Source organism: Cyclopterus lumpus, chromosome 6, assembly GCF_009769545.1.
Source record: "Cyclopterus lumpus isolate fCycLum1 chromosome 6, fCycLum1.pri, whole genome shotgun sequence".
Lineage (NCBI taxonomy): Eukaryota > Metazoa > Chordata > Actinopteri > Perciformes > Cyclopteridae > Cyclopterus > Cyclopterus lumpus.
This window is the reverse complement of record NC_046971.1, coordinates 4846720-4917831: the sequence shown is the minus strand read 5'-3', so window position 1 is coordinate 4917831 and position 71112 is coordinate 4846720. Positions and strand designations below refer to the sequence as shown.

At 44.0% G+C, this 71112-nt stretch overlaps 5 protein-coding genes across 8 annotated transcripts in view; all 5 read right to left on the bottom strand.

The window, feature by feature from the left end:
• LOC117731830 (creatine kinase U-type, mitochondrial-like) overlaps window positions 1–6315 on the bottom strand; it is an 8508-nt gene extending 2193 nt beyond the window's left edge. The window contains exons 1-7 of the mRNA XM_034534335.1: window positions 5997–6315; window positions 3723–3921; window positions 3068–3163; window positions 2762–2983; window positions 2006–2091; window positions 775–898; window positions 47–181 (exon numbers count right to left, since the gene is read on the bottom strand). Of these exons, the coding sequence (XP_034390226.1) occupies window positions 47–181; window positions 775–898; window positions 2006–2091; window positions 2762–2983; window positions 3068–3163; window positions 3723–3921; window positions 5997–6142 (1008 nt within the window). The 5' untranslated portion in view covers window positions 6143–6315. The remainder of the gene's footprint in view (window positions 1–46; window positions 182–774; window positions 899–2005; window positions 2092–2761; window positions 2984–3067; window positions 3164–3722; window positions 3922–5996) is intronic.
• Window positions 6316–8450: 2135 nt separating this feature from the next.
• On the bottom strand, window positions 8451–21645 carry ticrr (TopBP1-interacting, checkpoint, and replication regulator). 3 transcript variants are annotated; one of them, XM_034534251.1, is made up of 22 exons: window positions 21165–21645; window positions 19372–20480; window positions 18544–18781; window positions 18007–18242; window positions 17180–17414; window positions 16713–16851; window positions 16413–16540; window positions 16049–16252; window positions 15798–15943; window positions 14968–15068; window positions 14618–14711; window positions 14245–14327; window positions 13750–13980; window positions 13410–13497; window positions 13221–13299; window positions 12987–13118; window positions 12772–12862; window positions 12622–12680; window positions 12202–12488; window positions 9666–11832; window positions 9424–9552; window positions 8451–9063 (listed from the first exon to the last, which is right to left on the bottom strand). In XM_034534251.1, the coding sequence occupies exons 2-22, from the start codon at window positions 20041–20043 to the stop codon at window positions 8945–8947; spliced, it is 5658 nt and encodes a 1885-aa protein (XP_034390142.1). In that variant the 5' UTR covers window positions 20044–20480; window positions 21165–21645; the 3' UTR covers window positions 8451–8944. The 3 variants fall into 3 exon arrangements, with proteins under 3 accessions (XP_034390142.1, XP_034390141.1, XP_034390143.1); XM_034534250.1 differs by having other exon boundaries at window positions 19372–21645; XM_034534252.1 differs by having other exon boundaries at window positions 9424–9549; window positions 19372–21645.
• Window positions 21646–25357: 3712 nt separating this feature from the next.
• Window positions 25358–26810, bottom strand: c6h11orf96 (chromosome 6 C11orf96 homolog). Its single transcript, XM_034534374.1, has one exon. It carries the CDS (start codon window positions 26488–26490, stop codon window positions 26110–26112), a length of 381 nt encoding a protein of 126 aa, XP_034390265.1. The 5' UTR covers window positions 26491–26810; the 3' UTR covers window positions 25358–26109.
• Window positions 26811–39295: 12485 nt separating this feature from the next.
• alkbh3 (alkB homolog 3, alpha-ketoglutarate dependent dioxygenase) lies at window positions 39296–48362 on the bottom strand. Of its 2 annotated transcripts, XM_034534344.1 has the most exons (10): window positions 48254–48362; window positions 47439–47535; window positions 47198–47307; window positions 47039–47073; window positions 46861–46908; window positions 46117–46220; window positions 44236–44324; window positions 43480–43689; window positions 43121–43219; window positions 39296–40601 (listed from the first exon to the last, which is right to left on the bottom strand). In XM_034534344.1, exons 2-10 carry the CDS (start codon window positions 47512–47514, stop codon window positions 40476–40478), a joined length of 897 nt encoding a protein of 298 aa, XP_034390235.1. In that variant the 5' UTR covers window positions 47515–47535; window positions 48254–48362; the 3' UTR covers window positions 39296–40475. The 2 variants fall into 2 exon arrangements, with proteins under 2 accessions (XP_034390235.1, XP_034390236.1); XM_034534345.1 differs by lacking the exons at window positions 47039–47073; window positions 48254–48362.
• A 919-nt stretch (window positions 48363–49281) lies between these two features.
• On the bottom strand, window positions 49282–66176 carry hsd17b12a (hydroxysteroid (17-beta) dehydrogenase 12a). Its single transcript, XM_034534341.1, has 11 exons — window positions 65851–66176; window positions 57343–57389; window positions 56287–56362; window positions 54898–55005; window positions 53931–53995; window positions 53726–53770; window positions 53223–53257; window positions 52287–52368; window positions 52125–52190; window positions 51151–51300; window positions 49282–50767 (listed from the first exon to the last, which is right to left on the bottom strand). Exons 1-11 carry the CDS (start codon window positions 66026–66028, stop codon window positions 50573–50575), a joined length of 1047 nt encoding a protein of 348 aa, XP_034390232.1. The 5' UTR covers window positions 66029–66176; the 3' UTR covers window positions 49282–50572.
• Between the last annotated feature and the right edge of the window lie 4936 nt (window positions 66177–71112).

The following is a 71112-nucleotide window of genomic DNA, read 5'->3' as shown; positions in this document are numbered from 1 at the left end:
GTATGAGTATGAAACTCTACTCGTTCTACCACAGCTGTTGCGTTACCTTGCTCAGCAGGGGCAGTTTGACGTGGACCCCGGCCCTGAGCCCCGTGCCCAGGTTGGAGGGGCAGGTGAGGACGTAGCCGAGCCTCTCGTTCCACATGAACTCCCAGCCTCTCTCCTGGATCAGACGCTCCACCTTAGAGAGAGCGAGAGCTTGTGTTTCATTCATACAATATCTGACCTTTTCGCTAGTAGCTGTTGATTTCCTATGTTTCAGAGTTGTTGACTTGTAGGACTGTTCAGGGAGTGGACTGACACAAACACTGGCATAGTGTTGGACGTACATTGACTGAGGTGTTTGTCACACATCCCATAGTGCAACAGTGCAATAGCACCACATGTTGCAATGCTTGTCCTTGACAATAATGTATGTTTGCTCTGCCATGTTTTTGTGCGTCTACAGGTTCTCTTTTTGTGGCAAAGACTAGAACAAGCAGTTTTTATTTTACACTGCATTCATACCCTTCCTCCCCCTTTTGCCGATTAAATCGCGGCAGCTATCTGATGGCAGCGAGAGAGAGTTGTTTATTACAGCTGCTGACGTTAAGATGCTCCGCCCAAGCCCACAAAGGTCCACTGTGATCCAGTAACTTGGTTAAATCGTGCACAATCAACACCAGGCTAAGTAACATGTGCTTCTGTGCACATCGAACTGGCCGGTGGAAGTAGCATTGGAAACACGGTGGAACATGGTCTCAACACAAAGCCCATATACAAGCACAGCGTTACCTCCAAGAGGCCTTTGCAGAACCTCTCAAAGACCCTCTTCATGTTGCCTCCCTTCTCCATGGAGATGACCCGGGTGTGGTCCTCCTCATTGACCCAAACCAGGAATGTCTTCTCGTTGTTGTGCCTGCGCAGAGAGACGTCACATCCATGTTTACGTGCGAGGGTCAATACAGTTGTGCAAGATACTTAAATGTCAGAGAAAAAGAACACGAGGAAGGAGTGTAAATAAAATTTAAAAAAAGGAGTACTAGGAGGCTGGGAGATGATAAGCTAAAATTAGAGAAAGTGGAGCATGACATATGGGAAGTGAAAAAAAATGAAAGGAGAGAGAAGGAGAACGAGCCAGAGGAAGAGAGAGAAAATCTGCCAGTGGACCTGAAAGAAGAGATGATGGGGGGGGAGGGGGGAGGTGAAGGTGAATTATTAAGGAGAGGCTGGCTGATATGGCTGGCAGACGGAGAGAGAGGAGGGAGGCTGGTGATTGATTTTGGATGTCTAACGCATCGCATCGGGCTATTCCTGGGTACAAGCTCAGAGCTGAGGGAGCATTGTCAGCGTTGCTCATGCACCTCCAACACAGCTCAGCAACAAGGGAAACGGCCTTACGATAGCTTTTCAAATCTTATTGTGTTCTGTTAAATATGGAAACTAAACCATTAAGTATTCAATGGTTACAGTTTATAAAACATAATTGTTGTATGTGTTTCCAGAAATGGGGGAAAATGTTCATACGACTCCTCATGGATCTAACTGATGCCAGAATTATCCCTAAAATGAAAGAAAATGCCAAAATATGTAAAGAAAAAACTTGAATAAATACAGGGTAGCAAGTGAGGATGCTGAAGAGAATCTGATGGAGGACTAAACAAAAAAAACCAAGTTGTTCAAACTTAAAGGAAAGGAGCTCTTTTCTGAGGAGCTCCACAAGGCTCGATCCTGGGACCTCTGCTTTGTAATTTATACACGTTCAGTGTTAGCAACTTTATAAGGAGATTCAGAGTATTTTCAATTATCTATGACACACAAATGCTGTATTTCCCTCTCTTGTGGTGATCCCAATTTAATAAACAACCCAGTAAACGAGACAGGAAACGTATTTACACTTAAAGTCACAGTCTCTAAAATACAGAGTTATTTTGGATGATGTTCTATATACTATACTCAACATAAAACGGCAAATAACAAAACAAGAGCAACGATTAACTCGTAATTTTGGAAACGTATCACTCACCAGATACCACGGGCATCGGGCCAATCACGAGCCATGCCTGCGCATGTCAGGAGGGGGGACACGGGCTTGTCGAACAGGAAGTGGTCCTGTTGTAAATTCAGAGAACAGACGTTGTTTACTTGGATTGGACAGTGTTGTCAATAAGAGACAGAAACAAGTCTTCAGAATGCATTAATCTGGTCGATCTCTCTGATTGTGAGTGGGAGAGAACGCCCATTTTGGAGAACACGATAACATCTTCTGCTGGAACCTAAAGTAAGCACATCCGCAGTAGGCTAAACATCTTATCCGTGAGTGCATGTGTTTAGTTTTTAAAAAAATAAATAACCTCATTGGGAATCAGATCTGTAGACTGCTGCGTGTTTTTAAGATCCAAAAGAGTTCTAGCAATGTCTACTGTTTTAAAATATGTGCAATTTAGATTATTGATACGCGACAGCATTTAGTGACATGGAACAGGAAACTGCTCCGGTGTTATATTTCACTCAAATGTGTAAGTAAACTTGTACTTTAGGGCAATCCCTCTGTGTAAAAACCCAGCTCTCAGTCATGCAAGGTAGAAATACCCATATTTGGAACATTACCGAATATGGCTATTGATTTTATTTTCTTGCTTTCGCACGGCATTGATTTTGTGAACATAACCTCTGTCCTTCCACTGCAGGAAATACATTCCTGTGCAATTGCCCAGTCAAAAAAAAGGTACCTGAACATAACACACAGCATTCTCCACGTGCATAAAGCAGCGTCACTCACATCAATGAGCTGTTGCTGCTCCCCGTCGGTCATCTGAGTGAGACTGTAGTACTTCCCGTCCAGGTCGCCGTGCAGCCCGGCGAGGGCGTCCACCACCACCCTCTCCACCTCCCGGCGCTCCGCCCGGGTGCAGGCGGGGGGCAGGCTCAGCCCTCGGATGCTGCGGCCCGTCCGCACCCTGGACGACAGCACGTAACGCGGGTCGAAGTTGCCCGAATGGATCTGGAACAGAAGCGGGTTCGGGGAACATTTTTCTAAATGTATTTGTCTTGACTAGAAGACGCTGCGGGGCGTCGGCAGCGTTACCTTGCTGGCGTCCAGGTCGGTGGGGTGCTTCATGGTGCTCGGGTCGTAGCCGTTGTGCCTCTCTTTGATGATGGGGTCCAGCAGGTCTGAAAATACCTGAAACAGACACGGGGTTAATACATATTCCATATCATACAATCAACAAATAGAAACTGGATTCACCTCATCAATGTGAAGAGTACGTTTGCGTAGACATTTGTATATTCAGCGTGAATGTGTAACCTTTCCGTCAAAGAGCACGGAGCTGGTAGAGATATAAATCTATACATTTCCGAGCAGCGTTATCAAAACTCTGTGGATAAGCACTCCCTGCACTTTTGATTACTTACCGGCTGCAGTAAAAACCGCACCCGTATGATCGAATTCAAAGGAAAAAAAGGGGGGCGCAATTATGAATCATATATTGCATCACATTTTTAGAGACAGTGTGTATGAACAATCTCAATAACGAATAATCGACATGGTCTCAAACTGTAAATAAAGACAGGTGGCTGCATTCCTTTAATTGTAATAAAGCACACGGTTTTCACCTAAAATTGACGGGGGAAAGGCAAAAGACAATTTCTAACGTCAATACCAAAACCTTTTTTCTATTTACTACGTTGTTTTCTGCAGTTTAGACTTTGTAAATGTTGAGAACACAACGGAGGCCGACCTCGTAAGACTCCTCGTCTCCTGCCACCATGCCGACCGTCTTGATGAAGGGGTGCCCGGGGTTGTCCACGCCCGTCTGAATGGCGAGGTCCAGCGTGTAGCCGTTGGGAGTGGCCTTGTCGCACAGCTTGGCGTAGATGGCGGGCGTCAGGCTGGAGGCCATGCAGTTGTTGTGTTTGCGCAGATCCGGGTAGTCCGCACTGCACACACACACACACACACACACACACACACACAAAAAGAGTAATGACTGATTCAACGCCATTTAAAAAAAAAAAAAAAAAAAAGAGTGGCTTTCATCCAAACCAAACAACGTCTGAGGCCAAGAATGGGATGGAATTGTTTTAGTTTTTTTTTGGCACGACAACGACTTAAGATTGCAGAAGCACCGCAGGCTTGAGTAGCTTATGGGTTTCTGCCAGAAGATAAGGAAGATTGATAAAAACTGTATTTTACACAGAACAACATATTTTTGTCAACAGCAAAAACCTTTTCCAGTCTACTACGAAGGCACGCTTTCTTTCACGATGAGAGAAGATGTTTTCTATGTTTTTATTATTATCATTTCACACGGGTTCTCATGCCTCTACTTGCACCACTCAATGGGATGAAAGGAGAGTTGCAACAAAAGCCTTATCATCATTTAATGATTAACCACGTGGAGTTGGGCGTATCCTTCTGGTGTGATTGTGTTATTTATGTCAATAAGGCCCGATAAGAAACGGCCGTCTGAAACACGACTGAGGTGACCTCGGACCAACGGAGAGGAACGACCACAGAATAATCTCCAAACCCACGTCACCAGCAGTTCCACTGTGGTACTCGCACTGGAGTAAAAGATGAAGTCTTTCAGTGAGTGACACTCGGCGGGTAATGGATGACCGTTTGTTACGCAACACTCTGGGCGAGCATCAGATAACGTTTTATTAGTCTTGATACGTGCTCGCTTTGGGTGGCGGCGTGTAGCCGAACACGTAGGCGCCACCGCCCCTTCATCTGTACGCCATCCTGTGAAGTAGGAGGCCGGCCAGTTGGTTCTGTCGGTTCCTTGAGTGACAGGTTGATTGTTTTACCGTAACGACTAGTTCAGCGCTCCTGTAGGTTCATGTAGGAGCGCTGAACTAGTCGTTACGGTAACGGTCTTACCGTAACGACTAGTTCAGCGCTCCTGTAGGTTCATGTACAGGAGCGCTGAACTAGTCGTTACGGTAACGGTCTTACCGTAACGACTAGTTCAGTGATCCTGTAGGTTCATGTAGGAGCGCTGAACTAGTCGTTACGGTAACGGTCTTACCGTAACGACTAGTTCAGCGCTCCTGTAGGTTCATGTACAGGAGCGCTGAACTAGTCGTTACGGTAACGGTCTTACCGTAACGACTAGTTCAGTGATCATGTAGGTTCATGTAGGAGCGCTGAACTAGTCGTTACGGTAACGGTCTTACCGTAACGACTAGTTCAGCGCTCCTGTAGGTTCATGTACAGGAGCGCTGAACTAGTCGTTACGGTAACGGTCTTACCGTAACGACTAGTTCAGCGATCCTGTAGGTTCATGTACAGGAGCGCTGAACTAGTCGTTATGGTAACGGTTTTATGGTAACGACTAGTTCACGCCGTCAATCATTTAAAAACACATTTCACATGGTTTTCCCTTTCTATCACACACACACACACACACACACAAACACACTCACACACACAAACACACTCTCTCTCACACACACACTCTCTCTCACACACACACAAAAATACACTCTCACACACACACACACACACACACTCTCTCGCTCTCTCTCTATCACACGTACACACTCTCACACACACACACACACACTCTCTCTTTCTCTCTCACACACATACACACGCTCTCTCTCTCTCTCTCACACACACACAGACATACACACACTCTCTCTCACACTCACACATGTACACACTATCTCTTTCACACACGTACACACTCTCACTCACACACACGTTCACACACACACACACACACACTTACACTCACTCACAAAAACAGCTATTACATGTCAATAACAGTGACAGTGTGTACAGTGTTAATTAATGTATGCAACCGTTAATTGTTGGTAACCTAGCAACGTAACCGACCCTTTGATGTGTAAACCCCGCCTCTCATTACCGTTAGCTAAATTAACCACCGAAATGACACCAAATCCGCGTCGACGACAGGACACAATAATCAATCAAGACTTAATTAATTAACGACAGTAACGACGTGTAGTGCGTTTCAACGCCGTGTTAAAGGACGTAACGTCACCTGGCGGGGTAGCTCCTGCGCACCGGCGCTGCGGCGCCGACGTGCTGCCGGTGGAGCAGAAAGCCAGCCGTTACCGAGCCCCCCACGAACGTCAGCACCCCGATCCTCTGTTTGGAGGACAGGATTCTGGAGAAGTTGCTCGCCATGTTGTGTTTCTTTTCTGTGGAGGTGATTGTAAAAATAAAAAAAAAGGTTTATTTCCACGGCCGCGGGGGAGTGACAGGTGGACGGAGGGGTGATGAAGCGCCTCTGAACCGGAGCGGGAGAACGGTTTAACTGGAGCGACGTCAAGATGGACGGGGTTACGCAGGACGACACCGGAAATGAAACGGTGGCTTCAAAATAAAAGGGCAGAAAAACATGACCCGTTTACCATTTTTGATACCACTTGTACTTTACTTGAGCATTTTACACCTCCTCCTTTACATTTCTTTGCCAGCTATAATTACTCGTTACTTCACAGCTTCATGCGATCATCTTACGAATTTGAGCAACTGCAACATTTTTTATTTGCCATTAAGGTAATATTTGCACACGAATGCATCAGTAATAATACTCCAAGGATATAATATATAACAGTAACAACAACACTATTTATATATGCACTGCTTTTTATTGAGGCGTGTAGCTGAACACGACTGTTTTTCTTCACCCCAGCACACCAGTATGTACAGTGTTGTGCAAAGGTACAGCACCCTAACTTTAAAAATGTAATTTAAGATAACCTCCTTATCTTTCATAGTCTCTATTTATTATCCAAAACCCGGTTGTGTAACGACAGAGTAAGTAAAAGTAATTTTCAATGTCAAGACAGTTCAGATGGTATTTCAGGTTTGATGCAGATATGAATTTACAACCACCAGGACATCCCAGCTCTGTCATATTAAACTGAATGGAGGTATTCTTTTAAAGCACAGGACGTACTTTCCGTGTTAAAAGAATAGAAGCAGGATACTTCAACACACACCTGACAGCAGGTTGAGAACTGCCTCTAGATTAGATCGCTTTGAACAAGATGTTACGTCAAAGCAGCTAAAAATAAATTGATGAACTGCTATACCTTTCATCACTTTAATTGTATTCACCGTGCAGATCAAGAAGCTCATAACTAAAACTAAATAGCAGAATTGAAAATGCAAATGCAAAAAACAAACGCTCTGAAATCATCAGTATAATCGCTGAGGGGTTTTATTTTGAAATGTGCCGTGTACAGGAAGTCGCGCATCCAATTGCCTTCACCTTGACGGTGGTGGACAGTGATGCGAATTTCTCAAGGACATTAGTGCGTTAGGGCTGCAGCCCTGAGAAGGTCCCCCCCCCCCCCCCCAGACCCCAAACACACACAATGTCTTCGTTCTCTCTAAACAAGGATTAGTGGGGATATTGTTTTTGCATAACATTTCATCACAAGGTTAATTGAGTCATGGATACCATAAATTTTAAAAAAAAGAAAAGAAACTGCTGCAACTTCCTTCTTATAGCGATGCGTCACGGCTGGTTTGACTTTCCTCAAGGAGAACTCCGATTCCACTGTCCAATGATACGAGTGCATTTACATAAAGGGCCACAACGTATAGTTATGACCTCCAAGCAACCTTTAGCATTAATAATCTCACATTGCTTTGTGATATGATTTAATCTGCCTTATTTTTTAATTTTTTATTTTAATTAATTTGGCAACATCCAGCAATGGAATCTGTGCACGTGTGCAGTTACAGACAGCGTCCCCCCCCATGAGCGGTAAACTGTGGATTAAAGAGGAAATAGCAGCACCCAGATCACAGTTCACGAGGAATTTCTGCAGAATTTTAGAAGTTTACGACGCACAGAAAGATGGATTTGGAGAAATCTGGGCCGTGCCGGTCCGATATGTTGAGCTTTGATACCAACTGTAGGCCTCGTGTGTACAAAGAAGTGACTGGGATCATTGTATGTGTCAGGAGATGTCAGGCTTGACTAACATACCACCTGTAGAACATCTAACAGAAATACATCAATATAAATGCACTGAATCGTTATTAATCAAATAATCTGTGCAGGTTACTTATAAACACCAACAATGGCTCTGTTGTCGCTTCTAGTCATAAAATACAGAAAGTTATAGCATTTTGCGATCATTCATTCGTAATCTGAATTCCTATGAAATGAATACAATCTAATTCCTGATCAGACCATAATCAAAATGTAATTTCCTGTGCGTAGCGGTCATTAATGTACCGCCTACTCAGAGTTTTATATTTTCTGGAGAACCGACCTTTGAACAGGTGATTACGACAGTTTTCCTTTTATTTGCCGGCAGCTGATGAACTTGAATTATTAAAAGTCTCTCAGAGCAGAAAGCTTTACGTCATTTATAAGTAATAATAAAAACAAGTGAATCCGACAGAATAAATAAAAAAATCAAATACACTCAATAACTTAATTAAGTAAACTGATATTTATTTACATACGACTTTAGCAACATAAGATATTTACAATCTGAATCAATCATTATGACCTTCCCTTTCACTTAAAAAAAAAAAGCAGGTTTATGGCAAAACCCAAATAAATAAACATGAATAGTATTTATATCGACAAACTTAAGCCTTGATTGTAAATTAGCTTATTAAAATTTCAAAAACAAAACAATAAATCACCATTTCCAGCACTGTAGCTTCACAGAGAAAACATGGCGTATCTTTAAAGAGGAATCCGTCCAGAACTGCACAGCTTTTCACCTCGCCGTTAAAACCGGCCTGCGATCTTAAAAATGTGCCGAATAAAAACAACAACAACAAAGACACCGGTTAGAGAACGGAAAACGTCAGCGGAGGAGACTGAAAGGGACATTCATTCATCGGAAAAAGGCCTCTTCAAGTGGCGCTCCAGAGACATCTTTCAGATGGGCCATCAAAAGGGCTCCCCGGCTTCACGGAGAACCAACAACCTTTTTTGGGGCTGTTCTGGGATCAGTGCAGCAGCCTCTTCCGGCTGTACGTCTTCCCCGAGCTGGAGCGCCGGCGCGGCCCGCTGAAGGGAGAGCCGTCCACGCCCTCCACGTCCGCCTTCCTCCCCGATGCGGCCTCATCTGCAATTTTAGGGAATCATGAGGCTCGCCGGGCATCTTTACAATAAGGGGGAACGTCGAGGTCATCGTATATATTTGTTTGTCAAATGATTGTAATTGTAGATTCTGTAGACGACTGATCATCTGACTGTAGACCCGCTTCCCTGCCACATTTTACAAATATTACTAACACATGATCACGGTAGTTGTCGTCTAATAATATCTCGATTTCTATTTGGGAGATTCAAATTCCGCCTTGAGTATTGTACATATGAGAGTTACGTTTTGTTAGAATGTGGCTCGTCAATAAAGCCTTTAATTACATTACATGGCAAAAATAAACAAAAATAGCTGTAAATTCATAGGCATTATAAACCTCACCTTTTAAATTGGGAGTCCTGCTACTGGAAGAGCCAGTTTTGCTCTTGAACAACAAGGGAGAGTGAGTGAGGGCCAAGATCCCGCTCGCAGTCACCGACTTCCTCACCTTTGAGCTGGGAGGAGTGGCTACTGTCAAAATACAGAAAACACCTGCCATGAACTTAGCTTAATTATGTAGTTGTATACAATTATTATATTCCTCAAAAAACAGCATCTAAAAACAACATTTTGAAGCATCTTACCTGACTTGACTTCTCCGAGTCCAGCGGCCCAGATGATGTCTTCGTCCGCTCTCTGAGGATCGGCGCCGTGCTGAGCCAGCTTCTCCGTCCAGTACGAGTCTTCCACCGGAGAAAGAGGGGACGCATCTGCCGGGGACGACCGGTTGGAAGCCAGAGAAAACCCCGCCCCTTTATTGGTCGAGACCTCCTCCGCGTCCTCCGCGTCCTGCAATCTGCTAACGCCGAGCTCCGCTTCCTCCAGCAACTCCGCCAGCAACGGCTCCCCCTTGGGGCCGCGGTCCTTGCCTCCGCCCGCGCCGATCTGAGCCCTCTTCCGGCGAGGCCAGCTGCTGAAGTTATCCGGGGTCACCTTCCCGACGCTCTGAGGCGACGGCGTCAGGGGGACGAGGTCCGCGGCCACCGGGGACGTCGTTCCCGCGGGGTGGTGCGTCGGCGTGTAGGACTGGCAGATGTACGTTTGGACGCTTCCACCTTTTCCAGGCGTGCTCTTGGCCGGCGTGACGTGAGCGCAGATGGACGGCGAGACGCATCCAGGATCTCGGTGCTTTGAGAACAACGCCAGGGGGCTTTCCAGCTGAGACGGTTTCCCGCAACGTAAAGGGCTCCGGGCTCCCGATCGAGGACCTCCGTCCGAGGCCGAATCGCCCGCATTCATGGAGTCTGTGCGTTTGATTTTGAGCTTGGGAAGCCCGGACGTTTGCATTTCCAACTCAACTTGGTAAGTCAGAGGAGTCGGAGTCGCCGTGCCCTTTTGTCGGCTGGGTCTCGCCGGGCCTCTCGGGGTGGAAAACCGAAGGGGTTCGTTCCCGTACCCCAAACGAGCAGCTGCCTCCCTCTGCTGGCGGTCGGGCGTCTGCCGGAAGCCGTAGATCCGGCCCGGTGTGCCGTGGGGCGCCGCGAGCGCGTGAGGAGAGTTCGTCAAAATGTCTTCGCCGGACTTCGAGGGCTTCCGCGAAAAGCTGATGTTCATCTTGATGCCTCCGCTGAACTGGGTCTTCACCACCGCAGCGTCCACGATGTCCATGCTGTCGTCGTCTGTGGACGCAGAGTTAGAACACAAAGAGTCCAGTTGCTGCGAGTTGGTGTGGGAACTAGAGTCCGTTTCAGAGGTTTGGGAAGGTTCGGCTCGCACCGCCTCGGTCGTACACGACTGCGTGTTCTTCTCCACCAGTTCGCAGTTCTGATCAGATTCTGTGTTCGGTTTGAAGGGGACATCCTCACGAGACCGGGATCTTAGGTCCGGTCTGGTGGTTTCGGCACCTTGACCTGACCGTGTTCTCGTCAGGGACTTTTCTGGAGGTTCCACGGACGCGTCTGATGTTTCTGAAATAGTGTAACACCCCGCTGGCGTAAATACCGGCTTACATGGGGATGAGAGATTTGAACTTTTGCCTGGAGTTCGTCCAGAGCGGGTTAACATTTTGTGAGAAGGACTCGGGGTCTGGGATTGAGTCCTGATGTTAGGCGAGAGGTTCTGGGCTGGAGGCGGTGTGCATTGTGGCGGAGGCCTTTCCACTAGGCTGACCCCCTTTTCAGGGGTTTGCATCCTGTTGTGAAGTTTTTCAGATGACCTCGGATTCTTTTCATGCGACGAAATGACATTTTCCGAAACCCTGACGAGGCTCACCTGACACGTCTTATCTGGGGTTCTGAAAATGTCTCTCTTAGTGTTTGTGTCTTTGGCAGGAGTGCCCAGCTTGTTGGGAGTTTTCAACAGTCCGGGCGAAGTACGGGGAGAAACCGGCACCTTGAAAGAAACGCCGCTCTCCGCCAGTCGTGTGCACTTTTGAGGAGAGGGAGACCACGTGACACTTTTCTTTGGAGTTCTCAAAAGTGGACTACTGAGAAGATGTAATCCAGAAAAGGAGTCCAGCTTGATCGGCGTCCTGAGGATACCCTTCAGGGGACTCCTCAGGGGGCTCTCCTTGGTGGGCGTCTCCAACACGAGAGTCTGTCTGGCTGGAGATCTGAAGGGACTGCCTCTCAGAGCCCGACCGGGTTCACGAGATCCGCTCGCCACGGGACTCTGTGCAACGGGGAGAACATGCATCCTGGATGGAGGCGGCGTTGTAGGGGGCCGTGGGCTTTGAGGGGTCTTGGGTGTTGTGATCACATGCGTGGCTCTTCCACGGTTGCCGGGTGATCGTGTTGGAGTTTTATTTGGACTCTAAAACAAACACACAGAGAGAAGGTAATTAAACCTTTAATAACTTGATTTGTTTGGGCCACTTGGGGGCAGCGTAAACCAGCTGCTCTTTATAATAACCCAACAGAATTAGAATGGAAGTCTACACATTAATTGTACAATAAAAGCAATGCAACAATTACATGGAAATATATTTTTAAGGACACATGCAGGAGAACGATATGAAAATGAAAAGATGCTTGCTCTTTATTTCATTGTTTCCAGATTTAATTAATCTGCTTGTGCAACAACACATTTCCTGTGATAGCACTTATTATTTGCACTCGATATTGAGTTTATATCACCAATAAAATAAAAATAAAAATAAAAATAAAAATAAAAATAACTTACCTCAAAGACACTGGAGTCTGTGGACAGCCGCGACCTGGTGAGCCTGGTTGCGCAAGACTGGTCCGAGGCACGGCGGGGGGAATCGGCCGCCCCAAAAAGAAGACGCATGGGAGACCGGACGGCTTTTACGTTCACGCCGACGACTTTGCTGCCGTCGGCGAGAGAAAGCTGGGACGCAGAGAGCGCCCTGTCCAGGTTGCGGGAGCGAGGTTGAGAACTCGAGTAGAAGACGTTCGAGTGTCTTCGAGCGAACGCCTTTATCCTCGGGCTCCTCCTCAGGTCGGATGCTAAACCAGAGCACAGAAAGCCTCACGTCAGTAAGTTATGGGCATCAAGGAAACGAAGAGGACGGAAAAAGCATACACAAATGTTTAGCCGTAATCATAAACAACAAAAGACTGTGCGATATAAGTGAAATACCGTCTGCAGGTTTTACTGGCGACTCTTCCACAATGCGCTCCTCAGTTGGGACGGAGCTCCTGAAAAAACACACACAAAAAAAGACACAACCGTGAACATCTTCAGATTGTACATACATATAATTACATATAATTACATATAAATACACACCGTCCCATTCTCTGTCTGTAGAGGAGGCGACTGGACACTTGCTTGTGGTGGGGCGTCTCACACACTTTTTTTGTTAGAAGTTTATGACCCTCTGGGAACAAAAGACTCTGTTAAAATGGCTTAATACTAAAAAAAGTAAAAAAGGTTTAACCTGCAGATAAAAAAAAAAAAAAAAGTCAGCTTTCATTCAAAAGAGTTATTAATTCATCTCCTACCTTCAGATTCAAGGGATCGCTTGCGTTTCAAGCCTTCCACTGCGGACACAGACTGGCTCCTCGGCATCTTGGCTTTCTTCGAGGGGGAGACCATCTCCTCGTTGAACAGGTTTCTTCTCACCTTCGTGACCTCTGTGGACCAATCGGAAACATGGTCTCGTCTCAACATTCGCATTTCTTATTCATAAAGATCAGATTTAGGGTTGTGTTTCGGTTGGGAGTAAAAGAACGTACCCTGTGTTTCTTGTTTCTGAGGTTTAGGTTGTGGTTCTCCGACAGGGTTCTCCAGAGCAACAAAGACCTTTGCCTTGGACTAAGAAAAAAAACACACACAAAAAAAAAACCACAATAAAAATCAGGGAAAGTTGTATAATAATCCCAACAGAAATATCAGCACTGATTAATTATCCACGGTCATCTCACAGCTCTTGTAGTCTTTTTGGGGACCTCTATTTGGCGAAGACTCTGAGATGATTCAGTCATGCTGCGATGACGAGTCAGCATCCCACTCCTAAAAGAAAAGAAGAGCAAAGAACACTTAACATTCAGACATATTTATCCCACAAAATATACATATCTCATGGTTTAATCAATACAATGTGAATGATTATGAACCCATTCCAATGACAATCATTTTCACATAAATGTCTCCTTTTTGTTGAGTTTTTTTGTATTTCAGGCATTTCCTGATTTTCCCATAAAGACATAAGTGTCATTCCACCAAACACCCAGTCCCCCCTCCCTCCCCCCTCCTCCTCCTCACCTCCTCTTGCTGGCGGAGCGACTTCGCAGGTCCTGCAGACGATCTCCGCAGTCGGAAACCATGCTGTGTGTGGAGAGGGGAGGCGACGAGGCCGAAGGAGACACGCTGTCCTTGGCAACCGACTCGTCGCTGAAGAAGTCAGAAGGTAGAACCGCCGCCAGCGCCTCGGGGAGCTGCGTGCCCAGGCTGTGGTAGATGTCTGCAAGCACCCTGGGGATGGCGGTGAGGAACCTGCCGCGACACCGAAAGACGGCTGTTAAGATTACTATAGGAGGAGAACGCTCGCTTATAAATCACTGTTCTCCGTGACAATTCAAGGCTCTGGTGCGCCACGTTTGAGTTAAAACTAGCCATTTAGCATTATTTTAGTTTTTAAAGATTTATAGCAAAAAATAAAATTAAGCGCAGAGGAAAATGAAGAAAATTAATCAAGAATTCTAGGCATTTATTCTCCTTTTTACTGATCTGGGTATAAACAAACAAACACACACTTACGATGGGAGAACTTCGTCACCGAGGAACCTCGCGAGGCAAACTGGGTCTTTAGTCAAGGAGATGATCCGGAGCATCTCAGCCACCTGAGGAACAGAAGAGGGAAGAATTGACTTTAGAAGGAAAAAAAAAAAAAAAAGAGGCATAAACTTTGCTGGTCGAAATGTTTTCAGGCCGTTAATAAAAACTCATTAAATGTGGGAATATTTCAATACAATCGGATATCTGATATTTTGTGAACGTAGGCAACCAATTAGACAGAGCAGCGCCTATTTTTTCAATGACTAGACTACATACTCGGTAGCCAAAATCACTCTTCTGCAGGAAAAAAAAAGAAGATTTAACTGCATCACTGACTCAACGGCGAGCATCTTACCTCCTCCGTCTTCTCGTCAACATCCAGCGAGTCAGACTGCTCTGTGGAGAAAAGCTTGCACAACTCCAACCTCAGCAAAGCCTGAAACTTGCACCTAAAAAAGAAAAAGAAAAAAAGGGGACACAACCTGTGTTACTGGACACGTAAATACAATTGATTTGACCTTGGAAGAGACACCAATAACCTTGATTTATGGAGGAGGATGCGCACACGTTTATCCAGCAACAAACAGAGAAACACATTTCACACCTCGGAGACCGACAGAATGACCACAGGCGGGTGTTTACGTGACCGTTTTAAAAATCACTCTAAAAACAAGCGCGCGCACACAGAAGGTACGAAGCACTCACTCTCTGACTTTGCCATCGACGTCAGCGGCCGTGCCGTAGAGCTGCCGGATTGATTTGCTGGACTTGAGAAGGTGCTGCTGGACAAACTGGGAGGTCTTTACCTGCAAAGAAGGGACAACGTGTCAGACACGCAAATGAAAAACGGTACAGCTGTTCAATTGGACTTATATGCATTTTATGTGATGCACTAAAAGCTTTCATTATCCGGACAACAAAAAGTTCCAGCATTTTATAAGTCATTCATGAGCGCCGGCTAAACAGCAGACTACTCATTTAGGTCCAGATCCTTTTTATATTAATTTTGGATTAACAACACAGAGGAAGATGCATCTGTACATTTTATAACCACGAGAGAAACATGCCTATCTGTTTGCCTCAGTCTGTTAGTCCTCAACGTTCACAATTGCATTAAAAATGCTGCTTCGTTTTCCATATACGCCACACAGATCGAGCTCAATGAATGAATCATCCCTATTTACATTGCCCTATATTTATTTGAAACCAATATATTAGGCAATCAGCCCAATGTTCGGCTCATTTTCTGTAACCAGTGTCGCATTAAAGCGTGGCAGAATTATGAAGCTAGAGTGTGTGGATGAAGCATTAAGTTGTTCAAGTTTGGCTCTCTGCCCTAGAAGGCTACTTTCTTCCCCTCACTAGCTGGCTGCTCTTTATCCTCGTGGTTTTAAATCAACACTGTTTACATTTGTTCCTACGCAAAGTCCAAAAAAATCTACAATTGTGCAGCACAAGCATCGATCAGTTCGTCCAGTCTGCTGTAACGATGAAGGAGGGTCAGGTCATGATCTTGAAGTACATTTGTGTCTCACCTGTGGGTCCGATTCTGGCACAAGGAAGGTTTTCACAGCGAACAGGAGCTGGTGGACTCCAGTGAGGAGGGACAAGTCTCTCTCTGCCACCGTCTTCTCATAACTGCACTTCAGATGGGACAGCAGCTCTGCCTCACTCACGAAGCCTGGGCAAAGGGAAGAGGTACATTAGATTTGTAAGGTCATCAAAACGTTGACTTTGACACTTTGGGTGATCATTTAAGGATTAGTTTTTTTGCGGGGAGCCTCACTGATGGTGTTGGTCGCTCCAGGTTTATTCCTGTCACTTGACCGCCTCTTCCCCCGTCTGTCCGGCCCCCTGCACTCGGCGCCGAGCTGCTCCGCCTCGGCTTGGTTCTTTTGGGCTTTGACGTTCAGACGCGCCACATTCAGCATCTGCAGGGAGCGGCTCATTGTCTTCATCTTCTGTTTCACCGGCGTGCGCTGGGCGCCACCTGCAGATCAAGGACGGGCGATGACGAGATCAACATTTTGTGCCGCATTCACTCGTGAAAATACTGGAATCTAAAAAAAAAAGTCTCACAATTTTCAACACTTTCATTATACTCAAAGCGATAATTGTCCCAGTATTCTAAATTTAACTTGAATCCTCACGTTTCTTGCCCCTCTTGGCATCTGCGCCGCGGGAAGTTTGATACAATTCAGCCAGACCAGTAACCAGCTCCTGCTGTAGGAGAGACAACTCCTCCTCTTCTCTCTGCTCTGGCACCGCATCCAGCAACCTGTTCAACAAAGTGAGTAAAACAACAGGAGCATCCGTCACTATTTATGCCGAGATTGAGTTGCTTTTAATCTGCCTTTGATTATTGTTGTAGTTAAAACGCAATAGAAATTGCGTCAAAAGTGCCACGTACAAATTCTACAAAAAAAAAAAAAAAAAGAAGTTCATCGTACCTCATTGACTCCATTAAATGGGAACTCACTCCCGACTGGTCTGACTGAGGGAACCAACTCTCCAACACGCCTGATGTCAGCGGGCAATGGCTGACTTCCTGTTGAGCCCACTCAGGAACCTGGTGATTTTTTGGTTGGTCTGAGGAATATAAAAAAACAGCGATTAATAGCTAGCAATAGAACCTACATTGGAAATAAAAAATATACTGTTACAATCATATGCATTTAAAAGTTTTGATGTCTCTAATGTTTGCAATTTCAATGAGGCATATACATAGATTAGGAACTTAACAAAAAAACAACAACAAACAGACATTTACTATTACATATGAAAAAGAAAATAAGAATATTATACTAATGATCACATGTTTTTCAAAACACTGATAAATATATACGCAGAAATGTTTCCAAAGATATCCCTTTGATGTTTTGGAAACTATAAATATGATATACCATTCTATCCTCACCATCAACAGTGTCCTCATCCTCCTCCATGATGTCATACACCACTCCCAGAACACTGCTCACAATATCTGGCAGTTCAGCCGAGGTCTCCGCCGCAGAAGGGGCAATGATTTCGGTGGTCAGGAGCCGGTCGTGCCGAGCGACTCCAGACTGGAGGACGGTGAGCAGAGCTGTAGTGTGCGACATGGGCGAGAGGACGGCCGAGCACACCAGGCCGCTGTCATTCACCTCAGAGAGCTGGCAGAACAAGCACAAGGCGAGGGAGAAAGAAGGTTACGATTAATCAAGAGCGACTAAACATTTTCTCCGGTCGCACCGGTGCCCCCGACATGTAGCAGGTCTGTCTCTGTGTGGCGCGTTATTTACCCCCTGTGCATTCTGGGAAGACCCGCTCCCTACTCTGCCTCGGATTGGCAGAGAAAACAAGACGTGTGTGTGTATATGTGAAACCCGCAGCCTGAACTCTTCAAGCGACATCGCAGCCTTAAAACATAGCATTAATTCAAAACAAAGAGATCTATTGACAATTATTTTGTCAAGAAAATTGCTACGGTGGCCATCATGCCTGTCCTGAAAAGTCCAGCCATGACCAGAAATCATCGCCGCAGGTAACCGCTACACCAATTCTGACCCAACATCTTTGGCCTAACCCCCACTAGGCTATTGGCATGTCAATAAACGGTAAAAGTGTTAAAGGAAAAATATATACACACACACACACACACACACACTAAACAAATGCTGTTAATCATAAAATAAGAAATCAAAGACATCCAGTTCATTAAGATGAAGTGGGATGAAGTGTTGAAATCCATTTTGGATGTCTCACCATATGCAGAGCATGAGAAGACAGCTGCATGAGGAGATGCTGGAAGGCAGCAGCTGATCCCAGGTCACTGCTGCTGGAGCACTGGAGCAACCATGACTCTGTGGATGTCTGTGTGAGTGAGGAGTCATCCCAGTCCTGCAGCACTCCTTTCAGACACACTTCCACCGACTCTGGGAGAAGCCTCTCTCCGCGAAACACTGGCTCAACCATGATGCCGCAGCTCTGCGTCATGTCACCTGGGCGGGTGAATAATAATGCAACACACTTAAATAATGTTAATTCTCAACTTTATGTTTAATGTGCTTGATTTCCCTTGCATCTCATATCAATGCTGTTTCGGTTCATGTTAGTTGCCTTTATGATCTTGATTTGTTACTTTTAGACATAATGATGAAGCCTTTTGTCGCTATTTTCAAGTAATGTCTCAAAAATGATCTTATTTCTGTATTAAAACTAAAGATTACATAAATAATGTTAACAGCTGCACTATTTCAGGCACGTTTGAGTCTCAACAGAGTTCACTTCCATGTTACCAACCTTGCTCCCACCGCAGAACACCGCATACGGCAGGAAAAGCCAAGCGGTGCTGCTTCTCAGAAGACAGCAGGTATCCAATGCTGGGCTTGAATGCAAAAGTCTGTCTCCTGAAGCCTGCGTCTGGATTCTGACTGGAGCAGAGGTTCAGCAATGCAACCACGGGGATCACTCTGCCACCCAGCTGAGCGAGGACCTCAGACAGCTTGTCAAAGCTGAGGTGATCCTCACAACTCATGACCTGCAAGACAAAATATCAAAGTTGCTCAAAGTCAGTAGAAACGTCTCTTTAACAGCCTCTTTGGAGTCCTGCTATTCTATAATGCACAATGAATATTAGGTTAATGCCTTGATCATGCAGGTTTTAATATATAATAATGGTGGAGAGTCCTGCACAACAGGTCATACAAAAAGGTGCTTAATAGAGTTGAGATTTGACGACAGTAAAGGCCAAAGCATATACTTAAAATTAAATTGACACTCATTTATATCTCAAGGAGAAAATTCAATGATTCCTTTCTTTCGAAAAAATGTTATTCAATGGAAGTAGTTTTTAAATTTTCCACTTAGTTCATTTAGTAGCCTAAATGTTGATATATGAACTTCTACGGCTGCATTAGCTACATACAAGCAGTGAGTGACACTTACCTGCTTAACTAACATACCAATAGTAACATTACCACAACTAAGGTACACACAATAGTATTGAGTAACTCTTTGAATATACAGTATTTTATATGAGTTTACTCAGTTATACATGTTGTGATTTTAGATTGTGTCATAGGGTTTTGGGTGCATTATAGTAATATTGTGGGCTGCTTCCGGACTCACCTGGACATGTGATCTACTGTCAATCCAGTGCAGCACTACCTGTCGCTGAATCAGCATGTCGTGAAGGTTTCTCGGCATTATGTGCTCCGTCACATCCGTCGGCAGGTCTCGGTCCCCCAAAGAAAGATAGTCCGCCAGTTGCGTCCTGGACCGTGGACACTCCGACACGATAAACACCACATTCCTCCCGTTGTTTGACACGTCCTCCTCCTCCTCCTGTGAAACACTGGGCTTTCCGACTCGGCTCGACTTCCGCGGCCTCAGGGACAGCTTCGTGGGAGACGTGATGTCGGGTCGATCCCACTGGAAGTCCAGCAGGGTCTCTTTGAGTGCAGTTTGAACGGAGGCGGACTGATTGCATTGCTGCCTCGGCTTCTTCTGGGACGGACACGGTTTCTCCTTCGGGTCAAACTTGGCTTCAAACTCCACTTCGAAGTCCTCGAAGGTTTTATGGCGAAGCTCCTTGAAGTCCGAGCCCCGCGACAGGAGGCTCCCATTGCGGCCAGTTTGGGATTTGAAGAATTTATAACCCCAGCGGACTTTGTCAAACCCGAACTTGTAGCCGAAATGCAGAAGGGTTTGTAGTATTCCCCGTTTCACCAGATGAGTCTTGACATCAGCTTGATCTCCATAATCCACATCGACAACAAAAACCAAGTTGTGTAGAGCCATCACGTCAACTGCAAAGTCCCCCCTCCCCCCGACTGGCTTCAAGGACCTCCACTCAACGATAAGCCATGAACACAGGTTATATAATTGCGTGTGGGCACAGTGACGCCATCCACAGCTGCCAACTAAGGACACTTCATGTTTCTGTCATGCTAACGCCAGCTAGCGTTAGCTAGCTAGACTCAAGTTTACGTGATTACAAATTAGCTTCGACTAGTGTAACATGTGTGTAGAAACAACATGGCGCCTACGGTAGAAAAGAAACACGGCCGAACCTATGTATATATCCAAACTTGCTTTAAAGTTTCCGTATTACGTTAACGTTACATCTCTAAGTTACCTAAACTCGTCCATATTCGCCATTTTCTTGTTGTCGTCTGTCCTTAACCGTTCGCGCTCCTTGAACAGGGGCCCGCCCCCTCACTGTGATTGGTTACATCCTGCAACAACAACGACCTCATTGGTTACGAAGTAAACCGTTTACTGTCTGGCGATTGGTCCTAAATATTTTGTTAACTTTCCATTGGGCAAATGTACCGTCAATCAAATGTATAAAAATAGATACGCTTGCATTTAACTTTTAAAAACTACTTGTTGGTCATGAACTATGTAGAGTTACATTACCAAGTGAATTATCAATAACAAGTAGTTAGTTGGTATGTAGTTAATGTTAATGTTAATGTTAATGTTATCTAATGTGCAGCATTGCGTAATACATACTGCTGTATCAGCCTTTAAAGTTCAACTTTTTGAAAAAGCACCCGACATAAATGGATGCCCAAAGTAAATATTTGCACAGACATAACACGTTTGAATATCAATACATTTGAACATTTTGGATTTCCAGAAAGAAATCACAGAAATCAGGGAAGAATAAAGACTGCAAAAAAATATGAATACATGTGCAATGTTAACTTTGTCTCCGCTGCTTGATCTGTGTTTTGTTTACAGGAAAGCGACAAAATAAAAATGGGCAATGGCATCAGACAGTTGTTTTTTTTCTTCTCATGTTGGTCCACAGATGATTATTCACTTGTGCAAGTGCACAAGCAGTGAGCATGAGAGCTGTGGCACCCTCAACCGTTCTCTCTCTCACTGCCTAAAAAGGAAGGGGAAAAACAAACCTCTCATTCAGAGCAACATTTGGCTTAATCGCCTGTAGATCTGGATCTTCTCATTGGTTTTTGAATGTTCCTTTGTGCATCCGTAATCACCTCTTTTCTACAGCACCAGGGGGAGACGAAGAGCTTAGAAAAAAGCTTTTGATGCAGTGTCCAGTGAGGGCACAACGGGCTTATATATACGCACTCAGTCTCCAAGGTGCTCACACTTTCAAGTCATTTGTGCGTTTCAGTTAATAAGAAGTTGTGGCTTCCAGTGTCCAAACTGTGTTCATCCCTTGGGATTGTTGACACTGTCTGTGGGGCCTGTTTTAGGCAGAACCTCCCCAGTCCCAGGTGATCTGGTAGCTCACTCCAACCAGGAGGTGTCTTCACTTCCTGGTCCTCTTTGAAAATGGTGCCCCTCTTTTAGAAATTGGTGCAGCAGGTGCTCCCTGTACTTCTTCCAGGTGTTTGCAGAGTCAATGTGGCATCCACTGTCCCGTCTCCCAGAAGAAGGCGAGAGGAGGAGGCGTGTTCACCTGGTATGCTTTAATGGGTCAGTCACATGACCTTTGTTGATACATGGCCTCGATGATAGGTCGATGATTCAAGTTAAAAAAGACATGGAATATTCCAGCTGTCGGGCGGAAACTTTGGAACTCCGTATTTCATAATCGTGCACGTTTTTCATGAATAAATTACCTCTGTTGCAGCAGCACTTCCCCCGAACCTCATAACATTGAGAATAGATTGAAGTGTTTCCTGGGAAGACGATAGCGTAGTTATACCTCAAAATCTGAGCGGACTTCTCATCAATGATGGGCAAAAAATACGTATCTCGACATTCACTGGTCATTAAACCTCGTAACTCCATTTTATTTGACATTTTTGTAATTTTATGTAGCTGTAAAGCACTTTGAATTTCCTTGTGTACGAATTGTGCTCTATAAATAAACTTGCCTTGCCTTGGCTGAAGTGGGAAAGTCTTCAGTCCGGTGCAACTCGAAAACCTTTTCTGACCTCGCCTGACCCTAAAAATAAAGAGTGGCCTCCTGCTGTGTTTGTATTACAAACACGGCAGAGGACTTGCTTGGTTTCATTTTACACTTGTTTTGGGGACATTTTGAAATGATGTGGCACAAAATCTAAATATATGTTAGACACAGAATATTAATAGAATATGTAAGAATAATAAGAGAGCGGGAGCCAACTGGAGCATCGTGACGAAAGACAATGAGCAAGATCCCTTTTGTTTAATTCACAGGTTTAAAATAAATTGCTTTCACAAGACCAGGATATCCTTTTCACATAAAAACATGTAATCTGTACACTATAGTGTTGCTGCGGCGACCTTTCCCACATGCATCAGCTGTCTGCATCTTGAAGCCCAGTTTAACAGAGCGGCCTGTGATTCATAATATAAACAATCGCCCACACACACTGCTTTAATCTTAAAAAAAGTCTGGGATGGTATTTGGTCTTTGTGAGGGATTATGATGTCGATATAATGGTCTGATATCACAAAGCAAAGAGTTCCTCTTTCACCTTCAACACATCAAGAGGCTTAACTTTCTCAGAAGAGAGAGGACCCAATCAAAATGTAAAGTTACATTTCGGGTAGATGGATACTAGTTCTCATGAAGCTGAAGTGCTCTCACTGTAACCCCATGAGATACCTTCAAGACCACACTGGCTTTGGAAAATGACTTCTTCCTGCGGCGGTCTGTCTATCTATCTATCTATCTATCTATCTATCTATCTATCTATCTATCTATCTATCTATCTATCTATCTATCTATCTATCTATCTATCTATCTATCTATCTATCTATCTATCTATCTATCTATCTATCTATCTATCTGTCTGTCTGTCTGTCTGTCTGTCTGTCTGTCTGTCTATCTATCTATCTATCTATCTATCTATCTATCTATCTATCTATCTATCTATCTATCTATCTATCTATCTATCTATCTATCTATCTATCTATCTATCTATCTATCTATCTATCTATCTATCTATCTATCTATCTATCTACCCACCCACCTATCAATCTATCTATGATCTCAATGTAATTTACAGCTGTTGCTCCCACATATATGATAGGAGGAGATGTGTACACTTCCACTTGGATGAAACATAGCGTCAGGAAACCTGAACTTGCAGTTGTGTTTGCTGTCTTGCTGTCTCATTGTGTCTGGAGGGTCAGACATCCAACGCACCGCCATTACAGTACAGAGCACTTAAAGCCTGAAATGATGGTGAGGGGAGGACACACACACACACACACACACACACACACACACACAAGATTACGTCTTTTCAGCCTCCACGTCGGAGGACCAGACACGACGCCGGTACAGTTTCTTCCGTGTGCTGCAGGTTCTATTTAACAGATGATTGGTTATTTTATGCAATGTTGTCTTCCGTCAGGATGTTTTAACAAAGACACCACCACAGGTTGTCCTGTTGAATTTGGGATTTAACTTATTACTTATAGGACTCAAGTCAGGATGGTTTAACCTTCAATGAGCTGGAATGTAATCAAATATTAAATCTCAGAGCTTTGAAGAAAAAGGCAAAGGTGAAAATCCTTTGGTGTCTAGATAGGCTTTACATTTTCATTTTGAGGAAAGAAGTGTACAGTTAGTCACACTCTTTCCTTATCTTTCTGGCCAAATTTGGGTTCTAATCAGTCTCTTCAAGCCTTAAGACCCTGAGCATCCGACATGTTAAAACTAATTAGGTGGGAACTATCTTCATACGTAGAATTTGGTGACAAAATATAGTTTTATCCATTACACTGACGCTTTTGCGCATCTCTGTTTCTCCATTTCTCTGTTTCTCCTTGAGCAACATTTCAGTGACGCAAATACTTCCAGAGTTGCGTTGCCGCACGTAAAAACAGGCAGTAATTCTGCTCGGCACGTGGTTACGTATGACGGCTCTACAGGCGAGATCGGTATGGAGACATTGCGCTCCCTGCTGGTCTTTGTCCAGCCTCCCCATTGGTCAAGAGACAGGAAGTAAACTGTTGTGCAACTGCAGTTGTTGCTTTAAAGCAGCGGGGGTCAGGGGAGGTCGTGATGGTCTGCTTTGCTTTCTGCGTGCACACATAAATAAATACGCATGACAGTTGGAGAAAAAGGCTGCGATCCGTATTTTTCTTATCGTCGATCAATACGATGAAAAGACCCAAACCGACATCGAATTGATCCATACAAGCACGATTAAAAACACATACATGAGCCCCACGTTGTACATGTTCCTTCTTTACGGTAAACATGGGCACAATATACATTGTCCTGGTGTCAGGAACCAATGGGACTTGAGGCCAAGTGTCACAGATCGAGTACTGAAGTCCGAAAGTGTTACGGAAGAACAATTGTTGTTTTTTAGTCTGTTCATGGGATTTGTTGACACTAAATCAAACACTGCTAACCCTTTCTGATCTCCAATATGTGTCCGTAACAAACAATCAAACACTCAAGCCTTCATACATCTGGTCGAGAACGTCCCTCTCGTCTCAAAGATGTACTTCACCAGAGTCTATTTTTAGTCAAGCCACATGTGACCCAAGCAGGTTCTCAACTAAAGCCCCCGCAGCATCGTCTCCGTTCCCGTTGTCACCGAGCGGATCAGGAGACCGGGGTTATTATGGCGGCCGCGGAGGGCACTGCTCTCATCGGGCTGGTGGTTGTTGTGGCTGATGGCGAACCTGACATTACTGGGAGTGCGTCACCAGCCCGGCAAGCACGCAGTAGAGACAATCAGGTATTGTGTGTTTACATATGGGTCGGACGTCAGTTTATCTTTAACAATAACACTGGGGCACGGACATCCAGTAAAGGCTACACGTCAACTTGCACTGTCTCGTAACGTCCTGTTTTACGCGTTCCTGGTTTAATCGTTTCTGATGGGATTTTTATCTCTTCACCCATAATGTCCCATAATGTCCTATAATGTCCCATAATGTCCCATAATGTCATACTTCAATCAACAGGATCCATATGGTTTTCTATTGATCACGTGTCTTAGTTTCCGTCTGTTTCACTGTAGTTAGATTTACTGTATTAAATCAGGATTACATTGTCAATAACATTATTTTGATATAAAAATAAATGTGTGAATAACTCAATGTCGACTTTTGTTTGTTTCAGCAAATGCACTTCCTCAATAGAATGAATGGAAATAGAAAAATGACTCAAAATACTCGAAAATATTTATTAAAGAACACATCGTAATATACATGTATAAAGTAAAACAAATACAAAGTATAAAGGTTATGATTTTGTCTTAAAGTCAAGTTGACTTTAAGAAGTCAGAAAGACAACGCCACTTGGTTATGAACAAAAGAATAAGAGAATAAATAAAGACATTTAGAAAAGCGTTTTTTTTCATTCGCTCAGGAATTGAAGAAAGATATTTTCATCCACCGTGAAGCCGGGAAACAAGAGCTCGAAACTCTCTCGACGAATACCAACGGCGCTCTCAGTGAGAGGTCACTTCCGTATTTACAGTGTCGGTAAATCACAAGAAGAATTTAACAGTCGTTTCTATGGCGACCGCTCAAGTAGAAAAAAAAAAAAATCAGATTTTGAACCCAAACAACTTTAAAATGGAAAAATAAAAAACAACTTTCGTCATTCAAGTTTTCCTCATAGACATTGTACGGTAGAAAAAAGGAATACATTTGAAGAGTGTGTTCAAACGCAGCGTCGTCTGCTGCTGTTTCCACTCGTCTATACAGCGGTGTAACCGGCCTGTGCGTCTCGGAGCTATGCACTGTATGTTTGATGTGTTAGTATTAAATGCAGACTAGCGTATGACAGCAGCGGCTCACACACACACACACACACACACACACACACACACACACACACACACACAGGCAGGCTGGCAGACGGGCCAGTTTGGTTTCAGTTCAGCTGGCCTCCGTTCGAGGAGCAGGGGCGACGTCCCACGGCCCTCACTGGGTGGAGTCGGAGTCGCTGGAGTCCAGGTTGGCCTGCGTGGGCGTCGGGGTGCAGCCGTGATGGACGGCCGGCGGGCAGTGGAGGGTCTGCGTGCTCCGCCGCAGGTTCTCCAGGGACTGCAGGAAGGAACGGCGTGCCCTCTCCTCCTCCAGGGGCGAGGAGCCCTCTTCCTCCACCTCTGCGATCTCGGCGAAGGTGACGGGCTGCGTTTTGAAGCGGGCCTCGCGAGGCCGGCGGGAGCGGCTCTTGCCCCTCGCCGGGCCCTTGGGGACGGGCAGCTGCTGGGGGAACTCCTCCATGGCCGAGGCCATGAGGTGGGCCGGCAGGACGTGGAAGCCGGAGGCCTCCATCGCCATCTGACGCACGGCGGCCATCGGGAGGGCAGAAGCACCAAATGGAAATTGGATTCTGGTGCGAATCAAACGGCAACGGCCGACGTCTCAAAACTGTGGTTCTTCTTGCTTTTTTTATTGGTGCTCTGTCCTATTTGGAGAGAGAGGCCTCTGTCTCAGTAGCAACAGGAGTTCGTCCAAAGCCGAACAAACAAACCCTCAAAAACCTCCAAGTCCAGGCGCAGTGAGGAGTTCCAGTCTGAAAGAAACAAGAGCGTCTGTTCTTCACTCCTCGATGCGAGTGCTCCCGTTTCAACTGGTCTCTTCTCGTTTTGTGTCTGTGTGAATCTCAGTCCGCTGAAGTTGATGCCACCGACAGCTCCAGCATTCTCTTTTATAGCGGCTCACTACCCACTCGTCTCTCTCTCTCTCTCCCTACTCCCTGTTTGCCAGGTCCCTCCCTCTCCCCTCCCTCCGTCATGGTTCCGGCCTTCGGAGCAAGACAGCCAGTCAGAGTCACCCCACCAAAATAAACACACGAGGAGAGAATGTGTGTGTCTGTGTGTGTGTGTGTGTGTGTGTGTGTGTGTGTGTTCATGTGTGTGTGTGCGCTTGGGTGAGGGGACGTTGATGGATTTGTAGGGCTGAGAAAGAATACGAGACAGAGAGCGAGACACTCGAGACAGGAATGGATGCACAACAGAGACAGCAGAGAAAAGAAAAAGAGCAGGTGGAAAAAAAGCTCGGACCAAAATTGAGGAGGTTGAGACACTCAAATGCGATCTCTCTTTACCTTTACCTTTGTGACACAGGTCAGTGACACAGGTGCGGATTAAACTCTGGGGCGGCTTGTGACGTTTTGCTTTGCAGCGCACTATGTTCATTTTATACTCCTGATTCAGGATCAGTTTGCCTGAGGTTTGAGTCTCGGGGCGAGAAAAACAACAGCCGGCTAAATTGAAGGACATCACAAGAGCCTAAAGCCGGATAACCAAGGCTTGTAGTTACCATTCTATGGATCACTTCTGAAGGGGGAAACATGGCATGCCGCTCTGCTGCCAGTGTTTTACATGTAAACAGGAGCGCAGAAGACATAACAAACAAGTCCGGACGTTGTTAACAGTCCTCCCGTGCTGGTACAACCGGCCACACAGACCAACAATGAGCTGAACACACAACTGGATTAGGAAAACCTGTTGGACTGTGGGAAGAAACAGGAGCACGCTGGCGAAACCCAGATAGAACATGCAATTAATTAATTAACTATCACCACTCTGGTGTTCTCGTGATGTTCTCGCCGTATATAGACCACCGACCTCGGCTCCGATGCTGCGGAAGAGTCTCAGGGTGCCAAATGAAGGCCGCGAATACATCACGGACACTTTTCTGATGAGCTCCCACTTGAGTCCTAATGAATACTGTCTTTTTGTGTTTTGTTGGCCTATTTGTTTGTGATACTTAAGACGTTCACAATTCATTTTTTTTTTTTTTTCAATGACACATTTATATCGCTTTAAAGCATCTTGATTCACGAATTGATCAAAAATAAACTAAATTGTGACAGTTACACACACACACAGGTTAAATTTCTCAGTCATTCTAAACGTATATATATATCTGTTGAAAAGCATGTTAATTAAGAAGAATACAGGCAGTTTTTTTGTATATCATCGATTGTTGAGAGCAAGAATAGATAAATTACTAAATTAATGTGAGCCTGATTTAAACATCGATCACCGGAAAAAAATATAACTGCCGACGTAAGATTTATCCCTAAAGATTTATATTTTACTTTTATATTTTTTATAGGCTGTCGTCACAGAGAGAGGATGAAGCCATGTGTAAGGACTCATCGGCAGGACTCACCTGTAACGACTAAATGTGTCGGTGTCACCGCCGATGACGTCGGGGGGGGGGGGGGGTTGGCGGGTTCGAACCGTCGGGTCGGTTAGAGTCACGCCGCAGCTTTTCATGCCGGTTCCTCCTCACACGTGTTGACACGTGTCAGGTGATCAGAGGGACACGAATCTGTGGAGTCAGGTGCACTTTCATTTCTTCTCTGAAAACATCGATGTTTGATACAAAATAATCACTTTCTGAGCCGTTCGATGCACTTTTGACCTTTAACTTGAACCCTCCAGAAGAAAATAAGCAACCTTCAAAACCTCAGATGGGTCAAAACTCATCCTTCCATAATGTGAAGGCAACATGAGACAAGTTTCACAATAAAAAACCGCAATGTGGTGTCTCTTTTTAAACTTAGTTTAACTCACGGCCATAGATATACAGTATGTCATGGTTGAGATAGGATCATTTATTCCCCACGTTCACAAACAAGTCTGGTAAATAAACAAATACAATATCGTTCCTCACTGTATGTGAACTAGTTTTATTACTTCTGTGACAAATAATTGTCTGTGTATATTGTGAGGTTTTAAACATGAGAAAACCTGTTAAAAATAGGCAATAGACTCCCAAGACAAATGTTGCCTTTCTGTTTTTTTTTAATCTTTTCTGGTTTGTTATCTTTGACGTCACGGACGCGATGGGAAAACAGAGCGGCGGAGATGACGTATTTGTTTAAAAATAAGCTCTGTGGCAAACAGAAGTTTTTGATATGCTCACACATATTGTTCAGCCAGATGTATATTGTTTATGAGTTTTTAAAGCGTGAATGGAAGCGGTGGAAAACGTTACGTCATGAACAAACTAAACAACGAACTGCGAAGGCAGACCCGTCGCCGTGACACCTAAAATCTTCAAAATGTTTAAATATGAACTATCTTCATAATTATGAAGTCAAATTAAGTATATATGTTCATATCGTAGAACAAAACTTCTCATCGAGGGTTTCTTTTTTACGAAGTTTTGATGATTCTTATTGTGTTTCTGTTGAACCAGCGAATCAAAGTTACATTAATAGATTATAACAGTTATCCGAATGCACCTTTGTTTCTCATTATGCATACTGCACATAGCTTTAGAGATGAACTTTGTCGTCGCACGTAAATAAAAGCGGGGCGATGGACAAGCCTACAAATCGTTTCACAATCCATAAACTGTCACGCCATAGTTACTAATAATAACTTGCAGTATCGCCATCGGTGGCACGCACACGACGTAAGTCCACTCGCACTGAGGTGACAACCGTTTCGTATTTGAAGGGTTGGCCTCACCGCCTTCCCTTTGCCTCGTTTGCGTGGTTTTCAGGAGTGATCTAATGGCCTAAAAACGGCTGCACCGGTTTCGTCATGCATTCCTTAGATGACACCTCAGGAGGGCGAGACGGAGACCAAGTCATCCTGTTTCTTGTCTCGTATGCACACACACACACACACACACACACACACACACGCGCGCGTGCACTCAGCGTGGTTGTAAGTGAACTTGCAAATATCTCCTCGCTCTATTCTGAGTAGCTCTAAGGTCACCCATGTTCATGCCAGCAGCTGCTAGTCAACTGACATCACATGACATTTGTGATTCCCATATATGTGTGTGTGTGTGTCTGGGTGTGTGCGTGCGTGTGTGTGAAGGTGTGTGTCCATATACACATGTGCGCATGCTTGATTTCTTTTATTCCATGAAATCACCCATGTGATTCAGCGTACGTGTTTTGGGACATGCTTCCCGGGAATAAGAAGTGTTCTTAGCAGGAACTGTGTGTGTGTGTGTGTGTGTGTGTGTGTGTGTGTGTGTGTGTGTGTGTGTGTGTGCGCGTGTGTGTCCCTGGGGAAGCCTTGTTTTCTTAAAAGAGCCTGCCGAGGCTGCGTGCGGAAGAGCACTGCTTTTCGATCACGGCCGTTAAAAGCTTCATTTGAAATGAACGAATCCTAAAAAACAAACATCACAGTCCACGTTAGAATACTTTTATCCTCTAAAATTAAAGCAGTTCATGTGCTGCTTTCTTTCCGCCATTGTTTCAAAGATGATTCTGTAAGTTTGTGTTTGTGAGGAGGTCCTGGTTTGTTATACAGAACAATCTGAGAAGCCGTCCTTGGAAACTGCTTTGACATGGCCCAATCGTGAAGAGCCTTCGGTGCCGTTCTTCTTTCAATAAATAAACTCTCCACTTGTGATACAAACGATGCTGCAATAACATCCACGCTAACCTTTTTAGGAGCCGCCATTGTTTGTTTGGTCGCACGCGGCCCTTAAACCACGCCCACCGCCGCCAGTAGTTCCTAACAGGACGCCGATTGGTCGAGTCACTTGAAGCCAGACGAGAGGGACGTCCACGTGATATCGTGAGTTGAATTCCTTCACAAGAGGCTTTTGATAACGCGACAAAAAAGTCCTTTCAATTAATATCGTAACATGAAATGCTTGTTTTAATGGACTTGTCTTGGGGTATTTTCACCCTTCTGAATGCTGGAGTGGATCAACGCATCGTTAGGTTGGAGCGTATGGGAGGGGACGTGAAAAAAAATGCATCCCCAGATTTAACTAATGTGCTCAAAAGAAGAAGAAGAAGAAGTCTTCAAATATAATACAAGGTAGATGTGTTGTAGGCGCTATGGTGCTGTAATGCTCCATCACATCCTGCATCCTGTATTCAACAGCTGCTGGCATTAATACTAACCCCTCCAATCCTCTCCTTGATCACCTAAACCACTCTTGTCCCACCCTAGACACACACACACACACACACACACACACACACACACACACTGGGGGCACTTCAAATAATTTCACCGTACATTTCTTTGTTTTTGACGTTAAAGCTCCACTTATTAATATTTATGTATATATAATAATAATAATAATAGAGTTATTTCCCAATTCTGCAGCTTTTTAAAGGATTTAATAATAATGCATACTTAAAAATTCTTAGTTATTAAGGAGCAGTGGGCTGCAGTGAACATGTAACTATTAGCGGGGATTTATTTATACAAAATAAACTGAATTTAATTGAATTTTTGCTACTATGCTACTACTAAGTTCTTTAATAAAACATAGAGTTATAAAATAAATACTTTCTTTGTGTGCGTGCAAGTGCGTCGTAACTAGTTGGATTTTTATAATAACAGACTTTTAAAAAAGGAGCTCACAACAGCAACCGAGATCTCAACTGGAATATGAGAGCAAGTACCAGTGATGTAATACGTGTATAAATATTACGGTCCAGGTTACGAAACAAGGCCGGAAACAAGGTCATCGCCTTTGAAAAATAAATCAGAAGGAGTCCTTCTTGTAATTAACAAGCGGGCTCCACTTTCCTTCGGTTCCACTTCATTGGCATGTGTGTGTGTGTGTGTGTGTGTGTGTGTGTGCACGGTATGCTCGTGTGCAGGTTGAGTTACAGGGCTCAATGTGAGGGGATTAGTTTAAACATGGAAGACACGCCCGGTAGAGATGTGCACGACAATGATACGGATGTGGCAATGCAGTCATGTCACAATGTAGAATAGCTTTTAATGAATTTAATACAATTAAAGTGCATTGAGAGCGTCGGTGTGACTCACTGCATGTTAATTAGTGCGTAAAGCTGATAGTATGGTGCTAAACCCACACCATAATAATAAGTCAACACAATAGAAGTGGCACGTGTTTATTATCTTTTTGAGGGACATTTATGATCCCTTGACTTTTACTGGAGAGACACCAGGTAAAAGTCGTCCCTTATCCTGTGAAATATATATATACACTGGATTTTAAAATCTTGTTTTGCATCCACATTCTCGAAATCATCTTGATAGTCAAGCCAAGTCATTGAAAAATATTTTTAGATAACACACTAACTCCCACTTGTGTTTTTCACTGTTTTTCTTCCAGCGACGCGTCACGTGACACAATAACAAACAGACAGGCGAAAAGTGACAACACGTGTTGCCTCCATTAGTCACTGAGACACATGAGACGTGCTCAGATAGAGTTAAAACCATCCGGAAGTCACCTGTAAATCACACCGAGGCCACAGACGTGTTTACCGGCCTTCGGGCAACACGACCATCGTCTGAACTCGCGTGCAAGCAAAATCCAACACGGCTCACTGTGCCGAGTGACCTTTCAACACACTGAACCTCTCATTCGCACCCATTCGACTAACGAGAGGCCTTCAGAGTTGAAGTCAAGCCAGATCCACGTGTTTTATATTAAGACTGTCCTTATAGACGGGATCACATTTAATATTTAAACTCATCTGAAGGATCAGGTGTTGGTAGAAGGAAATCTCCACCGTCCAGATCATTTATTCTATTTTCTAGTATCTTCACTTGTGTCTGAAAATGTTAGTTTTTTTCGTGTGTGTTTTGGACTTTTTGTGTTATTTATAGTGCAGGTGGATTTCAGTGGGGATCTGTTTATTTATTTGTTTACTTTATTTTGTTAAAATTAGAATTAGCTTGTTTATTAAGGAAAATAACATACTGAAAGACGTGTGTGCTACATAACGTAATTTTATTTATTTGTGGGTATTATTTAAATCCATAATATTCCACGTTTTCTTACTATGTGTAGCCTGTTCTAAGTAAGACCACACAAACTTAGACCACTGTGAAAAGAAATCGGAAATAATTAGCTCCCCTAAGAAATAATTACCTCCCCTAAGTGTGTGGAGGAAGAGGAAGAATGAAAGAAAACAAGAAAGAAAGAGAGAAAGAAGAAGAAGAGAGAGAGAGAGAGATGGCAAATCCATTATCCAGGTCCACGGGGGTCAGAGGTGAAGTACACGCCGCAGGCCACATTCCCCCCCGAAACGGGCATATCACCCCGTGCCCACCGCGATAGGACGCCCCCGTTACCACGGCAACCTAAATGTCAGGCGACAAGCGGAGAGGAGGGGAACCAAAGTTGGCGAGTAACACAACCGTTACTGTACGTCCTCTTCTCTGGCCAATCTAATGCTTTTCGTTTTTGCGTAAAAGCAAACTGAAAAATGCACTGACGAAAATACGACGTTTTCGATCTCTTAGTTCAGGTTTGAGTAGTTTTTTTATTACACAACAACTGGAAAAGCAAGTGTCAGAAAGGCCTCATTTGATCAGTCTGCATGATTGATGGGTGATAAATCCCCTGAGAAAGTATTGAGAAATGACTTCAAGGTAATCCTTAAATCCCTTTAATGAACTAAAAGGCACGGCTATCCAAAGAGACATTGCAGCAAAGGTAAACCCTGAAGTTTACGTCCATGCGGCTATATTGATGACGGACAAAAGAGAGGTAGTTTTTTTGGTTGTTTGGGGGTTGGCCTGGTCCCCCTTCCCGACCCGCCCTCTCTTGAGTCAGTAAGACACCACGGGGACAACATGGTTATTTATAGACTGGGACTTGGAGACTGGGAAGGATTCCCATGCAGGAACACTGAGTCCGTTAAAGCTGCAAAGCCCTGCCTGCGCATATGCAGGCGTCTCCAGGCCCACAGATAAGGGAACACTGTTTTTGTTCTATTTCCTGTCTGTTTATACTTTTAATTTGAGAAATGGATCTAGAACGTATATCTGAGATCATGTTTACTACATTTAAGTCAATGCACAAGACGCTAAAAAAAGGATAGGGTGGGTATTTTTGGAAACATTGTCTGTGTTGTGGTTGTCTTCACATCCTGAAAGCAATCAACTAATCAAATGCTCCGGCTAAAAAAACAAAACAAATCACAGGATTGTGAGAAGGCCGTCCATTTTAGGGGCGGGGCTTTGGATGGAGGCCTGAAGGGACTTGTTGACATTCTCACTTGAGTTTTAAGTCTTTTGGAGCTTGTGAATTTTCCATCCAACACTGCTTGTCTCTGCACTACGGACACTTATAACTGTTCATAGGAGAAACACATGTCTCAAATAAATGATGACGAGTCGTGTCTTCACAAGGCAGATTTCATTCCATGTGTTACTGTGGCCAATGATCCGTTGATAGGAAGCTATGTTAATGGGGAGCCCCATGATGTGACCTTCTGGTTACCGGATTACGGCCCCTTGAAATAACCTCGCGGTAGAAAAATCACGGCGCTATTAAAAAAACGCTTGTGAAGTGTGAGCACATTGTCGTGTCCTCGAGATGCCACTAACGACGTGTCTGTTAACAGGTGATCGCTGCCAGTCGCGAGAACTCACACAGGAAAGACGTGGCAGCAGGTAGAGAGAGAGAGAGAGAGAGACATTTAGACGGACTGAGGACATGTTCAAATGAAAATATGAGAGTTTGACACATAAATATTATTGTAAAGCTTATTTTTTTTTATTGTATTAATCTGCCCGTGAAAAAAAAAACATTTTCCAACATGATATAAGTAATCATCTTTAGATTCATGTAAAAGCATCATACACATAAGTGTTAAAAAGCATAACAAATGTACAACACATGCTTTAGTGTAGGGAAGGTAAATCTTATTTTTCCAATGAATATAATAAATAAATAATATAATAAATATAAATCATGCAAGGATGGAAGAGTGGAGGAAGATGTCACCGTGACTCCCTGTAAGTCCTAGGCAGCTACAATATGACCCGACCATAGAAGACAGAGATGGAGAGGTGAAGATGAAGAGCATGATAGGTGAGGAGAGGGGAAAGGAGAGGAGGAGGAAGAGGAGGAGGAAGAGGAAGAGGAGGAGGAGGCACCATAAAGTCATGAAGTGGTGGGGGGCGGGGGGAGGAATGGAGATGGGAGGGTGAAGTGAATCGGTCAACTTGTTCCCAGAGCTGCTTCCCAGCAAATCCCAGCATGACTTCAAACTCCACTTACTACTATATTAAACACGCACACGCACACACACACACACACACACACAAACACACATCTTTTGACATCAAAGATCATGGAGGATCTAGAAATGCATGTTGAATAAGCCTTTTTATTGGAAGTCCTTTTGACCGCTCTCAGTAGGAAGAGCACTGGTGCAAATAATGAACTTAATGATGGCTGAATTCCATTTAGCTCCTTAGATTTCAGGGTCCTGATTTGGTCCATGCTGTCTCTCTCTCATTCTCACTGGAACATCTTGTTACAGTGTAATTAGTGACACCTGTGCTTTTCCTACTTTGACAGGTCAACATGGCTGTGAGCATGGCAACAACACTCTCAGTGAGGCTACTTAGTGTAGTACTATGTGTAGTCCTGGCAACGGGGACGCTGGCGAAACTTAACGCCGCTCCGTCTAGGACTGTTTTTATTTGTTTTTTTTCTACCTTTTTTACAATTTAACATTCATTTAAATTATTTTATTTAACAGTGTAGCCATTCTTCTGACTTAATTATTCTGCAAATCTTGGATTATTTGCTGGCTGGCCGACAGTCTCTTGCTGGCTGGCCGACAGTCTCTTGCTGGCTAGCCGACAGTCTCTTGCTGGCTGGCCGACAGTCTCTTGCTGGCTAGCCGACAGTCTCTTGCTGGCTGGCCGACAGTCTCTTGTTGGCCGGTGGCTGCCGGCGAGCCGGCCGACTCCCTGCTCCGTGCTGTTGCTCTGAGGCTGGTCGCCTCTCAGCGGTCCTGGTGCTCCGGTGGTCCGGTCCGTGGTTGGCGACTGCATCCTCCCCGGCTGGCATGGTTCTGCAGTGTTCCACCTCGCAGCTCCTCGGGCTCAACAGCTTCTCTGCTCCTCCGTTCGTCTCGGCCATCGGGGGCGCCCGGACTCCTTCGTCGGCCCCGTTGCATCCACGGAGCCTCCCGCGGAGGGTTTGTTTGTCCTGGCCTGATCGCTCCACGCTTTCCATCCCCTCCCTCTGGTCGGCCGAGCGCATCGCTGCAGCTCGTCATCACAACAACAGTCCCCAAGAGCAAGATGGTGGCAACGAAATTAGGAACTGTCACAGCTCCCCCACCACCCTCTACTCTTCCTGCTGACTCCACTCCCCAAAACCGGACTGGTACACCTTTTATTACCTCCAAGATGTCGTCCTTTTATGCAGTTCTTTGGTTCCCCTATTTTAGTTTGTCTGTTCTGCTTTATTTTGTATTTGTATTTTTCTATTCCTCTATTGTGTTCATTGCCTCTATGGCATTGTCTCCTTTGCCTCATGTATTTTCTGAAATGTTTACTTGTATTGATGTTATGTTTTTACCATGCTTCTATGTAGAGCACTTTGTAAACCCTGTTTTTAAAAGGTGCTATATAAATAAATGTATTATGCTAGATGCATGCCCTACATGCTAGAATACCTTCTTTACTCCTCAGACGGCCATTCAACATATTGTTCCACATTCAAATATAGCCTTAGCATGTTCAAACAGCAGGCAAATTAATCAAGAATCCTTATGCAAGTCAGTTTGTGACTTAACTATAGCATCATGTCACACTGGTGCATGTATTTATTTCACTCTGGATTCATTCCACCAGCCTTGTGGATCAGGTCTTCACAATGCCAGGCAACCTATCTAAAGCTCGGTAATCAAACACGGTCCAATAGTTTACATTTCGATGTCGGCTAATGTGAGACTACAGAAACTTGAGGTCAGGGGCCACAGTACACACCATGGACAGGAACCGCCGCTGGCGCGAGGCCTAATTAGGTGTGAGCTGTACAGCTAAAAGGGAGTTACCAGCAACTGGGATTATGATGTGGCTCCCGTAAAACCCGAAGGTTTACAGCTCAACAGGTGTCGGGATCCAGAACATTCAAACAGTGGCTAAAGCCAGAATGCCTGGCAGCTTGTTAGTTAGCTATCGAGTCACACACCAAGAAGTTCCTTTCCAGGCAGAGTGGAAAACGTCCACGACAGGGAGACAGAGCTGGGAAAGTGCTGCAGATACGGGACGACAATGTCTAATTCTAGTGAGTATGTAATTAAGATGGCGACATGCATACAGATACATACAGAAATACAGAGATACATACAGAAATGGTATTTTCTAATTGTAGTTCTTTTCTTCCTACTTGGACTATAATCACTCAGATTGAATCCCAGCATCTCCCCTGAACAATCTGTAATCAGTGAGCAGGTGCCAGATTTGTTGCGAGACATTTAGTAAACCCAAACACACTAATCCCCGATGTTCTGAACAGATGGCACTGTTCCATAAACGACATGAAATATTCCGCCCGGACCGGTTTCACGTTGCCGTGACATTGTGCTCTGGTACAAAGTGTCCCACTCTCTGCCTCTCGGGGCTCTGCACCGAGGAGCCGGCGAAAGTCGGACAAAGCACGCCACGTTTCGCATCCGCAACGTACCGGCAAAAGGCCCGGGAGCTATTACTGAACCTGCTGCCACTCACTGTGGGTCTTCCTCATTAACTCGCCCCCTGATGACAATAATAAACTTCATATACACGGCATACTGGGGTTTTAAGAAGTGGGCAAACACACACACAGGTCCCCACCGTGATACGAGTCCCCATAAGTCTGTGTCAGGTCAAAGTCCCCACCTGGATAGAAGTACAAGAGCGCACACACATACACACACACACACACGCACCATTTGGGGAAACATTACGTCTGGCATGTAAAACTGAGACACATCAGCGGACCAAAGTAAGGCAAGAGTCAAGACGGGGCAGCCGAAGAACATGTTGCCATGGTTGCGGCTGCTGGACTGTTCGAAAAAGGCACTTGGAAAATTGAGGCTGCAGTTTACAGAGGGTGTTTAGTTCGAACAGTACGCGGTGGCCTTAACTTACAGAGGGACTGTTCTGATTGAGCCGTCACTTTATCAGACCGTCACCTGATCCTGGACACGGCGTTCTGGTGCAACTGTAATTATTGGTCCTTTTTTGTCCTAGAGAAAATAATGCTGCCCATTGGTTTAAAGTGTTAAATATACATCCTCCCCACCTACTCACTCTTTCCGCTGCCTCTGCATCTGCCGAAGCCTCGCCGAGCAAACAATATACGGCTCATAACAACCGTTTTGTCCTTCAGCTGAAGTCGCCGTCCCCGCTTTCAAGTACCGGTGGAAGAAAAAGGACACTCTGGGTTATGCAAGATGTTGCAGGCATGACAACGAGTAAGCATGTAACATTGATTATATGAATTTGAGGTCGATGGCATCTTGTTTTTCTTTTTTTAAACCAACCACTGAACATTTGGATTGCGGCGGATCGACCTAAAGACATCGTATACGACTCTGTTGGCGGTAGAGACCTAAAGCATACCCTGCTTTATGGTTTATTTGACTCTAAATGGACCACAATTTAAGACTTGAAACTAGAGATTGAGACCATAAACTCATGTTTACAATGTTTACTGAGGGAATAAATCAAAAGAGAAGTAGAGTCATTTTCTCATAAGACTTCTATACAACCAGAGGAGGTCAGGAGAGAGAATGCAAGTTTAAGGCACTTCCTCATTGGCTTCACTTTCCAGAACCAGAGGTTGCCGCCTAGTGTAAACACATAAAAATGGGTAGTAATCAAAGTGAATCTACATACACAGTCATGTTGTCAGTATCTTAGGTACTTTTTTTAATCGTCTGAACATATTTTCTGTAATTATCCCATAAAATCATAAAGATCCATACGACACATTGGTTTTTAAAATAAAGCCATGTGTATGAGGGTGACACCCTGCCCACTCGATCTTCACTTTTATTTTCAGCAAGAAAAGGAACTGTTTTCTGACTACACTGTATAGCACATAATATTGATATCACAATGTGAAACAAGACATGTTTTCCATTAAAACAACCGTATCGCATCTTTTGGGTATAGTTACAACAACGGTTGCGTAATCTCTCTCGTCTCAGACAACATTCCTATTTTGCCAACATTATTATGACAGTTTGCAGAATACTTTCATGACAAACCTTCCACACAATGTGGTATTTTCTTTGAGCTTACCCGTCCCGTATACAAATTAAGTGCCGGTACAAAAATTAAAAGGGTTTGAATTCCATTATATGTATTAAATAATGCGTAATGTCATCCTTGGTTGACAAAACATCAGTTTTTTTTTGGAATGTAGGACGCAATGGAAGTGGATTCAGAGACGTATTAATTTATTTCAGAACAACGGCAATCAAGAACACCTCATTAGTGCTACAAAATAAAACAGACTGAATCATGTGCTTTCCTCAATTCATGCAATTTTAGATTCATGGACTAGGAAGCAAAAGCAACAAAAAAAAAGAAGTAGCTCTGGTAATCTGCCAAAAGTATTGAGGTGTCTGATCCAATCAACTCAAATCAACATGGAACCTGTGCAGGGACGTATATGCAGAAACCAAAAAGCCATCACCTTAAATCCACAGGAATCTCAAAATCATCTGTGACTTTGCCAATAACACTTTAGTCCAATCAAAAAACGTTTACCAAGTTTATTTCAAGCCGTTAAAGCTCCTTTTGTATCGATTCTTCTGCACCTTTTACCACTGGATGCCGTACGTAGTTATTACCGTTATTTTTGTTGGATGAATCCAGCTTGTTTGTAGCATGGGTATGGACTTCTTCATTTAGTTTGCATTGTGTGAGTTCTTTCTGATAAATGACTAAATTTAGTGACATACAAATCCCCAAAAAGCTCCCTCAATCCCACCCCAAAAAAATAATAATTGAAAATTAAAATGGATATGCAACTATATTGACTTGTTTTGAGTACAGAAAAGTTCAACTGTGCACATGCTAATCACAAAACACTTGTGTATTCTGGATCATGTTATATTAGAGGTTCTTTAACAACAGGAGGATTAACTAATTATAGTCCTGATGCAGCTGCAATTGGACAATAAGTGGCCAATTGTTCCTTCCCATATCTACAGCAAATGTGTTTTCTCCAAAAAATAAAATGCGTGGCCAGTTACTTTCATGACAGTCGAAGGAACATGGCGTCTCTTTGAGTAAAAAATCAGTTAGTTTAGCATACCAGACTGTAACAAATGAACTGAAATGAACCGAAGCAAATAAATAAAGTCAGTAATATGCAGAGCTGGCTGTTTATCCAGCCTTCAATTCTTCTGTTTGGCTTATCTCAGAAACATCTGATATCTGACCGTCACCACTGGTCTGCAGAGTCATCACGGCTCACAGGTGAATTCAGGCAGAGCTGGAAGTTTGCTCACAAGTCGCGTTTCACGCTCCAGACCGTCGGACGGCGCTTTGAACGCAGAGCCTCTGGACACGGCTCAGCCTTACAGAGAGCATCCGTCTCCGAGGGGAGTTTTATGGCCGCATGGATGTGAATCGCAGCTTGGTGCCCGGCCTGTGGCCCTCCGGCTCTGGGAACATCGTTCTGAAGGTCAGGTTGATGCGTGGGCCTCGGTCGTGGTACTCTTTAGCCACTTGATGCTGGTGGAGACGGGGAGACAAAAAGGTGCATTTTACGCGTTGGTCTTTTAATCCGGAATTATTTATAGAAAAGTTAAAAGGTCGTTGCTCGGAACAGCGTTTTTTTTCCCATTAATGTACCGCAAAGTATCCTCTGACCAGCACAAAATAATTTGGGCAGAATAAAATCTTTAAAAAGGAGGTACAATACAGCGCTATGTCACCAGTGTGTGATTTAAAAGCATTTAAACCCGTCCTACTCAGCCTCTGATTGGTTAACTCCGATGTTGCCACTTTAACCCAAATTGATCTCACACCTCAACCTAAATAACCTGAAAGACAGAGGCAGCAATCACCAGCCAATCAGAGGCAGATGGGAATCTTGATTTCATGGTCTCACACACACACACACACACACACACACTCTAAAAAAGCAAAAAAATACAATTTCTCAGAATATGAGGAACACAAGCAAAGAGTCACATTTGAATAAACAACCGTATTATTTTTTTTTTTGTCAACTGACCTCTGCACTGTGTACACAGAGCATCCCGAGAGTGAAAATAGACAACAACAACAACAAACACCATTTTCGTACCATTTGACATGCGGGGGAAAAGGCAAACAAACATATTCCCCTCTCCAAAAACAGCACTGAAACCTTTGCTGTAATAGCACAGATAAAAAAAGTTCAACTTTATTTATTTCTGGACCTTGTGCGCACGCACGCACGCACGCACGCACGCACGCACGCACGCACGCACGCACGCACGCACGCACGCACGCACACACACACACACACACACACACACACACACACACACACACACACACACACACACACACACACACACACACACACACACACACACACACACACACACACACACACACACACACACACACACACACACACACACACACACACACACACACACACACACACACACACACACACACACACACACACACACACACACACACACACACACACACACACACACACACACACACACACACACACACACACACACACACACACACACACACACACACACACACACACACACACACACACACACACACACACACACACACACACACACACACACACACACACACACACACACACACACACACACACACACACACACACACACACACACACACACACACACACACACACACACACACACACACACACACACACACACACACACACACACACACACACACACACTCCTCCTCCTCCTCATCCTCATCATCATCATCATCATCATCATCATCATCATCATCCGCCTCTCAAAGGGAGTTGAAAGCTTTGCTTATCCACAACGGCCTAAAAAAAGACCGGAACAGGCAGAAATACGCCGCGTATCCCTTTTCAAACAAATGAAGTACTTTAGCCGGACCGACAGGTTTAGTTAAATATTTAGCGCTCACTTCCAAACCTCTCCAGCCGAGCGAGGACGCTTTATTAGGCAGACCAGGACGGAGGTGACAGCGGAAGAATTAACGGTTGGCGTGATCTTCTTTCTCTGGCAAGATCTTTAAAAGGAGAGATGAAACCTTTGTTGAGATCCTCTGGGAGGTGTCGCCATAAAACACCTGTGACCTTCTCCCTTTTTCTGTTCTTCTAATAAGCTCTTTCACCATCTCTCTCTCTCTCTTTCATCCTATTTGTGTTTCTCTCTCTCCTTTAAATGTCTACTTACTTTTCAGCGTGACCAGCTGAAACAAAATAAACATTTTAAATGAATTTGACTCATAAAGAGATGTAACGGTTTAACTTGGCTCGCTACAAACAAAGCCTTAAAACTACATATTATGACCAGAAGTGGAGCTTTCATTGTCTACTCTACAACTAATTTCAAACCATTATATTATGACTTATTGTCGCTGCGCCAACGCTTTTAAACAGAGAGCAGCTTCACGCTCACACTCTCCAATACACACACACACACACACACACACACACACACACACACACACACACACGCGAGCGCGCACACACACACACACACACACGGCTTTCAGTGCGTCACTATTTACTGTAAATGCCCGAGGCTTAATGAGGCAACGGATTCATTCATGTCAAAGTCACTGTTTGAATAGTTCGGACTGCTTGGAGCCAAGTCGTCCTGATTAAAAGTTTGTTACCAGATTACAGGATTTTAAATAATTTACCCGTTATTTTGTTATTTTAGTAGTTGCTATTAGCTATGTGCTGTATATTAGCTGAAGTGTTTCCTTCAGTTTGGTAGTATTTATGGCATAATATTAGATATAATAGCTGTTACAGTGCAGTGCAAAACTTTTACATTTATGTTTTACTAATAACAATATTATTATTATAATGAAATAAATCCAAGAAAAGGTTTTGAATTGTTTTCTAAGCATGTGGTCAAAGATGAGGAACCAATTTGAGTTTGATTGACAGGTGAACCGTGGGACATGCGAGATGTTTCCAAAGAATTAAAACGTGGGGGTGGGGAGGGGGGGCGGTTCCTTTTTGCCTGCATTTGATTGGCGGAGCTCACCTGCCAATCGTCTTGCGTGGCTCCGTCCATCACCAAAAGTGTCCCGTGGCTGAGAGGAACCCGAATCTGCTCCACGTAAGTGAAGTCGCCATTCTCGTCCTGAGAGAGTAGAAAAAACAAAACACACACATTTGGTGCACAGCAGGGGACAAAAAGCCCCCGAGCTCGGTCTGAAGGCACATCAGCGCTTCTCCATGAGTCATGAAGACTCTGCTGAGTCTAAACACTACACATGACTTAGCAATAAAAAAAGGTGAGAAACAGTGTCTGCAGGTTTTAGAGGGACAAATCAAATACTTTACGGGGACCGCTTTAATGATGGGGTTAAAATAAAACGAGCGACAACGGACTCCTTCTACCGGCGGAGGCCGCTTGCGGAGGCCGAACACTCTGGTGTCGCCCAGGCTGATGGAGGCGATGGTGGGCCCGTCGCCCAGCGAGGCCTCGTCGTCGCTGTGCCAGCCGATGCTGTCGCGGCCGTCCCGATACAGGTTGCACAGCAGCGAGTTGAAGCTGCGGCCGCTCGCCTGCTCCACGGCCGCGCGGAGGGTCGACAGCAATGGGTGCCACTGGGAGGGGGGGGACAAGAGGAAGAGGGTTCAGCAGTTCATTTAAGACTAAATGTGAATAAGCATTTTTAAAAGAAGTGATGTTAACAAAGAGAACCTCTTTGCTTTGTGTGTTTTGAATTCTGTCTTGTTAGTCTAAGAGTCTCCTAAATGAGGATACTACGTATAATATTCTCACTATTAATTGTTTTTGCACTCATTGAAAAGCTTCAATATTGTATAAACCTTGTATATGTAATCTCATCTCTGTTTTTAGGTTTGTTTTGTGACTGTATTTGCCTCTCGGGACTACATATGAAAAATAGCCTCTTGGCTAATTTTACAGAAATGTTTTTTATCAATGTGCAAAAAAGTAAAAAAAGTCAATAAAAAAAGTGACACGATTGTAAAGACAAGAAACAACAACATGACAAAAAAAAGATAGAAAAATTTAAAAAAAAGAACCATGGTGAAAAATAAATGAATACGTAGAAACTAATAAATAAATAAATAAATGAATAAAAGTACATGTGTGGGAAACGTGGTGGTTTGATGAGTTTATCCAACCTGTGCGTTGGCGGCCATGGTGGAGCGAGCGTACGTGTAGGGCAACTCTCCAAACCAGCAGGTCAGCCTGGGCTCCCCGTACGCCTCACCTGGACCAGCGCACACAAACAAACACACCTTTTACCTCAAAGGACCCACATGACCAGCCTGCGTCTGGAAGCCGGGCTACTGGAGTGCACGTAGTTCAGAAGTTATTTAAACCCCTTGTTCACAGTCGGAGATATTGTAGGATTTTCCATATTGGTGGAAAAAATATCATCACACGTTTAATGTTGATACTAAAACAAAAAGTTTTTTTTTAATACTGTATTATGGGGTTTTAAACTTAAAAAAAGAAAGAAAATGTAATAATTTAAAAAAAAGCCTTATTGGTGGTTCGGCGTGTTATGATACTCAACCTTTAAATACACAGTAAAAAAATAAAATAAATGGAGAACAACAGCTGCGGACACTTTTCACTTATCCATCTATATATTGCATCAGTAATTGGTTTACAGCAATTTTCAACCGTGAACTAGTCTGTTTTCATATTCAGAAAACTGACACTTAACATATTCCTTTCTGGCATTAACACACACACACATAATAATCATCTGCACCAGAATCTATTCCTAGCCGAGGGAAAGATATCCAATTCCTCTCCGCCTGTCTTCCTTTGTTGGTAACGGCGTATCGTTCTTCCTTTGGGAACAACAACATCTCTTCCAAGAACCAATTCGGTGCCGTTCGGCCGACGAGAACACGGTGAAACCGAAACAATTACTGGAGCTGATACTTATAAATACGTGTCGTCGACTTTTCAAAAAGCCGTACTCTTTCCACTAAGAGATGAGATCAGGGAGAAAAAAGATGAATATAAACTTAACTCAGGATCCAATTTAGAGCCGTGAGTCATGGTCGTAAAAAACTGAGTCAAGAGTTGTTGTTTTTTTTAAAACAAGAGGAGGGTAAGAGGCGACTGGTCAGGGGTTAACAACCTTTTTCCATTGCTTGCTCTTTTACCCAAACATCACGTGGACGTTGTTAACCGAGTCTCAGGAGTGACGGATTGAGATGACACAACTTTGCGATCGTCTCGGTCGCTCGTTGTCTTTACGGAGCGATCGCAGAGTAACACACAAGATGGACGAGAGCCAGCTGGGAGAAAGGCCGGTTCTGAGGTCGAAGGCCCGGCTGCAGCTCAACGGGGCTCCCTGTATGCAGTCCGTCTGGGCACAATGAGATTTATTCTTCCCTTTAAGGGCAACATGATGACTGTTTTTGCAAAAATTAAGCCATTGCGCAACTTATGCACATGCGAGGAGAAAGAGTTTCTGCTGTCAGATGTTCTGTGCTAACTTTATTAACTCTTTATATTGGTGTTTTCCCCACAATGTAAACAGTAGTTTTTATAAAGTTGCCTCAACATGTTTTTGTTTTTAAACGTACAAAAAAATGCAGTATAATTATATGGCGAAAACAGTGTGTACAAACAAGACATCTATATATATATATAAATACATTTAAAAAAAAGTATATATATCAAATATATATATAAATAATAATAATAATAAATAATATATATATTTGAGATATATATACATAGAGATTATTTGTAAATTGCTGTAGATCCACGTAGTGTGTACCAAACAATTTCCTATCTAACAATGTTCTTTTGTTAAAATAACAAATGTAGAGGATTTTGAAGTCTTTTTAAAATATGTTTCTTATTATATGTACCATAAAATAAATCTCAAACATGAGGAAAATAAAAAGTTCACCGCTGTACTGTGATTAAAACTAGAACTAAAACAGGAAACCCTGTACACCCCCCCGCCCCACACACACACACACACACACACACACATGCTTGCTGCTCATTCTCAAGCCCCCGGTACCCACCCTGTCTGTAGTTGGTCTTCTGGGACCAGGGAAGCTCTGCTAGCAGCTTACTGAACATCCAGTCAGCCTCTTCTGGGGACAGAAACCCAGGCAGCAGCCGCAGTCTGGAACAGATGGAAAGACAAAAACACTCCGACATTTCTCTAAAAATAATAAATAAATAAAAAGCACAGCGAACCAGAACATTTGCAGTGGCTTGTCTCTGGTGCAAAGTATTCTAGAAAGCTAGTTTACATTATTGTTAAGACGAAAGCTAAAGAGCGACGTGCCTATTCCAGTGAAATTAGGTGTTAAGTAGCCACCACAGAAATATCTGTCTTTTTTTTTTCCCTGTCACAACCACAGAATATTGATTGTGAGGTTCCTTCGGCTCGCGCCTCAGATTCCTTCCTCTTGATTGTCCGTGACTTTTGAGACTCTCTGTATTTCAGTCTTGATAAAAGCATCAACTCAAGGTCTAAGACATTCATGGAACATTCTGCTTGTCCATTGTGTACAGCACACGTCCATACATGTTCAGTGTCTATTAAAAACACAGAGTGGGTAAGATATTAGTGAGACTGGAGGCATTACAGTCACTGGGTGCTTTATACACCGTTGCTTGTGGGATGACTGCCACCTGCTGGACTTAAAATGCACTCACAGATTTTGTCGTCACGATTAAACACACTGGTTTGGTCACGGTTCCTCTTTGGATAACCGATTTAAAACAGATTTTCATCTCAAAAGTTAGTTCGCTCTCACCTGGACACTCCCGTTGGTCCGTGGCTGATCTCGTGAATTCCTGCCTGCCTGTCCAGAACAAAAATAGTGGATATTAGCCAACATGCGTGTCACCAAAATGCCATAAAACAAAGAGACAGAAACGTATTTGAAATGTATTAAATTTATATTGAAGTGAGGACAGCAAAGTGCAACTCACTCTATCACCTTCACTGGTGGAACATCTCTAACTTGCTAGCCATGAAGAAAAGACAGGAAAGAGAAAGAGCACTTCCTTATAAACACATTATAATCTATAATCTGGTAAAAACTCAAATTATCCCAAAATTCAACCGTGATTTTTATGTTAACCGTCTACCTTGGTGGGCTGGTTAAACTCAAATGTCTTCGGAGTTTTCTGTGGCCCACTTCCCCAAGAAGAAGGCTCCGGGTTGACATTGTTGGGTGGTTGGCTGTTTGGAACTGCACCTGGTAGAGAAATGAATACATTAAGACAGTGTTGTCTACATGTGACACAGGTTAATAGGACTAATAATCCAGCATCCAGGGCTATGAATAAATTCATATATGAATAAGGAACTCTTTGACCCATGAATTACCTGTTGGTCCAGAGTGTTTTGGTGGTTGTTTGGCCCAGGAGCCCTGGACCCTGGCACGCTGACGCTTATCCGACATCACGTTACATCTGCGGAGTGACTGAAGAAGAAGAAGACAAAGAAGTTTTCATCAACATGGAAACAAATTGTGCACGTCTGTGTGTGTATTTCTGTATGTGCCCGTAGCATTTGGTGGTAATGCTTCAGTTCTGTTGTGCTTTGTGAAGATTAGTCTGTTATGAAATGTGAGATATGATATATCACACATTATGCATCCCAGTGTAAATGTATTTGTGCTGTTACTGACATTAAAAAGGTGAAAACAAGGACGCAGATACATGTACCAGTCGCAAAATACTATTATTTTTACATTTGCATTATTGTTAAACACTTACGGAAATTACACGTTTTTGACTTTTTCAAATGCTGTTTATTATCTAATCAAATATTTCACATTTTTCAAATAGTGTAACTTCCTGGTGTTTTGTTTTTTTTCATTTAAAAAGCTAGATGTATTTCTGATACATTTCATTTTATATTGTATATCTTAAATTCATATTTATACAGGACTTGTATTTTGTGGGTATTGATGGGTCTAATTTATTGATTTAATTATCGATATACTGATACTTTGCATTTCTTGTGTAACGTTGAAAGGCCCTTCAATTTAACTAGCTACTCTGACTAGAGGTACAGACATATAGCCATGCTAAGCTAGCTAAACCTACTTATAGCTAAATAAACATGTTGTAAAAGTCATAATAATAATAAATAACATCCTATTGACTAATGTTGAACCTAATATTTAAACTACTCACCAAAACGGCAGCCGAAACGCAACACACAAGCTAAAAGAGAAAAAAGACTAACGTTACTCTAGTTAAGTGGAGACCTCTGACAGCCATGTGTGTTACACAAAAACAAGTCCGACCCGGAACACAGATCTGTAAGTAGGTTCCTTCCTGTTCTTTTGAACATGTAAGCTTTCTTTTCATTTTTTATTTGAACAAACAAGAGAATATAATACAGATTGAGTACACAAGTGATAGAATACTAATTGAACAATAATGTATTAATAGTAAAATATAACACAGATATTAAGTGTCTCGATAGCCTTTGTTAATTTCACATATTACCGCACATCCTTCAGGCAGACAACAAAATACATGTATATTTTTAATTGATATTTACATTCAGGAATTTAGAGGCAACATTATCAAATTTAACGTAGAAAAATATTGTGGTCACGAGAACTATGACAAAAAGGTGAAAGGTGTTTCTGAATATTAATCACAGAAAGAGTGGTTTGCGTCTCTCTAAAATGTATACATGTAGTTATTGGCAGGGTGACAGTTATGAATAATTGTGTGAAGGCCACCTCAACATTAATCACAATAAAAGGTATTTATGCAGAAGCTTCCAGACCTTCTCCCAATATATATATATATATATATATATATATATATAATTTACAAACTGAACCCCATATTTACAATCCATCTCTCTGCTTCTAGTCTTTAGCCATCGTGATCCAGATGTGCAAATAATCCAAGTTTAATACATACAATATATTATAAGACGTAAAACTGGAAAGCTCAGTCTACATAATACGCACGTTTACATTAAAAGTATATAGTATTAATGTAGATATTTTACCTACACTAGTATTTTTACACTGTTATTACTTTTACTAAAGAGTAAGAGTACTTCTTCCACCACTGGCCAAACTTCATTGGTTTCATCGTGCTGCTGACCCAGTATGATATTCAGTACCATCCCCCCAAAAAAACGTAAGTCATCATTATGTCAGCAGGAGAAAAAAGGAAATCATTTGAACAACACTATGCCGTATGCCAGAACTTTTATTAACAAACAGTAGAAAACACAAGTTGCCAGCTATATAAACAGTGTATTTTACATAGTAGAAATTCTAAATTTAATCATTTCAATTTTCAAACATATTTTTAAAAAACAAAAGGCTTGTTACAAAAAGAGGAGAAGCATTCACAAGACCACTTGGTTGAAGGCACAGGTCAGACCAAGTCGTACGGGGGTATTCAATTGTGCACCAACTGTGTGAGGAGGAGCAGTTCTCCTAGTTTTGAAGCTGTCTGTCGGTATCGAGCATTTTTAGTTTACACTCAACTATAGGAAATATTCTCCATCCCTGTGAAAACCTTTTTGGAGGAAGTCCTGTAATGTAACGTGCAGCAGTTTAGAGGTTTTCCTTTGTCTGCCAAGGTTTACATTTTGATTAAAAAGAGGCACAAAATGGAGCAACTATGTCGTTCACATGGACATCGAAACAGCTGAATTACATCTTTGCAGAATACATTCTGAACTAGACAACCGCGTGTTTGTCCGAGCATTTCCTGCATTAATTCTCAGTAGAAAAAAGGCACTTGTGATGAATACCACGGTTAGATAATGAGAACTCTGGAAGAAAAAAAAAAAAATATTTGGTTTCAAACAAGTAAAACATTGGTGCAATAACAACCCCACCACAAAGTATCATTTTAAGTATTCCGTTAACACGCAAGAATATATAATTTAAAAAAAATAAAAAAAAATGGGAAGAAAGCGCCAATGCATGACGATGGCAGTTCAGTAATGAAAGTAAACAGATGGAAAGCAGAAATTGCCATCAATAAATGGCTCATGGATTTTGTAAACAGGACTAGGTTGAAAGCTAGTCTTAAAAAAAAAAAAAAAAAAAGTCAGAGTTTAGCTTGAGTGTTCATACTAAATATAAAATAAATTACACAAATATATAAAAAGATGCCCATCACCATTTTTCCACTGCTTACAACAGCAGGGTTAACAAATCACCTTTTGTGTTGTCGTCGTTGTTGTTGTATTATCTCCACCATCAGTGACTAAATGTATTATTGTCCTTTGTCATGAGCAGCATTGCATTTTCAGCCCCATTCCTTCTTTGGCCATTTTCTCTCCAGACAAAAAATCTCATCAGGGCAGAGTTTGCGCATTGCAAACTAACTGAAGGCACACATGCAAGCTCTCGGGTAAACCCAGGAGGGTCATCTATACACACACACACAATCTAGGCTTTCCTTAAACACCAGGTCAGAACAGAGAGGGGGGGGGGGGGCTTCCTTGCAGATCGCTCAGCCGTCTTCTTAATCGTTCTTCAGACTGTCTCCGTTCCTCTGCTCCCGAAGCTTGTCTCCGTTCACCTGCTCCTGAAGCTGGTCTCCGTTCCTCTGCTCCCGAAGCTTCTTCCTCTGCAGGTAGCCGGTGCGCTGCAGACGGTTCATTCGGGCGCCGAAGAGGATGACGAGGTTGCACGGCACCAGCTTGGTGGTCAGCCAACCCTGAGAGGAAATGAAGCAACGCAATAAATTTAAGAAAAAAAAAAAGGTGCATACAAGCAAATTCTTTTATAGCTTTCATCCAAACATTAAAAAAAACGCCAAAAATCTCAGGATTTATCAAACCAGAACCCCCTTTTTTATATTTTGTTATTTGTACTTGTTTTTCCATTTCTGTATGTATGTGTTCTATCTGTGGTGAAAAGACAAAACAAGTGCACATTGTATAACATGCAATGTATCAAATGCTCCCATTTCACAGCATTAATAGTTTCTACATACAAGAGAATGTACACCAACGTGTGTTTTGTGTCGATTGAAACCAACTTTTCCGGAGCCAGATTAAGAGCAACATCGGCGTTTCCTTTGAGGTTTCCACTTCTTACCATGACGGCGTGGGGGAAGTAGCCATTCGTCTGGCCCTGCAGACCCACAGTGGCGAGCTCAGCTGCCACGTAGCGCTCCGGGGTGGGCTTGTCCAGGGTGGGCTTCCTGATACGAGTCATCTTAGTGGCCACGAAGAAGGGCAGCACGCTCTGCAGCAAGACAAAACGTTTTTTTTTAAAAAAGGGGAAAATGTGAGACGAACAAATCAAGTGTGCAGGTTATTAAATTTCATCTGGAGGCTCTGGGTGTGAGGGGTGAGGGAGATTTACCACGTAAAATTATTCAATGTGTGAGATTTAAACAATATCTAGATTTCATTGTTTGTATTATTAAAAATGAAACAAAAAAAAACCCCAAATAATCCTTCGAATGAAACTACTTCAAAAAATAATGTTTGGTCTTCCTTCAGGTTAGCATTGACTCTCGTTTATTGGTTTAAATATCAAACTCCCGCAGTTGAATCACATGTCCTTCCGACCAATGGCTACGTCAGATATACTTAGACAAGTCTACAGCAAATATGTTTTTTTGTTGTTGTTTTTTTTGTGATTTGATGACTGTCATCAGGTGAAAACGCTCAGGGTCTGCTGAGGTGAAACTGCGCTGCACACTTCCACCACAAGGTGGCACAAGAGTGAACACTTACAGGTGCTAAAAACAGAACAAACAAGCCTTGTGTGGAACATATTTCCAAAAATGCCCCCCCCCCCCCCCCCCTGCTGTAAAAATGCATAATTTATGAATGTGTATTCATGGAACTGCGCTTCAGGCAGGACTGGTTGAGAGCAACAAGTTGGATTTTTGTAAGTTCTTTTGAGCTAAAAATCTGTGAGTGAATTCAATTAGGGCTCATCAGAAGGAGTCTATAAAAACAGCGGTACGATCCAAGTTATGAATCTTAAGTTATTGGGGAAACGATGATATTAAAGCAGTTCTGTCTCACAGTTGAGAAAAAACACAACCCCAAACTCACCTGAATGATGATGCCCTGACGCCTGTACTCCTCCTGAAGGCCACGAGAGAAGAAATCCACAAAGGCCTGCACATGGAAGGATGAGAGATGGAAAACGTTTAATCAATGTTGGTCCAATATCGCAGCAAGATACCGACCAATAGAATAACTTGCAGCGCTCACCTTTGTGGAGGAATAGACCGTAAGCAGAGGGAGGGGGTACATGCCGCTGGCGGAGGAGATGTTCAGGACCACACCTTTGGACCTGAGAGAAACACAACCAGGTATTTAGGACAAGAACTGTGCTTTGTTGTCTGAAATGTGACTAATAGCGTCAGAGAGTCTTGAATGACAAAATACATTGTCAAAATCAAGAAAGCCTGCTGAAAATCCTCATATTTCAACGCAAGCGACACCGCAGGGCTTCCCCTCACGATGTGAAGCACTGATCCCAGAACAGTGAAACTAAATGCATTTTCTGTCCTTATTTATTTTATTTCTTCAAATCCACAAACTTTGAAAAGATGTTCCATGCCATAATACACAGTGATGCTCCACACACACACACACACACACACTAGAACTGTGTGTGTGTGTGTTGCCATGGCAGCCTGTTGCTGCAGTGATGTAGTAGAGTGACGCTCCGGCCTCACACGGCACCAAATGTGCCTGCGCCGCTATTGGCCGGCGGGGAGTCACATGGGAACAGGGCAGCCAATCGGGTGGGAAGAGCACTTTGTGTGAATTGAAAGCCCGTCAGCGTCGTGAACAAAGGAGGAGAGGAAGAGAGAGAGAGAGAGAGAGAGAAAAGAGAGACAGAGAGACAGAGAGAGAGAGAAAAGAGAGACAAAGAGACAGAGAGCGAGACACAGATAGACAAAGAGACAGAGCGAGAGAGACAGAGAGCGAGAGAGACAGAGCGAGACAGACAGAGAGACAGACAGAGAGACAGACAGAGAGACAGACAGAGACAGACAGAGAGACAGAGAGACAGAGAGACAGAGAGAGACAGAGAGACAGAGAGACCTTTATAAAGTGTAACCTCCCAAATAGCAAACAAGGTTTGTTTAATTTTTAGATTCCTCGTCGCAAAACATGGAAGCCTATCATTTAACTCACCTCTCAACCATCCTGGGCAGCACCAGACGGGTCATCTGTCAACAACACAACACATGCCCAGTTAACGTCAGCCGTCACACAACAACAATGATAAAACTCACAAAAGGAGAGTTCAGGGGACGGGGAAATGGTGTCATTTAATATTCATTTAAAAAAAAGTAAGGAGAGAAAGAGAGAGGGGCAGAGACCGAGAGAGAGAGAGCGTTGCGTGGGTGGCGAGTACAGACAGCGTTGGTGTAGTCCACAGTTGCTTTGGGAACTACTGAGACACTGCAGGTACCATGGTAGAAACAGCAGAGGAGGAGGAGGAGGAGGAGGAGGACAAAGGGGGTGAAAAAGTGAGGAGGAAAAGTGATGCGCATGGATAAATAAAAACAACTTGGAACAAACGTCGGGGGTGGGATACACACATGTGGTGGGCCAACCACTGGGCTGCAGGTTTTTGGAATATTTCCTCCCCTGCGAGGGTTAAAAGTACGCAAAGTCGTTGGAGACGAACTCACCTGGCACACCGAGGTGACGTTGACGTTGATCATGTTTGTGATGAACTGAAAAGCAGAGAACAGATAAACAACCACATGTATGATTGTGCATCGCAGACGAGTAACGAGACCAAAAGACAATACATTTGAATTCATTTTCAGCGCATGTGGGTTTTTTTTTTTAGTCAGAGAATTTACATTTGCAAATAAAGATTAAATGACTCACGTTGTCAAGTTGGGGAATTTGGAGGTAGTACTCGGGGTAGGTGTAGGACACGCCGACATTGTTGACTGTTGGAGAGAAAAGGAAAAACTAAATTTATTACAGAAAAACTGGTGCTGGAGTAATACAAACAACTCCAGTTTCTACCACTGGGTGGCAGCAAAAGCTAAACAGATAGAAACAGACTCCACATTAGAAGACACAGCCACACCTTACCGGTAGAGCACAATTGGCATCATTAAAAAAAACTAAAATAAAAGAGGACATGGAGTTCCTTCAGCGTTCAACAACAACAAAAAACTCGCGAGTCTAAATGTCTGAAACGACAACAGCTGACATTTTGATGCAACTTTAAAAACATTTAAACGTGACACAATAGTGTTTTCTGAAAAAAAAAGAAAAAAAAATTCTTTCATCGTTGTGCACAAAAGAGTATTCATCCTCTGTGTCTCTCGCACGACACCTTCTTCACACAGCTCGTCAACCACACCTCAAACCTCCGTCACCTCAAGTATCTGAATTGGGAAAGTTTAAAAAAAAAGATAGAATGGCTTTACTGTCACCAGGAACACGTCACCGTCTCACACGTCAAACGATATGATACACGACGTCTTGTGAGAAATCCAGGAGGGAAGTTTGCCGAAAAAAAAAAAAAAAAAAAAGGCCAAACTATGCAAGGTTTTGTACATCACACCTTCAGCCTCATGGATTATGTGTAATACTTCTGGCCGCATGAAGCGTCTCACCTCACGCTGCAAACGCAATGCATCAAATAATAATACATTGCATTTGTATAGCGCTTTACAAGGTACTCAAGGAACTACCTAAATACCTGAACACCCCATTTAACGTCAAGTGATAAGAGTTCTTTCTCTCTGCAATACAACAGGTTATTTCAGTAACGGCAATCTTTTACAAATATGTCGACATGCATGTCGGGAGGAGGGAGGAAAAGGAATGTTGCCCTTACCAAGAACTCCAATTTCTAGACCAGTCAGACCCGCCTCGATCTTGTCGTAGATGTCCGACCTGCCAAAGTCAACTGCGATGGTCCTGGTCTCCACTTTATACTGGTCCTCTGGGGAGGGAGAAACATGCGTTGCATTAACTTTAAAAAAATGTAAACAAATAAAAGTTACAATGACATCTCGGAACAAAAGAATTGTTGTGAAAACAAAACATGCATCCTTTCTAAACTTTCGGTCATCCTGCCTTCACATCACACACACACCAGCATTACAAGGCCCAACAACAGAACAACAGAGCAACCCCCCCCCCCCCCCAAAAAAAACCAAATGAGTGGAACAGTCACTTTCAGAGCAGCACTGAAGAGGGCACTGCGTACCAACAAACCAGCCGAGCGAGCTTCTCTACCTCCTCCTCCCTCCCACACCCTCGTTTGACGCGCCTGCTGCAATTACAATTTATTGTCCATAAGACTCGTTTAGCTGACAGAGTGAGTTATGAGGGGAAGATTCCTGGGATGTGCCTCGGCAAAAGATTAGTGATTAAAAATTGAGACAAGATGTAAATATAAAAAAAAGGGGAGAACCGTAGAGGTTTTTTTTTTTTTTAATGAAAACATAAAAAGGGGGTGAAAGGGGTTGGAAGCCTTTCTGACATCTGGGGAAAGCAGCTGCGGACGCGGTGGCAAAGAAGCAGAACTATTAAGGCAGAGTTTGCCCAAATTTGACGATGAAACCATTAGGTGGGACAGGGTGGGCTGCCGGCTAAATGCCGAGGGGAGGGGGGGTACGGGGGGAGTCAGACTAATCGTGAAGGAGGAGTGCCAGAGTTCGGCATCCCGTGATTACCCATCAGCCCCCTCGGTGGACTTGAAGCACGACGGGGTGGAAGCTGTGACGTCAGAGACAGATGGAAAGAGAGCGAGTCAGGGAGAGGGCACTTTTTGAATGGGTAGGGTGGGGTGCACACACACACACACACACACACACACACACACGTCTTTGTTCAAATCTGGAGACGGGCCAGAGAGGAGGAGAAAAATAAGTTGTTGCTCATATTTCGACTATCTAGACGGGAATGGGGAAAGCCAGGTCTTGTTTCCCACAGAGACCTCGGAGGAACAGGTGGTTTCTAGAAATCAGGCTCAACATCTAACCTGTAAATAAAAAGAATCACAGATGTCGTCGCCCCCCCCCCCCCAAATTCAACAGCACTCCAAAACAGAAGAGAAAAAAGACAGACTTTTTTTAAACCCCTGCTGTAGAAGGTATCGGGGCCCTCTCTTCTGTGCCTAGGAAACCCTGTAGGAGGTTGCACGTGACCACCTTCCCATACACTCCTTCCTCATGAGCCCACCCATTCGTTGATGTTGTGGACACACACACACACTTACCAAGTGACCTGGCCACGTCCTCCAGCTTGTCCTGGGAGCGACTGATCAACATCATGGAAAATCCTCGACGAGCCAGCTGGAAAAGGAAATGACACCAGTTTGACCATCATCCATTATATTGAGGACCACGTCACACAGACGGCAGTGTGAGGAGACAGAACAATATGGGATTTCTGGGCACTGAAGTTTAACATTTAAGTCTCTTTTTCCATATGATATTTTAATTACTTGCCCTCTGAAAATGACAGTTGACTGTTGCGTCATACATACATTTATGTGCATGCATAGTAGTTGTGTTTATGCTTACCTTTGTTCTACTTTGTCTATTTCTGTGTATGCAAGTTGAAAGCAACAGAGAAACCAGTCACTTTCCTTGTATACGCACACAATGGCCAATGAAGCCAATTCTGAATTCTCTAAAGTGTTAGTTTGCATTTCTAAACTTTCCATACGTATGCTTCAACTCTGGATGGCTGTACATTGATACTTATCTCCGTCTGCATGTATAAACTCAGCCGACAGACTCTTGCATTTGGATGCACGAGTTGATCTTTCTGGGGCCCTGTCGGCGTGCAGAGCTGCTCGTGCATTACAAAAGGATTTTTTAAAAATGCTGCAGTTTTGGGGCACAGAGTTGGTGTCATCACGTGGTGCATTTCTGCATCAGACAGCCCAAAAACCCTGCTTGACTTGACACATACACACACAGGGTAAAATGTCGGCCTAGTGTTGCGTGACAGGCGGCTAGCGCCACTGTAGCACTAACAGTGTGAGTCAAAGGCCCTCCATGACGACACTGCAGCCAGCACACACACACACACACACTAGCAGGGGCCAAACACGTGGCAGGGTCGCCCCATTCAGGGCTCGTTACGTCCGTATGAGCTCTTGTTGACGAGCCTGCGTTGAAGTGTGTGTGCGAGGACTCTCTTCCACTTTAATAGGCCCGTAAGAGCTCTACCCTACTGTGGCCTATGAGTGAATACGGTGTGTGTGTATGTATATGAGTCACAGCTTCGCCGTGGCAGAAAATAAATAAGGGTCCAGGAGCCTCACCTCCTCCGCATAGGATTTCCCGATTCCATCCGTGGCTCCCGTCACAACTAGAGGAGAGAGAGAGAGAGACAGAAGAGGGGAAAGAGGTGGTGAGTGTCGGTTCTCTTCACCGGGTAGCGTCAACGAATAAGAGTTAAAAAGAACATCTCGTGTTCCTCGAGAATGAACGACGCGATGGAGCGCTTGGTTTCACTTTGGAAACTCGGCCCTCTGAAACCCGTCAAATGGCACATTACACCAGCATCACTCTGGCACATCATTCCATCTTCCGTCTATTATCTTTGTATCTTTAAAAACACACAAACATGATCCTCTTTGTCCACAACACGCCTTCATATCAGGTTGGCCCACTTGCGGGTGTCACCCTAATGTCTCGGAGCCCGATCATGGAGACCGAATCCATGTTGGTGTCCACACCCCGCAACACTAGTCATCTGCTCTCCAAGCTTTACAATCACAGCATTGTTTTCTCTTTTTTTTTTTTTTTTTAAATGGAGGTGGTGTCCATTCTCAAAAAAGGTGCACGCAAAAAAAACGATTTTCGCAGCAGATTTGCAAAAGAACGCAACGCAGGACGATATAGATAGTGAGTCAAATCACAAAGACAACAGAGGGGACGAAGATTTGTACAGAGGCGGAGATAAGATGGTATAGATAGAAGCAGAACAAAGATAGGAGACAGTATAGGAGTCACAAAAGCCCTCAAACATCCACGGATACCTCACTGGGAGCAGCTCCTGCGATGCAATAAACTATTTTCTTTTCAAGATCTTTGTTTATTTTGGACTGGCAAGGTTACAATCTTGTGAATCTGCAGTTTAGACAAAAAAAAAAAAGGTGGAGCAATGGGGGCTATTTTTAAACATTCACTGCCCATCAACCCCACCTCCTCCTTGACTGACGGAAGGGGGGACGAAACGACTCAAAAATAAATAAATACATTTTTATTTATTTTTTAAGGTGGTGAGGAGGGATTGGGGATACTCTCAAATACACTCACACATACTTGTGCATCATGAATATATTATCTGCCGGGCTTGATGAAAGATTAATAAGAGGCAAAGAGAGATAGAGAGAGCGAGAAAAAAAAAGACAAGATGAGAATGGATGCGGAGAGGAGGGGAGTGATGACGAACATGGAGCAGCAGAGAAGAGGAGGGTGAAGTGGGGTAGTGAGGGAGACAAGGGTGGGGTGGGGGTGAGGAGGGATCCTGGGCGGCTAAAAATAGAACCGGAGCGAAGCAAGAGAACAAATGAGTGAAGGAGGAAGAGACAGAATAGAGATGGCGGTGGTGGTGGAGGTGAAGAGAGGGGGGTGAGAGAACAAGTGAGAGAGAAGAGGAGCGAGGGTAGCACAAAGTCAAAAAAGGGAGCAGAATCGCTGGTTATTTTTAAACCTCCCCGTGTTAAGAATGAAACGCTCCGTGGCAGAAAAGCCTCAATGGGCGCGGGCTGTACCAACTCAGGCTCTCGGTGTGTGTGTCACACAGAGGCAGGGAGAGGCTTCATTCGCTGCAAAGTAAAATGGCTGAGGGGGGGGGGGGGGGGGAGACAACAACAGTTTCATGAGCTAACGGGTTACACAGATAAAACACACAAATTATATTACACATTGTGACCGATAAACCAAATATTGCATGAATCCTCTTTGATGACAGCGTTTAGATCATAAAAAGTCAAGATGGTTTCGCATGGGGCGGTGCGAGAATGTGTCAAAATGCACATACGGGGTCTGCGTATTGACCCCAACCTGACGGAGGAGAGAGCGCGTGAGCAAGAATGTGTTATGCACCTACGCACACATGTGGCATGCGTGTTTGAAGAGGACGGTAAACATGTGCAATGTGTCACACTCCAGGCTACGCATTTTCTTCTTTTTTTTAAAAAGAAAACTAAATTAACTGTCAGTCTTTTAACTTCCATCTTCTAGTCTCACTAATCCTTGATTTCAGCCAATCAGGGCTGTGAATTGGCCTTTAAAAATACACCATTCAGCAAAACATTTTCATGCCGGCAAGGCCAAAGATTCCTAAAGATCTTAATCTGCAAGATTTTTTACGATAAAAAAGGTGACTTGAAACTATTTAGGACACTTTTACTTGTTTTATCAGAAATGACAGTTTACGTTTTAAAACTCTTTGTTGTTGTTTCTGTTGGAGGTCAGATATGTTTCATTCATTTCACTATTAAATTGTGATTTTCCACAACCCCCCAGATCCTCCTGCTGTACTTATGAATGACTACACTCCTCCCACTAATTATTTAACAGTACCATTTTCTCAATAAACATTGTCTCGGGAGTGAGAGAGCGATAGTAGTGTGTGTGTGTGTGTGTGTGTGTGTGTGTGTGTGTGTGTATATATATTTGGAGCTAGCGCAGTGGGATGATGAGACTTAAGACATTTCCTTTTTGAATTGCCATCAGCCATCATTAGTGCAACGATTTAAAAAAAATAAAATTAAAAAAAAGCCAAATATTGCGGATTATCAGCCACGCCTGAAATTCAACAGGATGAAATCGGATGCCAAGTGTTCCGCCGATAACTGGCAACCCTTCAAAAACGAGGGAGAAATGGAAGTCAACTCTTTCCACTGTGACAGAACCGCACAGCGGTATTTTTGGACATCGTGTTCTGCTTGTACATCAAACACCCACAGTGCTCCCAGTGGGAATTAATTCCCCTCACGTGAGCAACGCATCTGTGACACACACACGCACAGATTTAATGTAACTAAAAGGATCTACGCAAGCGAGCGCGTGACTGACAGCAGCGCTCCTGACGCACGCCGACAACAAAGGGTTGAATGTGTGTTGACGGGGGCAACCGCGTATGAGTGTGATGGAGAAAGAATTTCCTCTCCATCCATCCATCCCTCCCAACGCCTCACTAGTCCACCATGCTGGCTCTGAAACGGCCTGACGGGGGCGCATTTGCGCCGCACATCACGTCCGCCCCGCCCCGCACCCCCCCCACCCCCCCAGCCTCAGCAGTGGAGCAGCCCCTGCCGCTGCCTGCTCACTATTCCGAGGGTCTAAAAAAAGCAGCAGGAGGAGTAAAAATAGCAGCGCGCCTGCACCGCCTCGTCTGGGAGCTGCCTGCCTGCCGCAGCACCTGAATACCAACAAGATCCCCCCCCCCCATCCATCACCAAGACGACCGGGCTGCCGCCTCAGGCCTCCACCTAAAGCCCAGATGAGCAGTGCAGGCTGGGAGGAAAAGATTTTTTTTTTTTTTTTTAAAACACAACATCTGATGAGCAGTGGGGAAAAAAAAAAAAGTATACTAAAAACATGGCGACCAAAAAAAACAAAAACATGTGAATAATCTTTTGATTTTGATTGACGTAGAATGCATGAGAAGGCACGTGTGTGTGTTAAGACCAGTATGTCTTCTATCAGTTCCCCACAGGGTACGTTTTTTTATTTTTATTTTCTTCTTCCTATGCAAAGATGCAAAGCGAGACAGATAAAATGAGCCCCCCCCACACACCCAATTAAGATTCTCCGTGAGGAGAGACTGCGGTCCTCGTATGCCCCGTACGTTATGTAATCTGTCGCACCCCAAACTCTCCTATCAACGAGCAGCCCCTCCCACCTCCAAGGCAGAGGAAAAAAAAAAAAAAAAAAAAAGGATGGGAGGGATGCAGCAGAGGATCCAAAGACAGCAACGCCCCCACCCCCCAAACACACGCACTCCATTCTCCATCCGCCCACCTTCGACATTCAAAAACACAGACAGGCTGCTTTAAATAGCAGGGGAGGGGGACAAATAAAGCTCGATGGGCCAGGAGAGGAGAGGGAGAAAGAAAACATGGACTTCAAAGCTGCCCAAGATAGAAGCAGCATCTATATTTGGGCACAGAGCAAAAAATAGTCGCACCCCACACCCTCCAATCCAAAAAATGAATCAATTATTTCCTTCACCACAATTACTTGGCTTGAGACTTTTTTTTTTTTTTAAGACGTACTGTGTGGATTTCAGTTCAAACAAAGCAGGCAGCAGCTGATCTCACTTGATGAGTCCGTCCTCAACACTCAGTCAGTCAGTGAGTGAAACCACCTGCTGCAGTCTTTGGTGGGATGGATGCACACGTGCGCGCACACACACACACACACACACACACAGGAAAAGGCCATTTGTGACCACAGATATTGGGTGAAAAAAAAAAAAATATATAATTTGATGTGAAAATACTTTAAAAGTAGCTTGTATTTAAAATACTTTAATCCAATTCATCAGGTGGATGATGCAATGATGCCCGAGCAAATATACACACAGGTTTATGAAATTAGACAAATCACATCAAAAACCAAAACAACCTTAAAAATAAAAAAAAAAAGGTCCCAAAACGTCATAAATCAGTATTTATTGGACGTTGCCACAGACGAGTGACGTGGCCTCTACGAAGCTTACGCAATTCTCGGGTTGGTTTCATCGGAACAATGACGCCACCGCCTCCCGACGTCATTTTTCCGACAGATTCCAACCGAGTGAACTCTGGCATGTTGGACCTGAAACCAACTGAACAAAAGGCAGCAATAAACCACCGATTCCAAATATGCCAGCGCTCCAGTATTGTGTGTTTGGATAACGAGGCCGAGCAGCTTTTTTTTTTCACTATTGCACATGGATGCCTTTGTTATTTTGGGGCGTGTGTGAAATGCGGTTAAGCCGGACAGGAGTTAAGCAAACTCGGGTTAAGTGCAAAGTTAAATCACGTTATTCGAGATGCCAGATGTGGGAACAATTCTCTAACTCACTAATACCAGTTTGCTTCGATATGACCGTCATGGGAGGAATTCAACGTCATTTCACAGCGGGGACGATTAGGCAACTAGAGCTGATGGACAGAAATTATTTTGGTAATCAAGAAATTATAATAAAACATCATGCACCAGACATCATCTCATTTTAGCCTCAAATATACAGTATGTTCTGCCTTTCTCTTAGTCTTATTTGACAGTAAGCCTAATTATCTTGTTGGTTGGAGACAAGAGCAAGTTCAAGATGTCACTTCGGGCTCTAAGAACTTACAGACTTTTCTTTTGGGCATTTTCTGACGATTAATCGACACAGCAGATCGATCAATTATGAAAAAAAACAAAAAAAAACATCTGACAGATAATTTGTTTGTGACAAGTTGCTACAGATCAAGAAGGTCCATCTAGAAATGTTCATGTCGTCTCTGCAGCGGTCAGAAAACTCCAGTATGATAATTTAACATTTAAGCTGCAGCAAAATTGCAAGAAGATGACGTTGTTGTTGCTCATTGAAATGCAAATATTTAAGTTATAGAAGATGGTACTTGAGCCTGAAAGAGTGCACGATACAGAGGAACACATGTACTGGATGGGAGGGAGGGAGGGATTGAGAAGAGCTTGAAATGAGGGAGCTGCAGGGGATTTTTTTTCTCGCCCTCCCTTTTCTTTACCCAGCATCCCTTGCTGCAGCACGTGTCACAGAGTGTGTTCATCACATGAACAGCAGTGTTCTCTCTCTCTCTCTCTCTCGCCCACACACTCTCTCATACAAAGCACTAGGGGGAAGCACATTCACAAGGATGAGGACGTGGAGACCCTGCCTCGGTTGAAACGGGAATACATTTCATTCACATGTGCATTTTCCTTACCATGAATGATGCCACAGTGCGAGAGTAGAGCGGATGGGGGAAGTCGCCTTCCAAAATGCTGCAGTACTCCTGCTCTGCCAATAGGAGTCTCCACTAAAAAAAGGGGAAGACCAGCAGAGGAACTCCAGAGAAAATCCCTTCTCTGCATGAGAGAGCTGCAGAGCTTCAGCATAGAAAACACTTGCAGTGATAAGCAAATGTTTTAACCCTCTTATCTGGCCCAACTGCTTCCCAGGTAAACGTTACCTCAATCACCTGCAACCTTTCTCATATAGTCTTTGCCTGCAACACTCAAACCTGTCTGACCAGGAAATACCAGTTGTCTCTTGTGTTGCGACAGCAGCCATGTGCACAAGGAAAAGCACACGTTTCATGGATTAGCCAACGTGGGAAATGCTTTCGACAAAGCATGGTTAGCAAAGAATTCCTTTGGGTGAAACATGGGGGGGGGGGGGGGGGAGATAACTTGCTCGACTAGCCAAATATTTTCCCCTTTCCCATGAAGTCAAGATACCAAATGAGTGGCTTATTTCTCAGTCCAACCGCAGCAGTTATTAAAAGTATTGGTTTAAAATGACAGAACGTTTATGTGCAGCTAAATAATAATCACATGAAGCAGAATTCCTTTAAAAACTGTGTGACGATTTCTTTTAATCTTCGTAAATCAAAAAAAAAAAAAGTGCATACACACACACACACACACACACACATATATATATATATACATATATATATATATATATACATATATATATATATATATATATATATATATATATATATATATATATATATATATATATATATATATATATATATACATACATACATATACACACACACTTCGCGTCACTACATGTACTCATGTGGTGACGCGAAGCCATGGAGTTATTGTGCAACCGCACAGCAAGAAAGACTGGATTGGAAAAGGGATGTGGAAAGAGAGACGTTAAAGACTGAAACTCATGGTTTCACTTATACACCCTTGTTGCTTACGAGGCATTAAAATAAAAAGAATACCGGCACCATTCAACGGTTCGAGGCCATTTAACTTGTTGCAACAGGTGCCTCTGTCTTCTAGTAAAAAGGTGGAGAGACGGCGTGGCACCACTTGACGAGCTTTAGAAAGAAAATCACACCACCGCCTGGACAGGCCAGACCTGCACATCTGGTACAACCAGCTGATGACACCTCATTCTGAGCACACACACACGCACACACACACACCTCCCCTCCTCCACCTGTTCACTTCCTGCCATGCATGGCTGCAACCGTTGGCAGGTCAGACTGGTGCTAAGAACTAGTTTCAGGGAGTGGCATGCAAGTTTACGTGTGAAAGAAAAGAAACAAAAAAGGATGCAATTAATGTATGGAAATGTTAATAGTTCTCGTTAGACTATTTCCTGCATTCTTACAACTGAGTTCTACGGGATTCGGACCAATTATACTTAATGCAAAGTTAGAGCTACAGTTCATCTTACAAGATACTGGAGGTGTGGGAGGTGGAGGGGAGGAGGTGGGAGAGTCTATGACCAATGGATGACGAAGCGAGGAACAAGCGTATGACTCATCGGTGTGCACCGGTATTCCTCCGCATATTCCAGCAGAAATCACAAAGAAACGGCACATTAGTCATTCCTGAAGGCACCCCCCTACCTTTGCGTCGTGCGTTTCATTTCATTGCTCCTTTATGGAGCACAGGGGCATCAATTAAAACGCTTCATTCACACAAAAAAAAAGTAAGAAAAAAAAAATGGACGATTTTGGAGGCAAAGTGCGTCACGGTACAGATAAACATCTGAGTTATAAGATATTTTTTTAAAAATTTTTTTTTTTTTTAAATAGGAGACAACAAGCATTCACAGCATCCGGGTCGCCTGGTTTTAGGGGTGTTCGAGGCAGATCGTCAACCGAAGGGGAGCGCTTGGTAAAATTGCGCAGCAAGAGGCCCCAGACGCATGCAGTCGTCTCCAAATAGGAGACTGGAGAAGTGGGTCAAGCCAGGGCAGGGCGATTCCTATGAGACCGGTTTCTGCCCAACCAAAAATACTCTTGCAAAATGTGACTGCTAACTCTCTCTCTGTGCATCAATCACGTTGAAAAAAGTACATTTAGAGTGAAATCCAATTTTAAAAATGCGCTTTAAATCTCATCTAACGTGTGTACGGGTCACACGGAACGGGACAAGAACCCGACGACACGAGCACGAGCTTGACAAAAACACCGCCCGATCATAAAATATAACAAAGTGAGTAAGAAAGTGTCAAATTGTTGTGGACAAACAACGCGACATGACGCCATGAACATGATCTGGATGCAGGTCACGTTTTAACTGGACTGGAGTTAGTCCTCTATCATGCGGATGGGGCTAACGTGGTTCAGTAGTGCGCCGGCTGAGCTCACCCACAAGAACACAGCTCTCTGAAAAGTGCGCATAGCCTGCGCAATTTGGCTCCTGGCTCACCAATGTGGGGCATCCGTTCCACCACCACCCCGTCCCCACCACCGCTTCCAAATGTGGGTGAAACCGCTGAGTGGAGCCCCTCACAGCAGACAGTGCTGTGTTTGAAAGCAAACCAATTGAGCTAATAGACCATTATCTTGCCAGTCAATCAGCTGCTTACCTGCGCTTGTTACGCAACATCAGCCCCCCTCAGCCCCCCCTTGAATTAAACCACACACACACACACATCAAAAATAAAATAAACGCAACAGAATGAAGCTCTCCTTTGTGCCAAAGTGAAGTTTGAGCTTGACATTTTACAAACTGGTTCTTGCAACGTCGAGTCCACCTGGCCATTACTTTTGTGAGAGCTGCCCTCTTCGTGACCGTGATGTGTGAAAGGTGGCGGTTGAAAGCTTGACGTGAACACTCACCTGCCCACTTGCCCAGCTTCGGAGAGAGCAGCTGCCCGTTCCCCAAGACCCAGATCCTAAAGCCCGAGAGCAGCCTGTAGAGCAGCCACAGCGCCAGGGAGGCCACGGTGAACGCACCGACCCAGAAGAGAGGCGCCTCGGCCCCGCGGAGCGTCTCCTCAACGTTCATCCAGTTCATGGCGACGCGGCGTGCGTGTGTGTAAGTGCGTGCGTGCGTGCGTGCGAGGAGAGACCTCAATTTTAGGCAATGTGCTCTAATTTTCGAGCCACAACGTGTGAGAGAGTCCCTTTATAAGGAGGTTGTAGCATCACACTCACACACACACTCCCCCAACTCCCCCCCCAACACTTGTCTAGCCTGATTTAAAGTGCACCGCCCACCCCCTCTTCAATGCGCACACGCCCCCCTCCGCTCCTCACTGGCTGCAGTCGACGTCCCTCGGCGGGTCCGCCCCCGCCGGTTGGAGGCGTTCGCGTGTCAATCAACGCGTCGGAGCTTTCCCCCATTCATTCGATTGTTTTCTCTATGAAAGCAAGGGGAGGCGGGTTGGGTCGAAGAGAGTCCGGGACGAGGAGCGATTGGGCGAACATTACGGCAGCTCCCTTTCGGAGTCTCTCATTGGCTGTCGCCGGAGCAGGTTTGTGGGTTTCAGTCATGGATTATGAAACCGTCCCAACCCACGCGTTCGGGAGGGAGAGAAAACTGCCCACACCACTTTATGAATGAAAGAATGCTCCCATTGGCGCACCGCGTGCTGGATGTCCCGCCCCTCAGAGGGCGCTAGGAGGCAGCCTATTGGCTGAAGTGGTGCCAGTCTGTGCGATCAGCTTTGCTCCCACCTAGACATGAGTCACTCGTCTATTTTAGGTATTCCGGCTGCATCATACTGCTGATAACCACCAAAAAAATGTGGAAGCCGGTGCACGTGAGGCGTCTCGGCTTCAGGTTTCACCACACTGCCTCACGAGGCTCCCCAAACGGAAAAAACTACAACCCCCAGTCCAACTTTCGCTTCTTTTTTCTTATTCTTTTTTTTTTTTTAAGACTCTCGCGAGAGTACCCCCTCTCCATAAGTTCCCCATCCATAGGGGAAAGAGAGTGTGGGTGTGGGTGTGTGTGTTACATAAACACTGAGACAATGTGGATTTTTTTATCCATCTCTTTAATCAACTGTTCAAACATCTGCATGCACATGAATGAGCTCACGGACGATGGATGGAAAAGAAAGGCTATTTGCAACAGCATTTATTAATTTTTTTATTCTTGTCTCCAACTCACCCCCTCCTCTGCCGCCATGCTGCATGTGTCTCACACCGTCCTCTCCCTCTTACACACACACACACACACACACACACACACACACACACACACTAAACATGAAATTCACACAGACCGATGCTCTGTCTCACAAAGCACACGCCTGCCACATACTCAACATATGGACACGAGTACAAAAAATGTGTCGTCGTCGTTGCAGCTGCTCGCGATCTTTGACACAAAGTGAATCGAAGTCAACCGAAGAGAGGAGGGAGCAGCAAGTTGTGTAACATATTTTGAAACGGGGTGAAATATATATTTAAAGCATCTCCGAGCGGCTGCTTCTCAGTCATATAGGTCAATTCTGCAGAGTGAAAATATATATTTTACAAAATGTAATCTGTCACAAAAAAATATATACTTTATGCCAGCACCAGTACATCCTTGCACAATTTATGTTATACAGCAATGTACAATTTAATACAGATGTATCAGCTCTAATATGGAGCTAGTTTTTGTACACACACATTTGCCAAGAAATGTCATATTAAAAAACAGCACAAATTTAACACAGCCATCACAATTGCTTTAGTTGTGAAAGAGAGAACAGCTTTAAAGTGTGTTTATACTGATTACAATGAATTCCATCAAACTCTACATGTGAGACACACACACACACACACACACACACACACACACACACACACACACACTCCTATCGTTTTGAGAGTCCACCTTCGTGTCTCGGTCGTGTCCTCGCAGCCCAACAGCTGAAAATAAGAGAACATGTGGATTAAGTGCTTCACAAATCCCTGTGAAAACTCTCTCAACGTGACTGAGTAATCTGCACGTCTGTAAACATGCAAAGCGCACACAGAGAAAAGAAGTGCACACACACATTCAGCATCCGTGTGAACCAATTTTGTTCTGAAACAATATCGTTGCATTTCTTTTGTTTGTAAGGGATTTTTTTAATACACATTTATTTGACTTTGTGCCACAACAATACCACAAACCTTCGTTTTTTTTTGCATTGTATACACAATAAGTATATTTGGCCTAGTATCGATAGTCCCAGCACACACACACACACACACACACACACACACACTCTCATACACACACACCACCTCCTCGAAATTCGGCAACACTTCAATTTGACAAAATTCACCCCATACAGCTTCTCTGTCCACACATTAATCCAAAAAATAATCTTATATTTCTTTAATTTTACTAATCCTGAAGCAAACATTTTTCAGTTCACAAACAAGGTTAAAGATATAAAAAGAGTCGCACCTTTCCTCTCTACAGATCATTTCTCAAACTGATAAACCATAAAAAAAAATACTATTTAAAACCATCATCACTAATTTCAAAATATAAATTACCCAAAATATAAATTACCCAAATACAGTTTTCTGTAGTTCAAACACAGATATTTCCAGAGTTTACAGGACATCAAACCATAGTTTTAATTCTCTGCCTCGTGTGTGTGTCGCTGTCCACCTCCGTGGTGCTGAAGCGCACGTTTCAGCACCACGGAGGTGGACAGCGACACACACGAACACAACATCCCTTCAACACTTCTCACTTCTCTTCACGTGGGGTTCACACACTTCTTTCTGCCCAGTGAGTCACATTCAAAGAATTTAAAGTATCTGACAAGCGACACCGCTTCAATGCATCTCCTCAACATTATTATATATATATATATATATATATATATATATATATATATATATATATATATATATATATATATATAATAGTGCATCTGAGCTGTGAGTCCACTGACTTCATGGGGACTTCCTGTATCTTGTTGAGTATATTCTTTAAAGAGGTTTATCTGCTATATTACTACTGTATCTGCTGTATTTAGGTATACTAGAATGCTAGTCTGTACTGTCTTTCTAATTTTAACATTTTGAGCTGCGATTTCTTGCTTTTTTACACAAGTGACTGAAAAGTCAACAAAACCAGCTAGGATTTAAGTATTTGCTCTGTAATCCAAATCTACTAGGGACTAAACTATATTCTACTTTTTACCTTGATGTAAACAGATCTTTGTCCTTAATCAGTTTGGCAAGAATTTCACATTCTAGCAAACTGAGACTTCCCTGGTGGAAAGGAATCCCCTGCCTGAGTGCCGACTCATACCAGTATCGATCGATAAGTGGTCAATTCCTTCAACACAGCTGTAACTAATTATCGCCAACTCGGGTGTATAACCAGGTTGGGGCTTGTAGCGTCAGCTGAAGCGTCAGGGAAGACTCCTCGTATGAAGACTCGGAGGATAAAGACCTAGGAGTCTTTCGTGGGAGTCAAGACTCGGAGGATAAAGACCTAGGAGTCTTTCGTGGGAGTCTTCGGTGGTGGCTGAGGGCGGCTGAGTATAAACATTTCCCTGTGATAATGTGTTTTCTTTCCATACCTGTGTGCACATCTACTCGTAGATACTATAGACTGCGGACTCGGTCACACATGCATCAAAATCCCTCCTCTCTTATTTTCCCCACCCGCTCCACACAGACCCAGCGCCTCGTCACAGGGGGCCTCTGGAACTGCCAGTCAGCTAACCGCAAGGCGGACTTCATCTCTGCCTTTGACACAGTGAACCACCAGATCCTTATTTCCTCCCTCCAGGACCTGGGTATCTCAGGCACCACACTCTCACTCTTCTCATCCTACCTCACCGACCGCTCTTAACCGGGTAACCTGGAGAGGATCTGTGTCTGAACCTTGTCCTCTGACTACTGGGGTCCCTCAGGGCTCAGTCCTTGGTCCTCTTCTCTTCTCTCTGTACACCAACTCTCTCGGCTCTGTCATTCGCTCGCATGGCTTCACCTACCACAGCTATGCTGACGACACCCAACTGATCCTCTCGTTTCCCCAATCCGAAACACGGGTAGCAGCACAAATCTCTGCCTGTCTGACCGACATCTCTCAGTGGATGTCCGCACACCACCTGAAAATTAACCCGGACAAGACTGAACTTCTCCTCCTTCCAGGAAAAGGCTCTCCCACCCACAACCTAAGTATTAACTTCAACAACTCAGTGCTGGCTCCGACTCCGACTGCCAGGAACCTCGGTGTGACGCTGGACAGCCAACTCTCCCTGACTGCCAACATTACCGCAAAAACACGCTCCTGTAGGTACATGCTGTACAACATCAGGAGAATACGACCCCTTCTCACTCAGAAGGAGGCACAGGTCCTGGTCCAGGCTCTGGTCATCTCACGGCTAGACTACTGCAACTCCCTCCTGGCAGGTCTACCTGCTAATGTTATTCAACCTCTACAGCTCATCCAGAATGCAGCTGCTCGACTGGTCTTCAACCTCCCGAAATTTACCCACACTACTCTGCTCCTCCGCGACCTTCACTGGTTACCGGTGGCCGCCCGCATCCGCTTCAAAACATTGGTACTTGCGTACCGTGCTGCGAACAGATCGGGTCCGGTCTACATCCAGGACATGGTCAAACCGTACACCCCAGTCCGTTCACTTCGCTCGACTTCTGCCAATCGGCTAGTAGCTCCTTCACTTCGAGCTAAACACTCAACAAAATCACGACTGTTTGCTGTGCTGGCTCCTCATTGGTGGAACGAGCTCCCCATTGACATCAGGACAGCAGAAAGTCTCTACATCTTCCGTCGCAAACTAAAAACACATCTTTTTCGACTATACCTTGAATAGGGAAGGTAGTGCCGTAGTAGCACTTTAGTAGCACTTAAATGTCTCTTACCGATAGCACTTTGTAGTTTAACTTTATTGAAGAAATTGTACTTGCTTGATTCTTGTTGTTCTGAGTTTGGACTCATGGTTTAATGCACTTATTGTAAGTCGCTTTGGATAAAAGAGTCAGCTAAATGACATGTAATGTAAACATGTAATGTAAACATGTAATAACGATGATTCTTTTCTCCTTCCTACATACCTGTAGTCCTGTTTCCTCTGACGACCACCGCCACATTTCAGCAGCTGCATCAGAGGATACAAAGAATGT

Bases quoted from the DNA above. Each gene is read 5' to 3' on its own strand.
- hsd17b12a (XM_034534341.1), bottom strand. From the start codon at position 66,028: ATGAACTGGATGAACGTTGAGGAGACGCTCCGCGGGGCCGAGGCGCCT. The intron at 56,363-57,342 runs GTGAGGCTCCTG...TTCCTTTTCCAG, and splicing joins GGAAATCCTATGCGGAGGAG to CTGGCTCGTCGAGGATTTTC. The intron at 53,771-53,930 runs GTGAGTCATTTA...TCTGCTTTTCAG, and splicing joins AAATTCCCCAACTTGACAAC to TTCATCACAAACATGATCAA.
- ticrr (XM_034534250.1), bottom strand. From the start codon at position 20,043: ATGGCTCTACACAACTTGGTTTTTGTTGTCGATGTGGATTATGGAGAT. The intron at 17,415-18,006 runs GTGAGACATCCA...TTGTTCTGCCAG, and splicing joins CTTCTCATGCTCTGCATATG to CTCTCTGAGGTGAATGACAG. The intron at 13,300-13,409 runs GTGAGATGACCG...TTTTTTTCTTAG, and splicing joins CCAAAAAGACTACAAGAGCT to TCCAAGGCAAAGGTCTTTGT.
- c6h11orf96 (XM_034534374.1), bottom strand. From the start codon at position 26,490: ATGGCCGCCGTGCGTCAGATGGCGATGGAGGCCTCCGGCTTCCACGTC.
- alkbh3 (XM_034534344.1), bottom strand. From the start codon at position 47,514: ATGTCGGATAAGCGTCAGCGTGCCAGGGTCCAGGGCTCCTGGGCCAAA. The intron at 47,074-47,197 runs GTAGACGGTTAA...CTTCATGGCTAG, and splicing joins AGTTTAACCAGCCCACCAAG to CAAGTTAGAGATGTTCCACC. The intron at 43,690-44,235 runs GTTGGATAAACT...CCCCCCTCCCAG, and splicing joins CCATGGCCGCCAACGCACAG to TGGCACCCATTGCTGTCGAC.